Below are 72,089 nucleotides of genomic sequence, written 5' to 3'. Positions count from 1 at the left end.
TTTGGCCCGCAGCTGCCAGATGACAGCCGAACTATCGGAAAGCGAAGCCTAACTTTGGCGCTTGTTTGGCGACTTTGGCCCGTAGCTGCCAGATGATAGCCGAACTATCGGAAAGCGAAGCCTAACTTTGGCGCTTGTTTGGCGACTTTGGCCCGTAGCTGCCAGATGACAGCCGAACTATCGGAAAGCGAAGCCTAACTTTGGCGCTTGTTTGGCGACTTTGGCCCGTAGCTGCCAGATGACAGCCGAACTATCGGGAAGCGAAGCCTTACTTTGGCGCTTGTTTGGCGACTTTGGCCCGCAGCTGCCAGATGACAGCCGAACTATCGGGAAGCGAAGCCTAACTTTGGCGCTTGTTTGGCGACTTTGGCCCGCAGCTGCCAGATGACAGCCGAACTATCGGAAAGCGAAGCCTAACTTTGGCGCTTGTTTGGCGACTTTGGCCCGTAGCTGCCAGATGACAGCCGAACTATCGGAAAGCGAAGCCTAACTTTGGCGCTTGTTTGGCGACTTTGGCCCGTAGCTGCCAGATGACAGCCGAACTATCGGGAAGCGAAGCCTAACTTTGGCGCTTCTTTGGCGACTTTGGCCCGCAGCTGCCAGATGACAGCCGAACTATCGGGAAGAGAAGCCTAACTTTGGCACTTGTTTGGCGACTTTGGCTCGTAGCTGCCAGATGACAGCCGAACTATCGGGAAGCGAAGCCTAACTTTGGCGCTTGTTTGGCGACTTTGGCCCGTAGCTGCCAGATGACAGCCGAACTATCGGGAAGCGAAGCCTAACTTTGGCGCTTGTTTGGCGACTTTGGCCCGCAGCTGCCAGATGACAGCCGAACTATCGAGAAGCGAAGCCTAACTTTGGCGCTTGTTTGGCGACTTTGGCCCGTAGCTGCCAGATGACAGCCGAACTATCGAGAAGCGAAGCCTAACTTTGGCGCTTGTTTGGCGACTTTGGCCCGTAGCTGCCAGATGACAGCCGAACTATCAGAAAGCGAAGCCTAACTTTGGCGCTTGTTTGGCGACTTTGGCCCGTAGCTGCCAGATGACAGCCGAACTATCGGGAAGCGAAGCCTAACTTTGGCGCTTGTTTGGCGACTTTGGCCCGTAGCTGCCAGATGACAGCCGAACTATCGAGAAGCGAAGCCTAACTTTGGCGCTTGTTTGGCGACTTTGGCCCGTAGCTGCCAGATGACAGCCGAACTATCGGGAAGCGAAGCCTAACTTTGGCGCTTGTTTGGCGACTTTGGCCCGCAGCTGCCAGATGACAGCCGAACTATCGGGAAGCGAAGCCTAACTTTGGCGCTTGTTTGGCGACTTTGGCCCGTAGCTGCCAGATGACAGCCGAACTATCGGGAAGCGAAGCCTAACTTTGGCGCTTGTTTGGCGACTTCGGCCCGTAGCTGCCAGATGACAGCCGAACTATCGGGAAGCGAAGCCTAACTTTGGCGCTTGTTTGGCGACTTTGGCCGCAGCTGCCAGATGACAGCCGAACTATCGGGAAGCGAAGCCTAACTTTGGCGCTTGTTTGGCGACTTTGGCCCGTAGCTGCCAGATGACAGCCGAACTATCGGGAAGCGAAGCCTAACTTTGGCGCTTGTTTGGCGACTTTGGCCCGTAGCTGCCAGATGACAGCCGAACTATCGAGAAGCGAAGCCTAACTTTGGCGCTTGTTTGGCGACTTTGGCCCGTAGCTGCCAGATGACAGCCGAACTATCGGGAAGCGAAGCCTAACTTTGGCGCTTGTTTGGCGACTTTGGCCCGTAGCTGCCAGATGACAGCCGAACTATCGGGAAGCAAAGCCTAACTTTGGCGCTTGTTTGGCGACTTTGGCCCGTAGCTGCCAGATGACAGCCGAACTATCGGGAAGCGAAGCCTAACTTTAGCGCTTGTTTGGCGACTTTGGCCCGCAGCTGCCAGATGACAGCCGAACTATCGGGAAGCGAAGCCTAACTTTGGCGCTTGTTTGGCGACTTTGGCCCGTAGCTGCCAGATGACAGCCGAACTATCGGGAAGCGAAGCCTAACTTTGGCGCTTGTTTGGCGACTTTGGCCCGTAGCTGCCAGATGACAGCCGAACTATCGGGAAGCGAAGCCTAACTTTGGCGCTTGTTTGGCGACTTTGGCCCGTAGCTGCCAGATGACAGCCGAACTATCGGGAAGCGAAGCCTAACTTTGGCGCTTGTTTGGCGACTTTGGCCAGTAGCTGCCAGATGACAGCCGAACTATCGAGAAGCGAAGCCTAACTTTGGCGCTTGTTTGGCGACTTTGGCCCGCAGCTGCCAGATGACAGCCGAACTATCGGGAAGCGAAGCCTAACTTTGGCGCTTGTTTGGCGACTTTGGCCCGTAGCTGCCAGATGACAGCCGAACTATCGGGAAGCGAAGCCTAACTTTCGCGCTTGTTTGGCGACTTTGGCCCGTAGCTGCCAGATGACAGCCGAACTATCGGGAAGCGAAGCCTAACTTTGGCGCTTGTTTGGCGACTTTGGCCCGTAGCTGCCAGATGACAGCCGAACTATCGGGAAGCGAAGCCTAACTTTGGCGCTTGTTTGGCAACTTTGGCCCGCAGCTGCCAGATGACAGCCGAACTATCGAGAAGCGAAGCCTAACTTTGGCGCTTGTTTGGCGACTTTGGCCCGTAGCTGCCAGATGACAGCCGAACTGTCGGGAAGCGAAGCCTAACTTTGGCGCTTGTTTGGCGACTTTGGCCCGTAGCTGCCAGATGACAGCCGAACTATCGGGAAGCGAAGCCTAACTTTGGCGCTTGTTTGGCGACTTTGGCCCGTAGCTGCCAGATGACAGCCGAACTATCGGGAAGCGAAGCCTAACTTTGGCGCTTGTTTGGCGACTTTGGCCCGTAGCTGCCAGATGACAGCCGAACTATCGAGAAGCGAAGCCTAACTTTGGCGCTTGTTTGGCGACTTTGGCCCGTACACTCTCAGAAAAAAAGGCGTATTATTACACCCCTTGTCCCAAATAATACACCCCAAAACTTCATTTCGACGTACAGCGCCCCATAATCGAACAGGCGGCCCCGAAGTTTACGAGGAGCTTGATAGCCGTATGGTACAACTTATTAAGGTGGCTGATGTCCGTATTATTGACTACAAAAAAGATTATCGGAGTTTTCTTGGCCGTACTGCAAAAGCTCCGTATTTTCTTTCTTTGGCCTTTGATACGTACTTTATCAATTTAATAAGTTATATCGCACCGTTATCAAGCTCCTGGTAAAATTAGGTGCCGTCTGTTCGACTATAGGGCGCTCTACGTCGAAATGAAGTTTTGGGGTGTATTATATGGGACAAAAGGGTGTAAGGTGATACCCTTTTTTTTTAGAGTGTAGCTGCCAGATGAGAGCCGAACTATCGAGAAGCGAAGCCTAACTTTGGCGCTTGTTTGGCGACTTTGGCCCGTAGCTGCCAGATGACAGCCGAACTATCGGGAAGCGAAGCCTAACTTTGGCGCTTGTTTGGCGACTTTGGCCCGTAGCTGCCAGATGACAGCCGAACTATCGTGGAAGCGAAGCCTAACTTTGGCACTTGTTTGGCGACTTTGGCCCGTAGCTGCCAATGACAGCCGAACTATCGGGAAGCGAAGCCTAACTTTGGCGCTTGTTTGGCGACTTTGGCCCGTAGCTGCCAGATGACAGCCGAACTATCGTGGAAGCGAAGCCTAACTTTGGCGCTTGTTTGGCGACTTTGGCCCGTAGCTGCCAGATGACAGCCGAACTATCGAGAAGCGAAGCCTAACTTTGGCGCTTGTTTGGCGACTTTGGCCCGTAGCTGCCAGATGAGGGAAGAACTACCGGGAAGCGAAGCCTAACTTTGGCGCTTGTTTGGCGACTTTGGCCCATAACTGCCAGATGACAGCCGAACTATCGGGAAGCGAAGCCTAACTTTGGCGCTTGTTTGGCGACTTTGGCCCGTAGCTGCCAGGTGACAGCCGAACTATCGGGAAGCGAAGCCTAACTTTGGCACTTGTTTGGCGACTTTGGCCCGCAGCTGCCAGATGACAGCCGAACTATCGGGAAGCGAAGCCTAACTTTGGCGCTTGTTTGGCGACTTTGGCCCGTAGCTGCCAGATAACAGCCGAACTATCGGGAAGCGAAGCCTAACTTTGGCGCTTGTTTGGCGACTTTGGCCCGTAGCTGCCAGATGACAGCCGAACTATCGGGAAGCGAAGCCTAACTTTGGCGCTTGTTTGGCGACTTTGGCCCGTAGCTGCCAGATGACAGCCGAACTATGGGGAAGCGAAGCCTAACTTTGGCGCTTGTTTGGCGACTTTGGCCCGTAGCTGCCAGGTGACAGCCGAACTATCGGGAAGCGAAGCCTAACTTTGGAGCTTGTTTGGCGAATTTGGCCCGTAGCTGCCAGATGACAGCCGAACTATCGAGAAGCGAAGCCTAACTTTGGCGCTTCTTTGGCGACTTTGGCCCGTAGCTGCCAGATGACAGCCGAACTATCGGGAAGCGAAGCCTAACTTTGGCGCTTGTTTCGCGACTTTGGCCCGTAGCTGCCAGGTGACAGGTGAACTATCGGGAAGCGAAGCCTAACTTTGGCACTTGTTTGGCGACTTTGGCCCGTAGCTGCCAGATGACAGCCGAACTATCGGGAAGCGAAGCCTAACTTTGGCACTTGTTTGGCGACTTTGGCCCGTAGCTGCCAGATGAGAGAAGAACTACCGGAAGCGAAGCCTAACTTTGGCGCTTGTTTGGCGACTTTGGCCCGTAGCTGCCAGATGACAGCCGAACTATCGGAAAGCGAAGCCTAACTTTGGCGCTTGTTTGGCGACTTTGGCCCGTAGCTGCCAGATGACAGCCGAACTATCGGGAAGCGAAGCCTAACTTTGGCGCTTGTTTGGCGACTTTGGCCCGCAGCTGCCAGATGACAGCCGAACTATCGGAAAGCGAAGCCTAACTTTGGCGCTTGTTTGGCGACTTTGGCCCGCAGCTGCCAGATGACAGCCGAACTATCGGAAAGCGAAGCCTAACTTTGGCGCTTGTTTGGCGACTTTGGCCCGTAGCTGCCAGATGACAGCCGAACTATCGGAAAGCGAAGCCTAACTTTGGCGCTTGTTTGGCGACTTTGGCCCGTAGCTGCCAGATGACAGCCGAACTATCGGGAAGCGAAGCCTAACTTTGGCGCTTGTTTGGCGACTTTGGCCCGTAGCTGCAAGATGACAGCCGAACTATCGGGAAGCGAACCCTAACTTTGGCGCTTGTTTGGCGACTTTTTCCCGCAGCTGCCAGATGACAGCCGAACTATCGAAAAGCGAAGCCTAACTTTGGCGCTTGTTTGGCGACTTTGGCCCGTAGCTGCCAGATGACAGCCGAACTATCGGGAAGCGAAGCTTAACTTTGGCACTTGTTCGGCGACTTTGGCTCGTAGCTGCCAGATGACAGCCGAACTATCGGGAAGCGAAGCCTAACTTTGGCGCTTGTTTGGCGACTTTGGCCCGTAGCTGCCAGATGACAGCCGAATTATCGGGAAGCGAAGCCTAACTTTGGCGCTTGTTTGGCGACTTTGGCCCGCAGCTGCCAGATGACAGCCGAACTATCGAGAAGCGAAGCCTAACTTCGGCGCTTGTTTGGCGACTTTGGCCCGTAGCTGCCAGATGACAGCCGAACTATCGGGAAGCGAAGCCTAACTTTGGCGCTTGTTTGGCGACTTTGGCCCGTAGCTGCCAATGACAGCCGAACTATCGGGAAGCGAAGCCTAACTTTGGCGCTTGTTTGGCGACTTTGGCCCGCAGCTGCCAGATGACAGCCGAACTATCGAGAAGCGAAGCCTAACTTTGGCACTTGTTTGGCGACTTTGGCCCGTAGCTGCCAGATGACAGCCGAACTATCGGGAAGCGAAGCCTAACTTTGGCGCTTGTTTGGCGACTTTGGCCCGCAGCTGCCAGATGACAGCCGAACTATCGAGAAGCGAAGCCTAACTTTGGCGCTTGTTTGGCGACTTTGGCCCGTAGCTGCCAGATGACAGCCGAACTATCGGGAAGCGAAGCCTAACTTTGGCGCTTGTTTGGCGACTTTGGCCCGCAGCTGCCAGATGACAGCCGAACTATCGGGAAGAGAAGCCTAACTTTGGCACTTGTTTGGCGACTTTGGCTCGTAGCTGCCAGATGACAGCCGAACTATCGGGAAGCGAAGCCTAACTTTGGCGCTTGTTTGGCGACTTTGGCCCGTAGCTGCCAGATGACAGCCGAACTATCGGGAAGCGAAGCCTAACTTTGGCGCTTGTTTGGCGACTTTGGCCCGCAGCTGCCAGATGACAGCCGAACTATCGAGAAGCGAAGCCTAACTTTGGCGCTTGTTTGGCGACTTTGGCCCGTAGCTGCCATATGACAGCCGAACTATCGAGAAGCGAAGCCTAACTTTGGCGCTTGTTTGGCGACTTTGGCCCGTAGCTGCCAGATGACAGCCGAACTATCGAGAAGCGAAGCCTAACTTTGGCACTTGTTTGGCGACTTTGGCCCGTAGCTGCCATATGACAGCCGAACTATCGAGAAGCGAAGCCTAACTTTGGCGCTTGTTTGGCGACTTTGGCCCGCAGCTGCCAGATGACAGCCGAACTATCGAGAAGCGAAGCCTAACTTTGGCGCTTGTTTGGCGACTCTGGCCCGTAGCTGCCATATGACAGCCGAACTATCGAGAAGCGAAGCCTAACTTTGGCGCTTGTTTGGCGACTTTGGCCCGCAGCTGCCAGATGACAGCCGAACTATCGAGAAGCGAAGCCTAACTTTGGCACTTGTTTGGCGACTTTGGCCCGTAGCTGCCAGATGACAGCCGAACTATCGGGAAGCGAAGCCTAACTTTGGCGCTTGTTTGGCGACTTTGGCCCGTAGCTGCCAGATGACAGCCGAACTATCGGGAAGCGAAGCCTAACTTTGGCGCTTGTTTGGCGACTTTGGCCCGTAGCTGTCAGATGACAGCCGAACTATCGGGAAGCGAAGCCTAACTTTGGCGCTTGTTTGGCGACTTTGGCCCGCAGCTGCCAGATGACAGCCGAACTATCGGGAAGCGAAGCCTAACTTTGGCGCTTGTTTGGGGACTTTGGCCCGCAGCTGCCAGATGACAGCCGAACTATCGGGAAGCGAAGCCTAACTTTGGCGCTTGTTTGGCGACTTTGGCCCGCAGCTGCCAGATGACAGCCGAACTATCGGGAAGCGAAGCCTAACTTTGGCGCTTGTTTGGCGACTTTGGCCCGTAGCTGCCAGATGACAGCCGAACTATCGGGAAGCGAAGCCTAACTTTGGCGCTTGTTTGGCGACTTTGGCCCGTAGCTGCCAGATGACAGCCGAACTATCGAGAAGCGAAGCCTAACTTTGGCGCTTGTTTGGCGACTTTGGCCCGTAGCTGCCAGATGACAGCCGAACTATCGGGAAGCGAAGCCTAACTTTGGCGCTTGTTTGGCGACTTTGGCCCGTAGCTGCCAGATGACAGCCGAACTATCGGGAAGCGAAGCCTAACTTTGGCGCTTGTTTGACGACTTTGGCCCGTAGCTGCCAGATGACAGCCGAACTATCGGGAAGCGAAGCCTAACTTTAGCGCTTGTTTGGCGACTTTGGCCCGCAGCTGCCAGATGACAGCCGAACTATCGGGAAGCGAAGCCTAACTTTGGCGCTTGTTTGGCGACTTTGGCCCGTAGCTGCCAGATGACAGCCGAACTATGGGGAAGCGAAGCCTAACTTTGGCGCTTGTTTGGCGACTTTGGCCCGTAGCTGCCAGATGACAGCCGAACTATCGGGAAGCGAAGCCTAACTTTGGCGCTTGTTTGGCGACTTTGGCCCGTAGCTGCAAGATGACAGCCGAACTATCGGGAAGCGAACCCTAACTTTGGCGCTTGTTTGGCGACTTTTTCCCGCAGCTGCCAGATGACAGCCGAACTATCGAGAAGCGAAGCCAAACTTTGGCGCTTGTTTGGCGACTTTGGCCCGTAGCTGCCAGATGACAGCCGAACTATCGGGAAGCGAAGCTTAACTTTGGCACTTGTTCGGCGACTTTGGCTCGTAGCTGCCAGATGACAGCCGAACTATCGGGAAGCGAAGCCTAACTTTGGCGCTTGTTTGGCGACTTTGGCCCGTAGCTGCCAGATGACAGCCGAACTATCGGGAAGCGAAGCCTAACTTTGGCGCTTGTTTGGCGACTTTGGCCCGTAGCTGCCAATGACAGCCGAACTATCGAGAAGCGAAGCCTAACTTCGGCGCTTGTTTGGCGACTTTGGCCCGCAGCTGCCAGATGACAGCCGAACTATCGAGAAGCGAAGCCTAACTTTGGCACTTGTTTGGCGACTTTGGCCCGTAGCTGCCAGATGACAGCCGAACTATCGGGAAGCGAAGCCTAACTTTGGCGCTTGTTTGGCGACTTTGGCCCGTAGCTGCCAGATGACAGCCGAACTATCGAGAAGCGAAGCCTAACTTTGGCGCTTGTTTGGCGACTTTGGCCCGTAGCTGCCAGATGACAGCCGAACTATCGGGAAGCGAAGCCTAACTTTGGCGCTTGTTTGGCGACTTTGGCCCGCAGCTGCCAGATGACAGCCGAACTATCGGGAAGAGAAGCCTAACTTTGGCACTTGTTTGGCGACTTTGGCTCGTAGCTGCCAGATGACAGCCGAACTATCGGGAAGCGAAGCCTAACTTTGGCGCTTGTTTGGCGACTTTGGCCCGTAGCTGCCAGATGACAGCCGAACTATCGGGAAGCGAAGCCTAACTTTGGCGCTTGTTTGGCGACTTTGGCCCGCAGCTGCCAGATGACAGCCGAACTATCGAGAAGCGAAGCCTAACTTTGGCGCTTGTTTGGCGACTTTGGCCCGTAGCTGCCATATGACAGCCGAACTATCGAGAAGCGAAGCCTAACTTTGGCGCTTGTTTGGCGACTTTGGCCCGTAGCTGCCAGATGACAGCCGAACTATCGGGAAGCGAAGCCTAACTTTGGCGCTTGTTTGGCGACTTTGGCCCGTAGCTGCCAGATGACAGCCGAACTATCGGGAAGCGAAGCCTTACTTTGGCGCTTGTTTGGCGACTTTGGCCCGTAGCTGCCAGATGACAGCCGAACTATCGGGAAGCGAAGCCTAACTTTGGCGCTTGTTTGGCGACTTTGGCCCGTAGCTGCCAGATGACAGCCGAACTATCGGGAAGCGAAGCCTAACTTTGGCGCTTGTTTGGCGACTTTGGCTCGCAGCTGCCAGATGACAGCCGAACTATCGGGAAGCGAAGCCTAACTTTGGCGCTTGTTTGGCGATGTCACGAGGTACGCAAGGCTCGTTCAAATAATCATTTATGTAAAGAAAAAGAATACGAGACCCAATTGAATCCAGGCAATTTGTATTGAGAAGAAAATGAAAAAGGGTGTCTAATAAAAAAGGAACATGAAGATAAACCGAATCGAGGGATATGTACACAAAGCAATATTCACTTGAGTTCCGGTCTTTTCCGTTGGCGGAAGATGCTCAAGGGGTTGCGGATGTAGTTGCCGGGTTCTGGATCGTGGTTACCAAGTTCTCGATGATGGTAACGGGAGCCTGGATTCCGGACGCCGAAATTCCCAATGGCGATCGCTGGGCTAACCCGGACCTGGTCGGCACCAGGCTGATGGATGCTTTGGCCACGGCGAAGGGATCTCGGGATCGGGTTTCTTGGTGTCCTCTCACCGACGGAGCTCCGGCAGCCTTCCTGTTGCCTTGCTTCAGCCCGCAACTCGCTGACTGGTTCTGGTTTGGGTCATGGCACCCAAGCGCCCAGGCCCGGCAGTTCGTCGCGATGGCTGCACTCCGACGACCGTTCGACGATCTCTTTCACTTCTTTCTCCCTCGCGCAGCTCTCAGCTTTTTCTTCTTCTTTCATGAATCGACCATGACAATAGCCCCCCACCAAAGTTTTTTCTTTCCCCCTTTACCAGACACACACCAACGAAACAAAAGAAAGAAAAAGACATAGACATGAGTCGATTCTGCACACCAACCGCGGGCTGGCGTCCAGTTGAAGGGTCGTCGGTGTATCCATTCTTCCCCACGACAAAACGTTCAAAACAAGATCATTCCTCTCATCCTTCTGCAATCAGAACTAAGAGCCACGGTAAACCAATCAATTCCACATCAAATACGGCTTAAGTAATCCCCTCCGACATTTTCGGACCCCTTAATGTACTGAACTATAAACTCGTACTCTTGCAAAAGTAGACTCCACCGCAAAATTCTACTATTTGACGTTTTCATTTTGCGGAGATACTGTAGGGGCTGGTGATCCGTTTGAACGATAAATTCTTTGCCATACAAATAGATGTGGAATTTTTGAATGGCCCAGACCAGTGCTAGCGCTTCCCTTTCGATGGTAGGATAGTTCATTTCCCTTGGCATCAACTTTCTGCTGGCACAAGCAACAGGATGTAGGAGTGTTGAATGTTTCTGCATCAACATAGCGCCCAAGCAGCTATCTGACGCGTCTGTACGAAGGATGAATGTCTTTGTCAGGTCAGGAGCCTTGAGAATTGGTCCTTTTGAAAGCTCTCGCTTCAGTTCCTGGAAGGCAAGCTCTTGTTTGCTGGTCCAACGGACGTTGTTGGGTTCCTTCTTTTTTGTCAACTCGACGAGAGGCAGAGCCTTCTGTGCGTAATTGGGAATGAACTGACGGTAGTAACCGGCCAGCCCCAAAAATGACCTAACTTGTTTCTTGGTTGTGGGTCGCCTGGATCCCACAATTTTTTCTACGGTTTCTGGTACTGGCGCAAGCTCACCGTCCCCTACTCGATGCCCAAGAAATGTGACGTACCTCATCCCGATCTCACATTTGCTAGGCTTTATGGTCAACCCAGCACGTTCTATTCGTCGCAAAACTAGCTCAAACTAGCTCAAGCACGGAGGCGTGTTCTTCCCAGGTGCTGGACGCAATCAGGACATCATCGATGTAGTGTTGCACACCATCTATTCCGCGCAGCACCTCTCGCATTAACCGTGTAAAGATTGCTGACGCAGTTTTTATACCAAAAGGCATGTACCTAAATTGGTATAAGCCCGAAGAGGTGCAGAAGGCAGTCTTCTCTTTTGAGTCTTCTGATAGCGGGATTTGCCAATACCCTTTTGAAAGATCCAATTTCGAGAAATAGGTCTTTTTTCCTATTTCTGAAAAGACAACATCGACCCTAGGAATCGGTTCAGCATCTGAGACCAGGATGTCGTTAAGTCGACGAAAGTCGATACAGACACGGTAGGTTTTGTCCTGCTTCTTAACAAGCACCAATGGTGAACAGTATGGAGATGTTGACTTTTCTATTACGCCCAGCTTCAGCATCTCGCCTACCTCCTCTTCGATCACGCGCTCCATCGCGAAAGGAATCGGGTACTGTGGTGTATGCACCGGTTCCTGCGCGGTCAGTTGCAGCTTACATTCCAAGATATCGGTTTGGCCCGGCACATCCGTAAATATTTTTGAATATTTCGTTAGGATGTCCATAACGTCGCTTCTTTGCTTCTGGCTAAGATCGTCGGCTAGCGCGACTTCACTTACTCCCTGCTTACTTCTCAGGTCAAGACACGGAAGCTGCTGATCAGCCGACGTATCCTCTACAGCTATAATTGAGGACACTTGCTCCTTTGTCTGACTTGTCGTCTCACGTTCCTCGTACCGCTTTAGCATATTTATGTGGAATGTTCTAGTGGTATGCCCAAGGTCTACCTCGTAGTCAACCTCGTTCCTTTTACCCACGACGATGAAAGGGCCTTTCCAATGCATTAGAAGCTTGTTCTTTTTCGTCGGGATCAGGAGTAGGACGCGATCTCCTACCTTCAGAGCCCTCCTTGCAGTCCTTCTGTCATACAACTTCTTCTGGTCCTTTCTTGCCGAGGATAAGCTTTGGTGGGCAAGCTCTAGCGTTCGCTCAAGTCGACTGCGCAGGTCAAACACGTAATGGTAAGTCGTCTTAAGATTAGTTCCCAACTCGTCTCTCGTCCAAATCTCCTTCAGCAGGGTCAACGGTCCCCGAACATGACGTCCGTAGATTAAATCAAACGGAGAAAACCCCAGACTGGCCTGCGGCACTTCGCGGTATGCGAATAGGAGTGGCGCTAAGTATCGATCCCAAGATCGTGGCTTCTCCTGGCACATCTTGGAGAGCATTTGTCGCAGGGTGCCATTATATCTTTCTACTAATCCGTTGCACATAGGATGATAAGGTGTAGTATGCAATTTCTGGATAGACAATAACTGTGTCAGCTCCTGCATCAATCCAGATGTGAAGGTAGCACCTCGATCAGACAAGATCTGCCTCGGCAGCCCTACTCGAGAAAAAATCTCTAATAATCCTTCTGCGACAGTGCGAGAATCGCACGATGGTAGCGCTACGGCATCAGGGTACCTAGTGGCGAAATCTACCATCGTCAGGATGTAGCGATTTCCATTTTCTGAGGTAGATGAGAGGGGACCTATAAGGTCTATGGCCACCCTCTCGAAAGGGGTGTCAATAATGGGCATTCGGCCCAGTGGCGCTTTCTTTAGTCTTCCTTTCGGTGCAGCCCTTTGGCACGCATCACATGACTTCACAAATCTCTTAACATCGGCCTGTATCCCTGGCCAGTAAAACGCTTCTAACACTCGGTCAGTAGTTCGTTTTATGCCCTGATGTCCGGCCAACGCACTGTCGTGTGCTATCTCAAGGACGTAGGTTCGCAGTGTCTTTGGTACCACCACTTGTTTGAAACTCTTTCCACCCTTCTGTTCATAGCGACGGCATAAAACTCCCTTAGAGAAATGAAAGCTGATTTTAGAACCGTCCTTCGTGCTTTGCACTTGCCCAACTTTGGTTCGGCACGCCTCCAAGGTGTCATCTTCTTTCTGCCGCCTTTTGAGTTCTGTAGAGTCGATGCCAATTCTAGTTTCTTTGCTAGTAGTTGGAGTCGCCTTCGTTGCTTTCACTCTATTCGCCGCTGCTATTTCACCAGCGTGCGGAACCGCATCTTCCCTCTCTTTTGAAGATTCTTTTCCTCCTCCGGGCATTTGGTTCCTCTCGGTGTCCCAATCGTAGCTTGGTTTGTCAGCCTCTCGTGCTCCCTCAACATTTCCGATAATTACGTCGTAAAGGGGGGCTTCCATGCATTTTACGAGCAAGTCTCCCGTAAAATATGGGGAGCGTAGGCTTATTTTGGCTTCCGGCAAGCTTAAAATCGTTCCATCCACAAGGCATACCACCCCCATTTTTCCAGTGAGCTGGGAGTCTGGTATCAAGCTGCGTCGGGTAATAACCGTGTTGCTACCGGTGTCACGTAGCACGCTAACCACTTGTCCGTTCAATCGGCCGCTCAAAACAGGCATATTTTCCACCTCCCTAGTCGCCCGGGTTTCTTGCACGACGTTCACCATCTCTCCTTCGTAGCCGTTCTGCTCGGCGTTTAAGTCCTCTACTAAGTTATATGGCATCGCCTTCTGCAAAGGAGGGGGTTCTACAAAGCACATGACGCTCGGCTTATCTTGCCGTTTTCGAGGACAGCTTTTTGTTTCATGTCCCTCTCGTTGGCATGTTGTACAAAACGGAATTTTATGCCTGAATCCACTTCGACACTGTGGAGCCTTATGACCTACGCGCCCACACAAAAAACATTTTGGCCTCATAGGCGGTGGCTGATCTCCGTGATTTCTACTTGGTGAAAATGCGCTCGTCTTCGTGTCGTCCTCAAGAAAGGAGAGGCTTCTCAATTTCTGCGCTTCAAGAAAGCGATCCGCAGTCTCCACCATCGACGCAAGCGTCTGACAATTCCTCTCCTTCAGGAAGGTGGCTACCCTCGCGTGACATTGCGAAATAAATTGCTCTTCCAGCACCCTATCCCGAAGGGCTTCATAGGTAGCAGGAGTCTCGCCGACCTCCATCCACCGGTCGAAATACCCCTGCAGCCGAGCTGCGTACTGTCTAGCTGTCTCTCCCTCCTCGGGCTTAGATTTTCGGAACTTTTCCCGGTAACCCTCCGTTGTGAATCTAAACCTCTCGAGAAGCGCTTTCTTAGTCGCTTCATAGTTCATAGAATCCTGGGGCGATAGTCTCCCATACACCTTGAGTGCTTCCCCAGTAAGACACATACTCAGTGCTGTTGCCCATTTAAGTAGTGGCCACTCCTCCCCGCGGGCAATGCACTCGAATCTTTTAAGGTACGCATCGAGATCGTCCCTCCGGTCATCAAATGGGGGAATCAGCTTGCGAGGGCAAAGACTATTCGAGCTAACTCTCTCGCCACCGTTTCCATTCGAATCGGTTACCGCGGTTGCAGACGCTCCGCTCTCGGCTAATCTTATGCGAAGCTGAAGTGTTCGTTCCTCAATCTCCGCCCTTTCTCTCAAGGCAACTCTTTCGACAGCTCTTTCCTCTCTCTCCAGGTCCTTTTCTTTTCGTTCTCGGGCTTGCTGTTCTTCAACCCATTTCCTCAGGCCCTCTCCCTGCAACCCCAGTTGTTTTCCGACGTCAAGCATCTCTCTGTAGTCCATTTTCTACTGACGTCTGACCAGTTCACGGAATACTTGTAAGACACAAGCTGCCCAAGTTCAATAGGTCTCGTCCTGTCGCGGACGCCAATATTTGTCACGAGGTACGCAAGGCTCGTTCAAATAATCATTTATGTAAAGAAAAAGAATACGAGACCCAATTGAATCCAGGCAATTTGTATTGAGAAGAAAATGAAAAAGGGTGTCTAATAAAAAAGGAACATGAAGATAAACCGAATCGAGGGATATGTACACAAAGCAATATTCACTTGAGTTCCGGTCTTTTCCGTTGGCGGAAGATGCTCAAGGGGTTGCGGATGTAGTTGCCGGGTTCTGGATCGTGGTTACCAAGTTCTCGATGATGGTAACGGGAGCCTGGATTCCGGACGCCGAAATTCCCAATGGCGATCGCTGGGCTAACCCGGACCTGGTCGGCACCAGGCTGATGGATGCTTTGGCCACGGCGAAGGGATCTCGGGATCGGGTTTCTTGGTGTCCTCTCACCGACGGAGCTCCGGCAGCCTTCCTGTTGCCTTGCTTCAGCCCGCAACTCGCTGACTGGTTCTGGTTTGGGTCATGGCACCCAAGCGCCCAGGCCCGGCAGTTCGTCGCGATGGCTGCACTCCGACGACCGTTCGACGATCTCTTTCACTTCTTTCTCCCTCGCGCAGCTCTCAGCTTTTTCTTCTTCTTTCATGAATCGACCATGACAGGCGACTTTGGCCCGTAGGTGCCAGATGACAGCCGAACTATCGGGAAGCGAAGCCTAACTTTGGCGCTTGTTTGGCGACTTTGGCCCGTAGCTGTCAGATGACAGCCGAACTATCGGGAAGCGAAGCCTAACTTTGGCGCTTGTTTGGCGACTTTGGCCCGCAGCTGCCAGATGACAGCCGAACTATCGGGAAGCGAAGCCTAACTTTGGCGCTTGTTTGGCGACTTTGGCCCGTAGCTGCCAGATGACAGCCGAACTATCGGGAAGCGAAGCCTAACTTTGGCGCTTGTTTGGCGACTTTGGCCCGTAGCTGTCAGATGACAGCCGAACTATCGGGAAGCGAAGCCTAACTTTGGCGCTTGTTTGGCGACTTTGGCCCGTAGGTGCCAGATGACAGCCGAACTATCGGGAAGCGAAGCCTAACTTTGGCGCTTGTTTGGCGACTTTGGCCCGTAGCTGCCAGATGACAGCCGAACTATCGGGAAGCGAAGCCTAACTTTGGCGCTTGTTTGGCGACTTTGGCCCGTAGCTGTCAGATGACAGCCGAACTATCGGGAAGCGAAGCCTAACTTTGGCGCTTGTTTGGCGACTTTGGCCCGCAGCTGCCAGATGACAGCCGAACTATCGGGAAGCGAAGCCTAACTTTGGCGCTTGCTTGGGGACTTTGGCCCGCAGCTGCCAGATGACAGCCGAACTATCGGGATGCGAAGCCTAACTTTGGCGCTTGTTTGGCGACTTTGGCCCGCAGCTGCCAGATGACAGCCGAACTATCGGGAAGCGAAGCCTAACTTTGGCGCTTGTTTGGCGACTTTGGCCCGTAGCTGCCAGATGACAGCCGAACTATCGGGAAGCGAAGCCTAACTTTGGCGCTTGTTTGGCGACTTTGGCCCGTAGCTGCCAGATGACAGCCGAACTATCGAGAAGCGAAGCCTAACTTTGGCGCTTGTTTGGCGACTTTGGCCCGTAGCTGCCAGATGACAGCCGAACTATCGGGAAGCGAAGCCTAACTTTGGCGCTTGTTTGGCGACTTTGGCCCGTAGCTGCCAGATGACAGCCGAACTATCGGGAAGCGAAGCCTAACTTTGGCGCTTGTTTGACGACTTTGGCCCGTAGCTGCCAGATGACAGCCGAACTATCGGGAAGCGAAGCCTAACTTTAGCGCTTGTTTGGCGACTTTGGCCCGCAGCTGCCAGATGACAGCCGAACTATCGGGAAGCGAAGCCTAACTTTGGCGCTTGTTTGGCGACTTTGGCCCGTAGCTGCCAGATGACAGCCGAACTATCGGGAAGCGAAGCCTAACTTTGGCGCTTGTTTGGCGACTTTGGCCCGTAGCTGCCAGATGACAGCCGAACTATGGGGAAGCGAAGCCTAACTTTGGCGCTTGTTTGGCGACTTTGGCCCGTAGCTGCCAGATGACAGCCGAACTATCGGGAAGCGAAGCCTAACTTTGGCGCTTGTTTGGCGACTTTGGCCCGTAGCTGCCAGATGACAGCCGAACTATCGGGAAGCGAAGCCTAACTTTGGCGCTTGTTTGGCGACTTTGGCCCGTAGCTGCCAGATGACAGCCGAACTATCGGGAAGCGAAGCCTAACTTTGGCGCTTGTTTGGCGACTTTGGCCCGCAGCTGCCAGATGACAGCCGAACTCCCGAGAAGCGAAGCCTAACTTTGGCGCTTGTTTGGCGACTTTGGCCCGTAGCTGCCAGATGACAGCCGAACTATCGAGAAGCGAAGCCTAACTTTGGCGCTTGTTTGGCGACTTTGGCCCGTAGCTGCCAGATGACAGCCGAACTATCGGGAAGCGAAGCCTAACTTTGGCGCTTGTTTGGCGACTTTGGCCCGTAGCTGCCAGATGAGAGCCGAACTATCGAGAAGCGAAGCCTAACTTTGGCGCTTGTTTGGCGACTTTGGCCCGTAGCTGCCAGATGACAGCCGAACTATCGGGAAGCGAAGCCTAACTTTGGCGCTTGTTTGGCGACTTTGGCCCGTAGCTGCCAGATGACAGCCGAACTATCGTGGAAGCGAAGCCTAACTTTGGCGCTTGTTTGGCGACTTTGGCCCGTAGCTGCCAGATGACAGCCGAACTATCGAGAAGCGAAGCCTAACTTTGGCGCTTGTTTGGCGACTTTGGCCCGTAGCTGCCAGATGACAGCCGAACTATCGAGAAGCGAAGCCTAACTTTGGCGCTTGTTTGGCGACTTTGGCCCGTAGCTGCCAGATGAGGGAAGAACTACCGGGAAGCGAAGCCTAACTTTGGCGCTTGTTTGGCGACTTTGGCCCATAGCTGCCAGATGACAGCCGAACTATCGGGAAGCGAAGCCTAACTTTGGCGCTTGTTTGGCGACTTTGGCCCGTAGCTGCCAGGTGACAGCCGAACTATCGGGAAGCGAAGCCTAACTTTGGCACTTGTTTGGCGACTTTGGCCCGCAGCTGCCAGATGACAGCCGAACTATCGGGAAGCGAAGCCTAACTTTGGCGCTTGTTTGGCGACTTTGGCCCGTAGCTGCCAGATAACAGCCGAACTATCGGGAAGCGAAGCCTAACTTTGGCGCTTGTTTGGCGACTTTGGGCCGTAGCTGCCAGATGAGAGCCGAACTATCGAGAAGCGAAGCCTAACTTTGGCGCTTGTTTGGCGACTTTGGCCCGTAGCTGCCAGATGACAGCCGAACTATCGGGAAGCGAAGCCTAACTTTGGCGCTTGTTTGGCGACTTTGGCCCGTAGCTGCCAGATGACAGCCGAACTATCGTGGAAGCGAAGCCTAACTTTGGCGCTTGTTTGGCGACTTTGGCCCGTAGCTGTCAGATGACAGCCGAACTATCGGGAAGCGAAGCCTAACTTTGGCGCTTGTTTGGCGACTTTGGCCCGTAGCTGCCAGATGACAGCCGAACTATCGTGGAAGCGAAGCCTAACTTTGGCGCTTGTTTGGCGACTTTGGCCCGTAGCTGCCAGATGACAGCCGAACTATCGAGAAGCGAAGCCTAACTTTGGCGCTTGTTTGGCGACTTTGGCCCGTAGCTGCCAGATGAGGGAAGAACTACCGGGAAGCGAAGCCTAACTTTGGCGCTTGTTTGGCGACTTTGGCCCATAGCTGCCAGATGACAGCCGAACTATCGGGAAGCGAAGCCTAACTTTGGCGCTTGTTTGGCGACTTTGGCCCGTAGCTGCCAGGTGACAGCCGAACTATCGGGAAGCGAAGCCTAACTTTGGCACTTGTTTGGCGACTTTGGCCCGCAGCTGCCAGATGACAGCCGAACTATCGGGAAGCGAAGCCTAACTTTGGCGCTTGTTTGGCGACTTTGGCCCGTAGCTGCCAGATAACAGCCGAACTATCGGGAAGCGAAGCCTAACTTTGGCGCTTGTTTGGCGACTTTGGCCCGTAGCTGCCAGATGACAGCCGAACTATCGGGAAGCGAAGCCTAACTTTGGCGCTTGTTTGGCGACTTTGGCCCGTAGCTGCCAGATGACAGCCGAACTATCGGGAAGCGAAGCCTAACTTTGGCGCTTGTTTGGCGACTTTGGCCCGTAGCTGCCAGGTGACAGGTGAACTATCGGGAAGCGAAGCCTAACTTTGGCACTTGTTTGGCGACTTTGGCCCGTAGCTGCCAGATGACAGCCGAACTATTGGGAAGCGAAGCCTAACTTTGGCACTTGTTTGGCGACTTTGGCCCGTAGCTGCCAGATGAGAGAAGAACTACCGGAAGCGAAGCCTAACTTTGGCGCTTGTTTGGCGACTTTGGCCCGTAGCTGCCAGATGACAGCCGAACTATCGGGAAGCGAAGCCTAACTTTGGCGCTTGTTTGGCGACTTTGGCCCGTAGCTGCCAGGTGACAGCCGAACTATCGGGAAGCGAAGCCTAACTTTGGCACTTGTTTGGCGACTTTGGCCCGTAGCTGCCAGATGAGAGAAGAACTACCGGGAAGCGAAGCCTAACTTTGGCGCTTGTTTGGCGACTTTGGCCCGTCGCTGCCAGGTGACAGCCGAACTATCGGGATGCGAAGCCTAACTTTGACGCTTGTTTGGCGACTTTGGCCCGTAGCTGCCAGATGACAGCCTAACTATCGGGAAGCAAAGCCTAACTTTGGCACTTGTTTGGCGACTTTGGCCCGTAGCTGCCAGATGAGAGAAGAACTACCGGGAAGCGAAGCCTAACTTTGTCGCTTGTTTGGCGACTTTGGCCCGTCAGTGGCTCGTTGACATCCGAACTATCGGGAAGCGAAGCCTAACTTTGGCGCTTGTTTGGCGACTTTGGCCCGTAGCTGCCAGATGACAGCCGAACTATCGAGAAGCGAAGCCTAACTTTGGCGCTTGTTTGGCGACTTTGGCCCGTAGCTGCCAGATGACAGCCGAACTATCGGGAAGCGAAGCCTAACTTTGGCGCTTGTTTGGCGACTTTGGCCCGTAGCTGCCAGGTGACAGCCGAACTATCGGGAAGCGAAGCCTAACTTTGGCACTTGTTTGGCGACTTTGGCCCGTAGCTGCCAGATGACAGCCGAACTATCGGGAAGCGAAGCCTAACTTTGGCGCTTGTTTGGCGACTTTGGCCCGTAGCTGCCAGATGACAGCCGAACTATCGAGAAGCGAAGCCTAACTTTGGCGCTTGTTTGGCGACTTTGGCCCGTAGCTGCCAGATGACAGCCGAACTATCGGGAAGCGAAGCCTAACTTTGGCGCTGGTTTGGCGACTTTGGCCCGTAGCTGCCAGGTGACAGCCGAACTATCGGGAAGCGAAGCCTAACTTTGGCACTTGTTTGGCGACTTTGGCCGGTAGCTGCCAGATGACAGCCGAACTATCGGGAAGCGAAGCCTAACTTTGGCGCTTGTTTGGCGACTTTGGCCCGTAGCTGCCAGATGACAGCCGAACTATCGAGAAGCGAAGCCTAACTTTGGCGCTTGTTTGGCGACTTTGGCCCGTAGCTGCCAGATGACAGCCGAACTATCGGGAAGCGAAGCCTAACTTTGGCGCTTGTTTTGCGACTTTGGCCCGTAGCTGCCAGATGACAGCCGAACTATCGAGAAGCGAAGCCTAACTTTGGCGCTTGTTTGGCGACTTTGGCCCGTAGCTGCCAGATGACAGCCGAACTATCTGGAAGCGAAGCCTAACTTTGGCGCTTGTTTGGCGACTTTGGCCCGTAGCTGCCAGGTGACAGCCGAACTATCGGGAAGCGAAGCCTAACTTTGGCACTTGTTTGGCGACTTTGGCCCGTAGCTGCCAGATGACAGCCGAACTATCGGGAAGCGAAGCCTAACTTTGGCGCTTGTTTGGCGACTTTGGCCCGTAGCTGCCAGATGACAGCCGAACTATCGAGAAGCGAAGCCTAACTTTGGCGCTTGTTTGGCGACTTTGGCCCGTAGCTGCCAGATGACAGCCGAACTATCGGGAAGCGAAGCCTAACTTTGGCGCTTGTTTGGCGACTTTGGCCCGTAGCTGCCAGATGAGAGAAGAACTACCGGGAAGCGAAGCCTTACTTGGGCATTCGTTTGGCAACTTGGACCCAAAGATGTTAGATGTCAACCGAACTACAAGGTAGTAAGCCTAACTTTGGCACATCTGTGGCGATTTTGGCCCGAATGTGCCAGATGACAGCCAAACTATCAAAAAGTTAAACCTAACTTTGGCAATAGTTTGGCGATTTTGGCCCAAAAATGCCAAAGATCTGCCGAACTACTCTGCAGTAAGCCTAAATCTGGCATTTTTTTAGGCGATTTAGGCCCAAATATGCCAGATGGCAGCTGATAATACTAGGCAGTGAAGCCTAAGTTTGGCACTTGTTTGACGAATTAGGGCCAAAATGCCCAGACTGTTGCCAAGGAAGGTCAGGTTTGGCTCTACTTTGGCTTCTTCGGGATTTTCAATGCCCTAGACTCCCAGACGCAAGCCAAGTTTTGGCCCAAAACCCGGTGCTACCTGGGAAGCTACTCTAATACATTTGTCTGCAAAAGAAAGCGTCACATGCTTGTCATTTGCGTGTGCTGGGTCGACCCAGTTCAGAAGGTATCCATTATTTTTAACGAAGGGTTTGCCTTCATACACTGATAGCCTGTTGAGAAGTGAGCCGTAACCAAACGTGTACTTGTATCAAGGGGTACCCGCATCAAAAGACGCCCTATCAAAGGACATCTGCATGAGAGGGTAACCGTATCAAAGGGTGCCTTATAAAACGGGTACGCGTATCGAAAGGGTAACCGTATCGAACACGTGCCGGTACCGAACGAGTACCCACATCAAACGTGTATCGGTGTCCATTATTACCATATGACCTGAATGGGTCGACCTTGGGTGCCTTCATGTGCGCTTTGCTTGGGGTGATGACATCTGGCCATTTTGTTTCGAACGCTTATTTTTATTTTTGGTTCTCAAGCACGTGAAAGAGCTTGTCCCTGCACGCGCTCGTGGCGCTGACTGTGCTACAGCTACATTTTGTTTCCTGCGATTTCTTTGTATTTTCCCTGTGAGCGCGTGCTGTCGGCATCAGGTACTACAAACGATGACATCACCCTAAACAGAAGGACATGGAGGCACTTTAGGTCGACCAGTTTGCAACCCGTTCAAAATTTTAACAGTTTGTTTTAGTAGGCGATGCAATGAATATTGTAGGGAATCGAACTAATTCGTTGCGGTTTTCTGCAAATAGGTTATTTTATGACTCCGCTCCACGTTTTTACTACCCTTGAACGCATCCGATAAGCGTGCTTATTACATAACCGACAATCACTTCAACACTTATTAAATAATGATCGCCCTTCGGTACTATGTGTGCTCTAGAATTATAATATCATTGAGTATGTGTTTCCGCTTTGATGTTACTAGAAAGAGTGAACTTACCAAGAAAAAATGAGAAGCAGGATGTGTCGCTGTTATGGCCGCGTGCGCACAAGGTCCTCACCACCTATAAAATATAAAATAAAAGATAAACATGCAAGTTTCAACAAACGTTGCCTTTATTAGGTCTGCACCTTGCATATAACTGTGGCCGTGCTGACTGATGTAACGGCTTAGAGGAAGGCTCAGAGCACCTGATTAAGTACACTGACATTTAATATTTTGAATATCTCCAGGTTAATACGATTGTAAAGCAATAATTGCAGCGACTTTGGTAAATTTCTATTTCAAAAGAAAGTATATCGTGTGCATCAAATGTTTGTCAGAGATCATGTTGTCACCGTTATGCGCATATGATCCGTAGGATAATGCAATGGAGTAACTGGATTTTTTTCGCCCAACAGCACATAATGTGTAGGTAGGAAAAGCTTTGCGTTTCACATGGTAAAATCGCTTTTCTTCAACCTACAAAACGAAGGTACCCTGTTGTATTTCCATACCTTGTTCCGTTGCTAACAATAAATTCTCTCAGGCTGAAAACCGCGGGGTTCGGCGAGTCCCGGCCTTCTTGTTATTGCTTGTCAGCCAATGAGATTGGCCGATACGAACTCTGATGAACCATATCCCTCAGCAAGAAGCTTTAACATCATAGGCCACGCCTCTTGGGAACAAAACCTAGCATTGGCTGTTTCCCAACTCAACTCTTTAACGTCACATTACTGCGGTGGCACTGATGTCGACACCGCGCATGCCCAGAAGCACAAAACTTTAGAAAAGCTTAATAAACGAGAAAAAAATACACAACTATTTCACACTTACGTCACGTAAGTGTGAAATAGTACTCGCACTCGCACTGCAAATAGTACTCGAAACTCGCCACCAAAAATACACAATAACGCCGGTTTTTTTTTTTTTTTTTAATTGTTCGTCGTAAATGGGTGTATCAGAGCACGAATTCTCATCGTCCTCGTAGGACCTTCCTATGCGAATTTCGTCAAACGTTTGCCAAAACAGTCGTGCAGCAATGACTTCGTAGAAAAAGTCTCCGGGGAACATCTCTTAACGTTTGACGGTATGTATGAACCTGCAGAGGAAGGTCCTACGAGACTCTGCCGAGACTCTGTCGAGACTCTGCTGGGAGCTAATGTAATGTAGAGCTTTCTCATTAGCGTGTAACCGTGCGTTAGTAGCGACACTACACACAACAGATGAGAATTCTAACAGACATAATAACTCAAATGCGACACCCAGTAAAAATCTAGAAAAGAAACGCTTTCGTGTTATACTCAATCACCAAAGAAGGCTAAAAATCAACATGGGCGGGGCGAAGGAAACGCGGCCGCCCACATGCTGCGCCGAAAATAATGCGTACATCCGGGACACAGCCTACCTTCCAATTAAGGAACACGAACGCGTGCACCTTTTCGGGTTGATTAGTTCCTGAGCTGTTCCCCGTTGCGCGCTACCGACAAGGTTTCTAAGCGCTATTTTTGAATCAGCACTAATTAACCACGGTCATCATCATTACGGTTCCTGGCGCTTTACAAAATCTTTATTCTTGATTTTCACTTGAAAGCTTTTTTTAAATATAGATTTTAAATAAAAATCAATTATATTCTAAAAACCACGAACACCTAATAACAAAAATCTATTAAATCACTAACCAATCCATGAGAAGGTCCCAATGTAACAACGCCGATTCTTTTTCTTTTTTTCATTCGGAGGGAGGGGGGGGGGGGGGGGGGGGCAGCATTTACATTTAGGGGACAGCAGCGTTGTCTGTGTTTTTCTCTTTTTTTATGGTGGCGGTCTTTTTTCCCTTCATCTTTGTCAAGTGGTGATTGGTCCGGTGAATTAGGATGGTGGCAACGTGCTGGTAAACATATTTACTTTGCCTGGTGTTGACTGGATATGCCACGATTCTATTAAAATCTGCTGGCGGAAGTGCTTCTCAGCATTCATAATGCGGCTTTTTGGAAAGCCAGAGATGGTAAGATGTCCGGGAAACGGTGTTCGCGTTGGTGACAAATGAGAAACAAGTCCCGTTTTTTTCTTTTCTTTTTGGTAGTCTCTTGGAACTCGGAAATTTGGGTTTTGGTACCACCCGCAAGTCGCGCAACTCCCGCCAGGCCCTTATAAAATCTAGGTGAGATCTAAACGTAAAGATAGAGCGACAATAGCGTTTACATATACCGCGTCGTAAGCCACGTTGTCTTTCCTCCGAAGTCAAGGCGTGGATTTTGGCACGAAAACATTTCCGCAGGGGACTGCCTGGTTGAGGAAGAACTCAGAAACATGTTTACAATTGCCAACAGATACCTATAGGAGGTCCTGGAATTTCACAACCCACTCGATGATGAAACGTACAACACCAGGAAATGGGAATAGATGCACCGGCACGTTACCATCATCCTACTTAAACGGACGAAGTCCCTCGACAAAGAAGTAAAAATATCATCACCGTAGGAGACAACGAAGCTGCTGTCCACGAAAAAAACACCGAGTCGGCTGTGTAACGTCGGGGCATGCGTTTTTGGATCGTGATTATATTCAATTTTTTAATCCCATACGAGGCAGACTTTTGCAGAAATGTTTATGTTCAAACAAATAATATAGGTCTGTAAAGTTTCGCATATGCCATGAATATAACTTACAGCTAAAAAGCGACATCTTACAAAGTATACATATATATAAAAGTCGATTTTTTTTATTATATCACAGCAGAGCACGGACACCGCTCGCTTCTTCGGCCGTTGTATAACAACATTTCAAAGATTGCCTCAGCAGTTCATTGAATAGCATGTATGTAACATGAACCTTAATACGCCATGTTTTCGTTTTAATTTCTAACACTTGTTTGAAGGGGGTTGACCAATGCACGGAAACTATGTTCTCTGCATGCTTCCTGACTCGCTGGAGAATAAATGAGAGGAAAGCCGTTACTATCAATATTTTGACTAGCTAAAAGAATATCTAAAAAAAACAATTAAATTATGCATTTTTGCGGTCACGTTTAAATAACACTATTGACGGCTGTTCGTTCTATATTGGCTAAAAATATTTCCGCATCTCATATGAAAACTATTTTCGCATCTCATATGAAAACTATTTTTGGTATATTTATAGGTGCATTGCCACGTTTTACACGTACTCGCTACAAACAGAACACCATAAGATCAAGCACAGTCACACACAAAAAAAGAAGAAACAGTAACGTACGGGTTTCGGGCACGCCGTCACTATCTCGGCAGCGTGCCACGGACGCATCTACCGAAGACACGCCTGCGGGATAAAGACGAGGAGCTCGAACCAAGTGTTGTATACGTAAACGAAAACACAAGCTCGTTCTTAGTTCCTTATCGATCTTGAAACGCGTTCCTTTTACAAGTTTCCGCTCTTCAAAAGGAAAGCGTTCTCGGTAATTTCTAAGATCGAAACGTATCGTTACGTTAACGTTAGTTTTGGGTATCTTAATGAGACATTGCGCCGCAAAAGCCATAAGTAACATAAAGCGAGCGAACGAAAATGTACACGCAGAAACAACTTGTAGCGTCGCCACGATCAAATTTATTCCGGTACCTTTTTTATGACTACCTTTCGGACACTTTCCCCGTCCCTTGAAGTTAAAAGCTGACATAGTCGATAATACAATTTAAAAAATGAAATGCCTACTGAACTCTGGTGAAATTTCAATTATATAGTCAAAAATAAACAACGCCGTTCCCCCTGCCGTTTTTTGAAAAACGCAACAAGATCTCGTTCCAATTCGAACCGACTCCAAGTGGAACGGCGCCGTTCCTCCATTGCTCCTATAAAAACGCGTTTTAGGTACGTCGTTCCTTGGAACGCCGTTCCGTACAACGCTACCCAAAACAACTGCGTCAGTCCTTAAGGCGTTATTGTGGCTAGCGCTCGCGCCTTATTTCCGCGTCCATTTTAGAAATCAGGAGGCCACAGCGCGAAAACTGATCAATAAATGTTCCAAACGCCGTTGCCCTTTTTAAAGCAGTCTGTTTAATTGGTTATGACCCCTAATAACAAATGTGTTTTTTTTTTTGTTAACTGCAATGTCAACATAACACATTATTAGAGTATAGAAACTGCGAATTATATTAGTTAATCAGTCAAATTTCGACCCGTACCGTATGCACTGAAAAGTGTCCACTGAGACCGAAAACATAAATTGAAAACAGAATTTACATGTTACCCCCTTTGAAAACAAAATCCTCTTCAGGCGATGTATGTATTATATTAAATCAATAAATAAATAAACAAAACATATATATATAAGATCTGTTTGAGTTTTAAAGAAGTGTCCAGTATATATTCAATTGTTAAATATCGGCTATTAATTCGTCTTCGTCATTATTTGTTCGCCTTGTTTTACCATCTAGAGTTTGATTAGGCATTTCTGCTATAATTACGTCGAGTTTATATCAGTAGAATTATTCCTTACTTTATTACCAATTCATCTGATCCAACCCGAAGAAGCGCAACTGAAAGTGCAATAATACAGCCGTAGAGAAGCAGAGGACCACTTTCGTAACCTACTTTCTTTTACCGCACGCAGCTCGAAGTTCGTGGAGCGAAAGCTTGCGCCTCAGAATCCGGGGATCCTGGGTTCAATTCCTCACCCGCTATCCTTCTTCGATTGGTATTAGCATTGCACCGCCGTTAGGTCCCGTATCAATAATGATCAATACTGCGTAATGCATGTTAAAGACCCCAGACTAGGCCTGGTACTGCCACGGCTAAATGTCTCCCCTACAGCAAAGACACCAGACGCCCCTAGGGGCTGACTAGCATTTCCGCTACGTAATCTAACATATAACGTGATTGCTTTATCTTCTACCTCGTCCATCCATTAATATCTCATGAAAGTGGCGGTTAGGCACTCTGGCGTACTTTATTCTATCCTTCTCAGGTTGTTCATCTTGGGCAAGACAAACTGCAAGTCTATCTTTATGAGCAGGTATGCCCAAAGGATAATGTTCCGGATCCTATTTATTTATTATTTGCAAGAACGACCTGCCTCTTCATCTAGCGTCTTCCATTAGGCTGTTTGCGGATGACTGCGTCATTTATCATCGCGTGACTAGCTCAGACGATTCGTTATTGTTGAAATAATATACGAATATTTTATCGGACTGTTGCGACAGATGGGCAGACGAAGAACAATGCAAGTAGGGGCAGCCTACGAAAGAAATGGAAAGGGTGGAATTAAACTAAAGATGTTAAACATTTGTAATGAAACCGAAGCAGGAGTTACTGAGCAGGCTGCACAAACACATGGATCACCCCTACTCAAGAGAGAAAGGGATACACATATGAACAAGGAATAGAAACGACATCTCCGAATACTGTGTAGCTTTCTCGTGGATTTGGAAATTTAATATTGAGTGTTTCAAGACCACCTGTCAAATTGTGTACGCGCATTTTCTACATAAAACACATTTTGCGCCTGTTCTGTTCTTGTACATTATGATCACGTTTTCTGTTTTCGAAATTTATTCTTCGTCATCCTTATCGGGTACTTTATTCAATAATTTGTTTATTTTTGAAGCTCACGAAGAGCTTTCGCCTTTACAATGATGCACAACATATATAAAGCAAAATGTAAAAAAAATTGCCATTATTAAGTAAAAACTTTAACGCAATAAAAGATGGGTTAAAAACGTCAATACATGGTGTGCCGACGATGTCATAAAAGTTATGAATGCATGTCATGGGGAAAATATGGAAGATCTGATTGGCAGAAAATGTAATATAAATTCGCTATAATCGTCACGGAACATGAATATTAGATGCTGAAGTTATATCAGCAATCAATTACTCAGTGAGGCCATTTAAACCAAAAATTAAGGTCTCAGCCGCGTCGTCTCACACACTCAAGGTACAGCAACATTGTTCTAAGAGTCGTCTATGTTCAAAGTAAACTGTGCCACTCACATACCGATCATAAAAAAATAAGAAGAAATGCCTCTGAACATTTTGAATAGTATTTTGGTGCGTGCGCCCAATATAATTCTATACACGGAAGACAACTCCGGCTTCTACCAAGTTAAAACGTAACCATATTATGCAGGCTGACGTGGAAAACTCACGTGTAATTCTAGAAATTATACAAAACGTACGGAAGGTGGCATTGACAAGGCTATTGACATGTGTACTTAATGGCAAAGAAGAGCCTATATAAACTCCAAGACCATGGCTGCACTCATCTCATTGCAATGAGGCATTGCCAAGTTGATAACAGAAATTAAGAGTTCTTAGCTTCCTATAAAAAGTCCCAACAGTCTTAGCAGGATTAGGCGTAGCCATGTTCAGAATACACCAATGATATACTGATCTGTCATCATCCATAAGTTTCATATTGTCCTCAACAAATAAAATCTGCCTTAATAGCTTTACATCATCGATGAAGTAGAGGATTTCTGAGTGCCTATCTTATGAGCTGAGGTCATTTACGAAACCGTTAAAAAAATCACCAGAATTCGAACCACTGGGGCAAATCTTGGTCGTGACAGCTTGGGTAGGAATCATAAAAATTTCGAGGACAGCTAAGCACTTCTTTTGAGACGAAGTAATGTCACTCTTCCGCTCTTTTTGTTTGTCTTCGATGTACTGGCATGTACGGCCACGTTTCGCTACTGCTGCGGTTCCGGCCGGCGGCCAAGTGCACACCCTCGTAAAGCGGACTCAGCGCCCCCCCCCCCCCCCCCGCCCTTCCCCCCGCGGCGGCCGAGCGCGTAACTTCGTGGAGCGGCCGCCAAAGCCTATCAGGACACGCTTTACACAAAAAAAAAAAATTCTTTTGAGTTTTTTTTTTTTTTTGCGGTTACAGACGTTGAAGGCTTCGCTCCATGGGATAGTTACTCCCTTCGCATTAAAAGAATCCGAAAGAAGGCCGTCAGAGCCTTTTGTTACCCTTTTTAGTGTAATGCTGCAATTCCATTGACTGAGGAGTAATACTGAGGTGCTAGGGAATAGCCATGTTTTGCGGTCATTAAGCATAATAGTAGCCTTTTAAGGGCTTTGATGTGAAGGTTTTTCTTCCAGTGCCAATGTGCGTATGACTGGAAATAAATAGTATAACAACGTAGTACAATTCTTCTTATTTTTAGCAATACTTCATTTTTAGAGGTTGAGATGGGCGCTCATACAAAAGTGCAATTTCATTTCGCCCCTTTTTTAGTTTTTCGATAATAACAAAAAATATCCTTTCCAATCAACCGCTGGGGGCGTCTATTCAGAATTGATTGAACTTACGTACTGACGAACGCTTGGACAATAGTTGCCTCTCCCGGGGCTATATCGACGTGCCCGGTCAGAAGAAAAAAAAAAAAAAAGAACAAACACCGAAAATTCAAAATCGGGTGCTACATCAAATAGCGCACATTCACATGAGAACAAGAGAATCGCTATACTTGCATTCGTCCTCTTCCGCCGGAAAAACGCTTTGTTCCAAAAAAAAAAAAGAAAGAAACACACGCTGTCAATTTTATTTCCAGAAGTGTTTGTAAAAGAAGTGTGCGCGAATGAAACCGCAAAACTCGGGGAGGGAGGGGGGGGGAGCAAAAAAATAAATAAAATAAAAACCAATATAAACGCGACGTTTTCGGATGGCATCACACACCACGTCGTCCGGATATTGTAGGTAGTGCCTAAACTGTGCTAACATCTGTCAACTCATCGGTATGCGAAAAGAAAACACGGTGCCAATGAAGGAAGAAAAAAGAAAAGGAATGCTGCTTCCCGCGCCCTGCAAATGTGTTTTTGTCCCTAGAAAGACCAAATAGGGAAAAAGTGAAGCGTGAACGGAGGACGCGAGAGCTTTGGCTTCCACCGATCAAATTTTCGTGTTTTCCTCATCAATATTCCGGGAACCGCGCTAATTCTTTCTTGTTTCTCTCTCTCTGCTTCTTTGTTTAAGTGTACATTTATATTGTCTGGAAAGAAACGCGCATTCGTTTTCGTCTTTTTGTAGTAAGTGACAAAGACCTTCTCCTGAAAGAATGGCTGCTCTTGAAGGCGACTCGCAATGTGGAGAAGCCTTACATAAAATTTTAGGGCTTCGAAATCGTGCTTCTTTTTTATTTTTATTTTTTCGAGTGTGGCTAATGCTTTTTTTTTTATATTATGCGCTTTGAACACTCGTATATATCTTTCGAGAAAGTTAAGAATTACGCGAGTGTTTCGTTTTCCTGCCGCACTTACCTTATTGTTATTTTTCTTATCAGCCTAGAATAATAACCCTCTTTTTAATAGTTGATTATCAAGTTGCGTTTGCGTTTTTTAATGTTTAGCTTGAAAAAAACTAAATCTTAAAAATCTGTACAAAAATGATAATAATATTTATAACAATGTTTATTGCACAAACGCATAAAACTAGGTACAGACACAGATCCAGCAAAGTCATCTAGGGCTTGCATGATGATCACCACCTTGATGAGCATGTTGCTCCTGAAGTCAAACAGAAAATGAAAAGGCTAACAAAAACTGTTTCCAGATACACCTAGGTAAAAAAGTTAATTGAATAGGATTACTCTCAGTATGTTACACCACACTACCGTTAAATGAAAATACACAAAACGTAACATAATAAAACAAGATAAAATTCTCTCTTTATCGGTCCTGAAATGGGCCTTAGCAAAAACACTTGAAAATTTTCTTTAATATTTGCACTGACTCTATGTTATGTAAGTCTTCGTGGGCTTATTAAATAAATTTGGTACACAAAAAGATCTTACGCTTTCTCCGTAACGAGTTATTAATAATAATATTAATTATTATTATAACATTAATAATAAGCAAGGCATTCGACTCAGTACACAATCTTTTATTGAACGAAAAACAGCGAATGGGAGTGTGAGGATCAATGCTTGTTTGGTTTTCTTTTTACCTAATGGCCGCCCGAGTCGAGTTCTCATTGAGAGAGGGCACTCTTCTTCATGTCACACCAATTTTGCTGTCCCCCAGGGCTCGGTTTCGGGACCCGTATTGTTCACATTCTTTATTTGTGATGTACACTCGTGCCTATCTTACTCATCCGTTCTTCAAATTGCCGATGACATGACCACATTTCGAGAAATCCAGTGGGAGGTGGACTGCTGCGAGCTGCAGGGAGATATAGACAGAATGAAAGACTGGCGTTCGGTCAATAATTTAGTGCTCAATAAAACAGAAACGAGAGTTGTCACCTAAAGTTAAAAAACGGGACAAATTATGTTCCCCTACGAATATGAGTCCGAGAGAATTGTGCCGACTGAAATAATTCGAGATATGGGTGCTTACTACATCTCAAATCTAAAGTTTCGCTCTCATCTACAGAAAACTTGTTACTGTTATGAGAACGCTAGGAGGGATCAGTCGTATAACCAGTGAAGGCTTGCAGCCTTTTGTGTTTGTTACATTCTTTAAAAGACTTTCCCGATTTCGCCTGAAATATGCATCTCTAGTCCAGAACTGGTTGGCGAGATCAAATGAAGCTTCACTTGACTGCCTTCAACAGAAATTTGTCGACATTCTTAACCACCGTCACTTTCAAAACGAGCCATTCAGTTCTTCCAGTGCTTTCAGCCACTACAACATCGAATCTCTGTATCATCGCAGGCTCTGTACTGACATTTTATTTTCCTTCAAATGTTTATATGGCAAGATTTATTCTCCTGAGATGTTATCATCTATCACGTTGCGTCTGCCACACTGCAGCACAGTTTCTAATAGCGCACTTTATTCCCCTGCGGCAAATATGTTGAACCATGTCATTCGCATGCAACTGAAATACAATGAACGACTTCGCCCGAATAGCTACACATATTCAAAAACGGCAGTTCAGGTCTTCGAGCGTCATTAAGACTATTGTGACGCACTTAATGCTGTTTTTGATTTTGTTTTTGTTTGCCATGGTTGTTTGTGAAGCAAACTGGTGAATTTACATCTGTGGACTGATTGGACCTGTATTTATCTGGAATAATGTTTGTCTTCACTTATTTTGTGTTATTGTCTTCGTGTCGCTTTTTATGCCTTTTTCACGCCTTGATTTTTCCCTCTTGTTTATACTTTTTGTCCCAGTGTTTTCATAGTGTTTGAACAAAAAGGCCACTTGCTGTTCTTGAGCACGCAATAAATATTATGAATATTTTATTAATATTATCATTATTATCATCATTAAGGAATGCTGATGCGGCATCATGAAACTCGGACTGATCAAAGCCTGCTAGGAATTATTGGAAGCGACAGTATATAATAATAATAACAATAATAATATTTTTATTTTCACACACATTGGACCTCAAAGAGTAAATACGGGCATATCAAAAGCCAGAAGAAGGCTTGTATGATAACGCACATAAAAAAAAACGGTATCGTCATCCAATATGTAAAAAAATAAAATCAAACTACAAAAACATATAAAAATAAGAATAACAATTATTTGACTTATCTTAAATTTACAGTAAAGTAAGGGGTTTCTCGAAACCAGTGGAGGCTTGTGGGACCAAACCCAGCAAATAAAATGACACAGTTAGCAAATAAGAAGTTCTCAAAATACACAGCAAGCAAAAAAGTATGACAGTCGCGTGAAAGAGTCAAATCGATCAAAGTAGCACAGCGGAAGAATGAAAAAAAAAAAAATCAAATACAAAAAAAATTAAACACGAAACAAAATTGTACAATATATATAAATTGAAAAATTGTTCAAAAGCTTTTTTTCCTATTTTTTTGGTATTAGTTTAACGAAGCAGTCAAGTAGTCTATTAAATACAGGGTGTCCAAAGTCACCATCTCGAATTAAAATGGACCGTAAAAATCGACGCCTGCACGTTGCAATCTAAACTTTTTGTCAAGGTCCATGTTTTCTTGTAAAATTAGAAAGCGTAGCTCCCTTTCTGCAAAAAAAATAGGCCAAAAAACTTGCCAGGGTTAACGGCGGGCGGTGACGCAGACGACAAAGTCGAGTGCCGGGGCGCGCTTGGCGCTAGAATCGATAGATGACGCCATCAACCGCCGGAATCTTTGAGCGACTTCCGGTTAGCTATCTGAGCGCCCTCTCTTATTCGTCGGCATTCTTCTAAGAACTCCCGGTTTTCGCCGGAAAATTTATTTAATAGGATGAGACACGTATATTGCTGCTGCTTACAGATTAAAAAAAAATCCTTGTAAGGTGGAACAAATATGTTTTGTTTAGCTAAATCTTTACCCTCAAACTTTGCTCTTATTGTTCGTCTTTTTGTATTTTGATTGTTGAGAACAGTTGCGCGTCGGCCGCCGCGGTCACGGGTGCGTGCTGCGTGGCGTTGACGGCCAGTGGCGTTGACCTTTTGGTTACCGGTCTATTTCGTCTACCAGTACGCCGAGCAAACGGCACCTTGTCTATTGCTCGATTCAGTGGTGTTCTTATTCCCGCGGAAACCGCTCTGCCAAGGTATTTGGCTTCCCGAGTGACGAAAGAAAAAGGACAGGGGCTGTACTTTTGGTTATACAGTTTCGGATTGCCGACAACTTGCTGGTGCATGTTTCATCGTCCTAGAGTTATTGTAGAAGTTCAGAAGGGAGGGGGACAAATGAGTGGTATGGGAGATCGGTGAGAGCACCACAGCTCAGTAGCACGTGCGTGGAGCAATTCGCGCTGCAGAAGGAACTTGCGAGAAACCCTGGCGATCGAACCAACCAACAGCAAAGTTAGATGTGTGCTTGCAGGAATGAATACTTGAATAGTAGATTCGGATAGATTCTGGTACTTTGTTGGGTGCCGTGATGTGAACGTTTCTTTTTTTTTTTTTTTTCTAGATAAAGAGCGTGCCTGATAAAAAGACAACTTGCAAAATAAGTTTGGACTTTTGCTGAGACTGGCGATGTGCGGCCATCTTAAGCCGCAAAACACCAGCGGCTGGGCACACATGGCATTCATTGATTGACAATATAATGAGAATTGGCTGTCACTGAACATGCACTGTTGGCGAGTCGATCTCAATCGAGCGACGCAAAGTCAAATGCAATCGTTCCGGAAGCGTCGGACATTCGCAGAAGATAAAAACACTATTTCTTCTGTAAAAAGATATTGCCGTTTCATTGCTTTTTAGAAGAAATAGACGGCGACAATAGGATGCAAGTTCGTTCGGAGTTTGGAAGCTGCTCCGAACTCCTGACGAACTTGCATCCTATTGTCGCTGAGGGTGAGAGAGAGGGTGAGGAGAGACTCTCACACCCTCCCCCATAACCAAGCGGTTACCATGACGACGGCGCGTGTATTCTTTTGTTTATTTCCTGTTATTTTTCTAGAAACCCAAAGCTCGTTAGGGGAGATTTGGCGCTGCCGTCTGCAATTGGAGTCCCAGCGGGAGGTATAAGAAGATTCCGCCGGTTGGCGCTACCTCCAGGGGAGGAAGTGTCCAAGTGGGCTAACGCGTCTCAGCTCGGAGCGTGGAGCGAAAGCTTGCGCTGGGAACCTCCTGGGCTCGATCCCCGCCGCCCCCGCCCGTTTCGATCTGGATGAGTTTCGTACCGAAACGCGTTCATGTGATCACTACTGCGTGATGCACGTTGAAAACCCCAGGTTAGCGGTTGTACTGCACTGGCCAAATTTCTCATCTACAGCTAAGAGACCGATTACCCGTTGAGGCGCATCTCCATCAAGGCTCTATAAACATACAGAGGAAACCAATTTTTTGCGCTACCTCCTTATCGAGACGGCTCGCGTCCACCATGGTTTATTAAAATGAACATAATGTTTTTGTAATGTACCTTTTTTTGAAAAAAGAAATAAAAGCAAACAATAAAAGCAAACTTAAAGGAAAAAAAGAACGCGTCTGCATACCCACGGCGCTTTTTTTGCCAACAAATTTCGTCTGCGTGTCGTCTGCTTTCTTTCGCTGGTCGGTTGCACCCTCCGACGCTGCTCGCGACGTCATCTATCAATACGCGCACTAAACGCGCCCCGCAACTCGACTTGGTCGGGTGCGTCGCCGCCCGCCGTTTGGCAAGTTTCTTGGAAATATTTTTTTTTTTTTACAAAATGAGAGCTACGCTTTGTAATTTTACAAGAAAAAACCGAAGTGTGAAATACAGCTTTGACGAAACGTTTAAATTGCTACGTGGAGGCGTCGATTTTTACGGCTCATTTTTGATCGTGCCTGGTGACTCGGGACATCCTATAAATATATGGCACATAGTGAGAACGCTCTCATTTATCCTATCTACCATAACACGGGGGGATTAAAGAACGATCTGAGCTACGCAAATCTCTTCGGGATACAGGAATATCCTTAAATTAACTACATAAAAAAAAGAGAAGAACTACACATTGAAGAAGGAGTGCGAAGAAGTTCGGCAACTGTACAGTCTCGAAGATATCTGCTCTTAATGGAAAAACAAAAATGTCTCCCACGTTTAAAAAAAAAAAAAAAAAAAAACTGAGAATACGGTCATTTTTAGTTTTCCGAGTTTCTGTGAACTTAACAAACAATGTGATACCATTTCTGAGTAGGCTATAAGCAAGAGCATCCGCTATAAATTTTATTACATCAAATGGCATAAATATTATATTGTTATAAAGTAAGCAGTAAGCCGCTTTCAATCGAAGCCGGGGAGGCCTTGATTGAAAGCCACCAGAGGCTGTGATTGGCTGCGTACTGGATACGATGCCGGAAACGCGCCTTTGACCGTTGTATTTGGCGTCCTATTCCGCCCCTACATTGAAAAAACAAAAAAGGTTTCGATGTGGCAACAAATGACGTCAAAGAAGCCGCCGTGTCACGCTGTCGTATGTCGCGACCCTGGCGGTTGATACCAGAACTTCCGCTGAAAAAGAGTACTAGCGAGCGCGAGTGTCGCTGTCGTCGCGGCGTCCCGACTCGTGGCCGCTGAAGCTTCCGTCGCCTAGTTAGAGAGCAACCTGCAGCAGAACAGGCGTCTGCTACATGCACCACCGCTGTTGCGACACTGCCAGGGTCGCGACCGGAGACAGCGTGACATTTCTTTGACTTCTTCGAACTGAAATTGACGGACCACTTGTTAGGATTATGTAACGCACCGATTGGAGACGCGTCCCGAGGACCATAATCATGGTGTCTACGACGCGAACTTATTCCAATTTTAAAAGCGGCCATTCACTATACCCCCATCTAGAAGAATCGTTTCAAAGCAGACAGGCAGCGAAGAAAAAAAGCTACGCTTCCGTCCTTCTGTCCACTAAGGGTCGTGAACAGCACAAATCATCGTAAACTGTGTTCTGTGTGAACAGCCCCTTTAAGCATTCATTTTCAACACCTGTAGAACATGCACTCGGGAGTAGCTAGCGTTTCGCAGTTTGCGACTGTTTGTTTCGGCAGTGCAGTTCAGGAATAAAGTGGAGGCGACTCGGCGCTCCTTCGCCTCGGTCACTTCCAACGGTGCGTTCGTCGAATCAAGAAATCGCACCTCGCAACTAGACACGTCGCAATATATTTTATCTAGTTAGTCAACCGATTCCTACGGTGATTGCCCCGTCCGATGTACGCCGAGCACTATAGACCTACCCGTGGCTTCAACGTCACGCCGCTGTGGTGGCGCTGCGGTCGACACGGCGCGTGAGCGGACGTTCCTCCTTACGCGATTCTGGTACCTGCGAAAGCGTAGTGCCCGAACCTGGTGTGGACACACACGTGATTGTTTGTAAACAGCGCATTGTTTTATAAACAGAGACTGAATGTAGTGTTCACGTAACAGAACCCCCTTTTTACAAAAGGAGGAAGAACTTTGAATTGATCGAAAACATTCTTTCTCTATATTATGTTACGTATTAGCGTGCGCCCTAATTGCGTTACCTATTAACGTGCGTCCAAATCCAGAGAAGCCCGTGTTTTGCAACGTCCGCGATAACGGTACGAAATACGTTACACAACCACAATGGAAACATTTTAGGTCGTTGTCGCTACAGGAGTCGAACGGGGGGGGGGGGGGGGGGGGGGGGTGTAGCACACACAAGGGACAATAATGTATTTCGCACAATTGTGTCGAAACGTGCCGTGGCCGGTAGTTTCGTTGACTGGCAGGCAGAAAGAATGCCCCGCAGCATCGTATTAGTCTACGTAATTAATTTCTGTTGCACTGACGCTGCAGGGTATCTGCGTTTTAACGTGTTTCTCTGTTGTGACGCTAGCTAGCGGAAATCGGGAACCCAAAATAAGGACCGTGCAAATTATGCAAGTCGAACGCACGTGACGGGCAACGTAATGAAAGGGATTATCCATAAATGGACATGTGGTATACTTGTTGGAGGTCTGATATAATATGAAAAACACATTTTGTTTGTGCTTACGGTTTCCTGTGTTGGGTGAGCGGTAATAAAATTAACAAATTAACACCCGGGGCGGTTTTACCGAAATCTGGGAAAACAGTAAATCCCGATTAGGAGCTGTCCTTGAACAGCACAAAAACTCTCTTTATCAAGAGTCCTATTTTGTGTCAAACCCGGACACAGACCTCCATCAACTGTCCGCGAAGCTGCAACTTTGTTTCAGAACGGCTATTCTTATCGAGTTTTTTTTTTCTCTTGTCGGTACCAGGTAGTTTTTTTTAAGTATTCGGGTCACGCGCATGTTCCTCGGAGGTTGATGAGTTTCATTTATCCGCCCCATATATATATACATATATATATATATATATATATATATATAAACCTTAATAATCACCGAGTTCTTGTCCAACACCCAAAATTAACACCGAAAATGACGAATTTGATGGGGAAAATATAAAATTATAAGATAAATTAACCCTTAAAGCACGTAACCCTATAAAATATTGTCCAAGAATATGAAAGCTAAATAAACTTGATATTCAATATCGAAATAATGTTTTTTTGTTTCGTTTTACATGAATTGATGCAGTATATTTTCTGAGTTATTACGTCTTTTTTAGTCTTTTCTCCTCGTGTTTGTGACACCCTGCTGACTTGAAATTCCATACCATGAGTTTCTTGCTGGGCCCTAAACAAATATTACGTCACACGCTAACATGAGCCCGATGAAATTTGCATTACAATCGTGACCTCATATCAATTAGAGCAATGGAATCGAAAACAATCCCAATGTTCAAGAAGGCCTCATTTGACGCGGGATCCTGCATAAAATTTGGACCTTTTCTGCACCAAACTGTATCGTCATAGAACTAAAGAAACTTCCCTAAATGCACGAGGATAAAGAGAACAGACAAAAATAAAAATTCTAGAAAGAAAAACAAAAATTCTTGTTGGGTAGAGCGAGTGAACTCCAAAAAGCTATCTCCACGACTAGGTGCATCTGCATATGTAATGCACTAATCTTTTTTTTTTACGGCGTTTTATTTGTTTTTCTTTCTTTCTCTTTCAACCTCGTATTTTCAGGGAGGTATTTCTGCTCGTAGTGGGTTTCTATTTACATAGGAAACGTAGGCTTCGAAGAGACCAAGAAATAGGGTTTCGGGATATGTCACATGGAAGAGGGCATGCACGGATGGAGTTACCTGGCAAAATACAGAAAAAGGGAAAGAAAAAAAAAAGAGCGTAGAAAAAGGGTACGTTCGCGCGTGTATTTTTGTGTCATTGGAAAATGCAGAGGAACGATGTAACTGAATGCTGTTATGCAAAGGCAATACAGTCCTTTCAATTTTTTTTTTTTTTTTTTTTTGCAGAATGGTGGATTGTTTGAGATATTTGCTGCCTCCCGCTTATCGGTTCAAAATTAATCCACTGCATGCACAAGTCTCACAGGCCTCACTGAACTGCCCTGATAATATAATGCTTCGCCGGACGTGTTGATGTATTTGTTAACAAAAAAAAAAAAAAACGTAAACCAAGAAAAAGTTTGACGACAAAAGACCTGCATGCAGACTACATTAGGCGCCGGTACATAGGGAGAAACTGTTAGCGCGAGCATATTATCTCGTCAAATTGTATTCAATTTTGTTACCCATAAAGCGCCCGCATGGGTTTACGTTAGGCAAGACAAATGAAAAGAAACACATTTAAAAAAAAAGTAAAAACAAACACGACGAAGAAATTAAAAGGCTGTTTTGCGTTTAGAAACGTGGTAAGTACAGCTTTGAAGTCGAATAATTCCTGAATAGTGACAATATTATCATGAAGAAAATTGTGTAAAGAAAACAATAATTGAAGAGGTGTCAATTTTAAGAGGTTTGTTCTTGGTGCGACCAACCAAGTTTTTGAGAATTGCCAGTGTGTGAGTAAATATGGCGACGCGGCGTGCGCCACCTATCGGTAGCACTTGTCACTACGCGCGCAAACTGGCGTCGTAGATTGCTGAGAAGAGTTTCTACTTTTTTCTGACAGGGGAAGTATTTTTTTTCAGGACTTTTTTTTACTGAAGGCTTCCGCTACCTGCTTGTACCTCCGTGGTAAATTACAGCACGATACGTTAAGAAACCGGTTTTTGCGGACCATCTAAAACGTTTCAAAAGCGTTAGTTTACATGCTGGTGACCTTGAAAGTTAACCAAGCCCTGTAGTCGATAGTTTACACTTAAATATTTTTGTGAGCAATTTGGGGGCGAAGAGGGGGGGAGGGGGGGGGCCTTGTTTTTTTTGTTTTTTTTTTAGCTTCTTGTGTGCTGCTTTGCGGTAGTTGTGCCAGAGCGCACACCACTAATCCGATCAACTTTTTCGTGCAGATGTTCTCCTTCGTTCTCGTCTGCGCCTTTCGGTTAGGATGGCTAGTTGGGCTAGTTGATTTTGCAAGGGAGTTTTACAGGGACAAAAACGAAGGGAGAACTGTCTAGTTCTCCCTTCGTTTTTATCCCTGTTGTTTTGGCGTATTACACCATGTTGCTCCCGGTGCTGGCTTCCTTGGACGTCTCGACAACATGCCCAATCTGGCACAACGAAAATGAAGCGAGTGGTTACCATCCGGCTATCACCAACGCCTCGTCACGTCCGGCAGACTCACCTCTCAAGAAATTGGTCCTCGGCCAAGTGTGAAAGGTGCCATTGTCATCAACAGCAACTTACCCGCCCACGATAAACCAGCCGACGCAGCCGATATCGCTCTGTGGGCTAGGTGGCTGTGCCACAATGCAGACCACTAATCCGTTCAACTTTTTCGTGCAGGTTAGTAAAGCGTGCAGCCTTTTCTCTGAAAAAAAGAAGTAATTACTTTTTGGCACAGCTGCCGAGCCCGCAGTGTTGCACTGTCATTTCGATATAGTGCTTCCATACCATCCGTTCTTTGCTGTGTCAAACGGGTTACATCGTAACTAATCCTGGTCCTGAAACTAACGCCGTACTAGCCGCGATAAAAAAAAAAACTATCCATCGGTCAATAGAAATTACTTGCAGAGCAGCAGGACCTTAAACCCCAGCTTTTAACAACAGATAATAACATATTAGACTTGAGCGGGCGCATGACTGCGCTTGAAAACCATTATCAAAATCTCGCCCCCGTGCGCATCGAGTTGGAAAATGTAGAAATTGAGACAGCTCAGAGTGCCTGTTTGGTCTGTGGTCTGGAGGCGTGCTTCGACGATGCCGAAAATCATCTTCGACGTAACAACCTCAATTTCTGTGGCATCCCTAACTCCAGCGGATCAGAAACCTTTCCTCAATTTGAACAACTCGTCGTCTGGTACCATCATGATCACTTGAACATAAGCATGGACCGAAAAGAAATAGAGCGTGCACATCGTCTTGGACTTCATACAGCTGACCGCCCTCGCCCAGCAATCGCTCAATTCATCTTCTATAAGACAAAAGACACCATACTATCTAGTGGACGCAAGTTCAAAGGAACAAGTTTCAGTGTCGGCAAAGATTTTTCTCGGCCCGTCCACTATGCAAAAATATTCCAAAAGCCGGGAATCATAATGATAAAAAAAAAAAACTGCTCCGACTTTACTCAACAAGATTAACAATTTAATCAAACGTTTCGTCTCCCATGCAGGAAACATCGTAATGAATGCAAAAATATTCCAAAAGCCGGGAATCATAATGATCAAAAAAACTGCTCCGACTTTACTCAACAAGATTAACAATTTAATCAAACGTTTCGTCTCCCATGCAGGAAACATCGTGCTCGCAAACACCTTCTTGCGTTTCCAAAAAGCAAAAAGACGCTGTTTTCTTTACGTTTTAAATTACTACTAATGGGCCCAAAGCGTTGTTTTCTTGTTTTTTTTTATGAACTATTACATAGTGTGAAAGAACAGCATAGCAATTGCCCCGCCACAAGAAAATAACAGCCCCTTCTCGGATTGCTACCGAAACCAATCTTTCATTTTCTGCAATCTTCACCAACGCGCGTAGTTTTCTTCCGAAACGAGGAATTGTATCTAATCTCGTGTTGTTCTCCAGTAGTAATTTGCTGATATTAACCGAAACTTGGCTGTCTGCAGAAATTACTGATGCTGAAGTTGTGACCGATTTGCCGGGCTTCCGTCTTTATAGAAATGACCGCCAAGCCACACGAGGACGAGGTGTTCTCATCGCTGCACACCAGCAATCGTCATGCTCCATTGCTAACATTACATCCGACCTTGAAATACTATGGCTCATATGTCGGGCTTCACCTCAGACGGATCTTTTGGGAGTCTGTTACAGGCCTCCCAATAATTCTCCTGACTTTTCTTGTAAAGTTAATGGCATCTTAAGTGAAATTGCCGCAATTTTTACGAATGCGCATATCCTTCTCTTTGGAGAACCGCAAATTCACTGGAGTAACCAGGTCCCCTCAGCCATAGGCAACGAAGTCGCGAAATATTTTATCAACGTCTGCCTTCATTTTAACCTTGTTCAACTAGTATCCGAACCAACACGTGTTTCACGGGAGTGTGCGAACATCTTAGATCTAATACTAGCCAGTCATCCCGACAGCCTATCATCGCTTACTTATCTCCGCAAAATCAGCGACCACAAAGTAGTTCATGCAACCTTCAACTTTTTCCCGGTACGACGCCAAACATGCAATAAAAAATTCGTCTCCATGACAAAAGGAAATTATGAAGCAATAAATAGGGAGCTCAACGCCTTCCTTCCAATATTTGAGGCATCATTTCTTATACACCTGTCAGACGGGAAAGAAAATGTCATTTTGATTGAATGTCATTCACCGCTCGGCGGATCAGCTCGTGATGCTGGTTCTGCACGTGGCGGATGCACGCGCAGCGAGGCGTATTAAACGCGCGGATTGGCCAAGCTGTAATGTCATTTGGCTTAAATGTCATTTAACGTGCCCGTCTGACAGGGGTGTTAATCGCTCTAATAATGGAAACTAGGTAGTGTGCCAAAATAACTTAAATAAACTTGCAAATAAATTCGTACAAACATTTACGTTCCGTGAGAATTGGCAGAAACCCTGGTTTACTACGCCTTTATAACAACTAGAAACAAAACAAAAAAAAAAAAACGTATTTTCCGCTCGGCCAAGCGGAATGAAAACCCCTGCGCATGGGAAAAATACAACGCAACTGAAGACGCCTAGCGTTCTGTTTTTTATGATGACTTGCTAAAAATAAGAATTAACAAATCTAAAAAATGTTGGCATGTTATAAATCTCCAAGAGACGCGCATCATTAGCCTGATGAACGCAGCGGGCGAAACAAGGCACTGATACTGAGTGCGCCAATGCTTTTAACTCAGCCTTCTTTTCCGCGTTTACCAAAGACACCGATGCCCTTCCCCCTCTGATACCTTCTAACGCAGAAAATGTGAGCTCTCACATTTTCTGTAGAAGGCATCTCATAATTAATTGAAAACATCAAACTCTCATCGTCAGCCGACGTTGACAAAATTACCTCAAAACTTTTAAAAAATACCAAACGTTTATCTGCTGTGTACATAACCCTATTGTTCTCACAACCACATTTACAGGCATTTTACCAGATGACTAGGAGGTGTTAAAGGTCGTTCCAGTCTACAAATCGGGTAACAAGAATTCTGCACTATCTTATCGTCCAATCTCCTTCAAGAACCCCTAAAAAAATCAGAAGTTTTTTTCTTTTTTTATCAGTCTTGTTGGGAGTCGGGACACGCGTGTTCAAAAAATAAATAGAGCAATATTGACGGCGAGTGATTTATTTGAAATTATGCGCGCGAAGTCCATGACGTCACGGGTCATTCCGGAATGACCATCTCAGTCGTGAAGGCGAAGCCGATCACCTCTCCTCCACGCGCCCGAAATACCGAGAGAGAAAACAAGGGGACGGCGATGACTGCCGACTAAATCACGTCTCGTGCCGTCAATTTTGCTCTAAAAAAAGGGGGGGGGGGGGGGGGGCGTAAAATTAATTTTTCGAACGCGCGTCCCAAACAGACTGTTAATTTTTTTTTTTTCAGAGGCTTTCTAGCAAGCGTCGCTTGCAAAGCCAAAGAACACGTCATCTACACTCAAAGATAATTAATTTCCCAGACTCTATCAACTTTTTCCTCCCTTCCCAGCACAGGTTTCGTAAGGGGATCTTTTGCGAAACTCAGCTGGCACTCTTCGTTCATGACTTGCATTCTAATCTTGACCATAACCTTCAAGCTGACACGTTTTTTTCTTTTTTTTTACTTTGTCAAAGCATTCGACAAAGTACCGCAACCAGCGGGTGCTACTAAACATTCCCAATTAAATCTAAACACTGATATTCTTAAATGGGTCAAAGCATTTCTGTCTAATCGCTCTCAGCTTGTAGTCTTAACCACCATTCATCTAACCCTCTCCCAGTAAAATCAGGCGTCCCACTAGGATCTGTCCTTGGCCTCCTCCTGTTCTTAACATGCATAAATGACTTACCATCGTATCTGTCACGCCACGTTCGTGTGTATGCTGATAACTGCGTTATTTATCGTACAATCACTAACACCTCTGATTAGACATGCCTGCGGAATAATCTTAACCATGTGCAAGGATGGTGCGACTCTTGGCAAATGACCCTTAATCCCAGCAAATGTAAACTTGTATCATTCCATCGTCGCCCGCAACTCCTTTCTTTTTCTCTATAAAATGTCTAGCGTCACCATCGAACCGGCACAATCATTTAAATATCTAGGTGTAACCCTGTCAAACGATTTATCTTTGCGCGCGCATACTACAAACGTCATTTCAGTAGCAAAGTCCTTAGATTTCTTGAACGTAATCTGCACCATGCCCCGTTGACTAGCACACAAGTCACTTGTTAGATCAAAACTCGAATACGCATCTGCCATCTGGAACCGTCATTTAGCATATAGAAGTAATGAACTTGAATCTGTCCGAAATCAATCCACAAGGTTCATTCATTCCGCCTGCTCATACGATATCAGCATTTCACCTTTAAAAGCAGAATATGGCCTAACACCTCTTTCTCTTTGGCATCACACTTCCAGCCTCTACCTCTTTCACAAGTTTTACTACAGCTCGCTGAATCACGTACCTTACATTGTCCCCCGTCACGCAAATTTCCGCTCATTGGTCATCCGCTTCAAGTAACGCTCCCACGTGCCCACACTACGACTTTTTTAGCCTCTTTTTTTTTTTTCAAGCAGCAGCAGACTGGAACGGTCTTCCCCACCACGTCGCCGCCACCACATGTCCATCCGTTTTCATGGAGACTGTCGTCAACCGCCTTCCGACATGAAAGTTTCTTAAAAAAAATTGTATATGTAACCCCACCCCTTACGTAATACCCCTAACGGGGTTTTTAAGGTAATAAAATGAAATAAAATGAATGATATTTAGGTAATTTGCACCCTGCCAGACGACATTGTTTCAGTTTTTGATATTTCGATCTTTCAATGGAAGATTGCTTCTCGCCTTGAAAAAAAAATAAAATAACTGATTGGTTTAGTGATTTAGCGATTAATTGCTTGCTTGAATTATCGATTGATCGCTTGATAAATTGTGTGTTTTGTAAATAAAGGGATGAATGAATGAACTGATCGATCGATTGATTTTCAACCAACATTGATTTACTCTGCAGACGTCAAAGCCCTTGACATGAGTAGGATGTCTTCACCGATTCTGACTTCAACAACGCATTCTTGATAACCCGAGGACGGTCTATTGAGTCGTTGTGACGCAACACACCCTGCTCATTGAGCGGATTGCTACCTCATGACGCAATAAAACGCTCTCCGGTTTCTAGAGTCTCTCACATCCTAAGAATAGTGAGGAGTGGCTTGCAGTGCTCACGCACTTTCCATTCATATTTTCTTCACATAATTAATAAATAAAAATAAATAAATATTTTATTGTTTTCTTCAACACAGTACATATACCGGCCCGCAAAAGCATGTGTATGCCTGTCCGCGGGACCTGGCGTCCAACAGGTTGCTTACATGGTTATAACAAAACATGCATTATTTGCATGCAACTAAACAAATCTGGTAGATTATACTGACTGACATGTCAATCCGTATAATCTACCAGTAAGAACGGTTCAGTGAAAAAGTCACAAAAATGCCAGTTTACGTCAGTTAGTTTGTATCGTCAAGTTATAAGAGACAATGACTGGATAGGGGCTGCGTTTTTCCAATGCATGCATAATGCTCTCCTTTAGCGGAAGAAGTGCAACGAGTTGCCTCTCAAACCTTCTCTCAAATCCTGTCAAAACTTCCGAACTAATGCGCGCTAGTTTTCGCGCTGCTTTAAACTTCGAGCGGTCGATATCCCGTGCGCTGGGGGTTGAGATACTGGAGCATACAGTTGCCTAGGTGACGTAGTTATATAAAATTTTAAGAATGTCGAAGTAGCGCTCGGAATTGTCGACTAACCGATAACTTTTTTAGAGTGCGACTCTTAGGCGCCCGTTTCCGGGTTCAGCGGCGTCGCCGTCGGCGTTGGCGAAATCACGCGCGTCGCCTTATGAGACCTTTTCCCGTTAAATTTAGCGGAATAATTTCCATCTCAATTTGACGGAAAAATTTCCCCGTTAAATTTAGCGGGCAAGATTTTTCCACTATAGTTAGTTCCAACATTTTCTCCCCAAAGCTAGCCAGAAAATTTCTCGCTAAAGTTAGAGGGGAAATTTTTCTACTAAATTAAAAGGGAAAATTTCCTCACTATCTTTAGCGGACTAAGTTTCCCAGCTAAATTTAGCAGGGAAATCGACGTCACGTGACCTCAACACTAATTCCGTTTCTCCGCTAAATTTAGCGGGGAAGAGGATGTCTCAACTTCGTGTCATGTCGCCCATGAACGAATTCAGCGGCAGGAGGAGGGGAGGAGGGAAGAGGAGAAAAAGAGAAGGAGGAGGGTACGGAGAAGGAGGAGGGGCATAACCCTCCCCTCCGTACCCTCCTCTCCTCCTCTTCAAGAGCTGCGCACTGCAGGTTAAAAGTGAATTGGAGGCTCATCCGACTATAGTTTCGCATTACAGAAATCTAGAAACCTCTTTCATTTTTTTTATGGTTGTTTTAAAGAAGTAAGGCGGTGATCAAATCAACTAATGCAATGAGCATATGTATGCACGAACGCAGTGATGCTCAAGGCTAACTTTTCGGTAAAATTAAGCAGGGGTGAGCATTGTAGTGCAGAAGCTTAAAAAACAACGCATTAATCTTTTCGCCTTCCTAGCAGACAAAATTTGACGTACAGTCTAGTGAAACACATATAAAAACAAAAAACTATATTACAGCCGACCTGACAATATATATATATATGGTAGGTTGACTATAAAACAATTTTTCCTATATATTACACTCTGTTCAATAAAGAACTGAAGCGAAGGGGGAAGGGTGACGGACAGTTTTGGCTCGCAGACTCGATCAATGGCGTTCGCGGCTGAACGAGGTGTTCAGCGAACTGCGGTATAATGATATTGAACAAAAGCGTAATTGCCAGTTTGCCAGCTTCATTTCAGCCCCACACATAAAAAGAAAGAAAAACACAAAAGACGCAACTGTCAGAGCGTAACGCTTTTTTTTTTTATTGTGTGGTGCAATGTCCTCACGAAACAAAAGGAAGGGAATTTTCACGAATGAACAAGATGGGTCATCTACAAAAGACATAATTACCGGTAAAGATGGGCTCACTACAATTATATACACGCTGGTTGCACTGAACGTTATGCCTCAAATATTGTTTTTGCGGAAACTCCTTCATTTGAAATATATATGCAATTCACAGGTAGCGCCACTAAATGTCTCCTCTATACAAGGTTTTTTTTTTTTTATACACCTAATCTGAGCCCTGTGTTACGGCCTTACGCCAACACAAATCAAGTGCGTATTCCTTCCCTGTATAAAACTTGCGGCACTCATCACAAGTGATCAAATCACTTGTAATCGGTTACCTTTTGGAGTAATTTTGTAATCATTTGATAACATTTATCAGGTAGTAATCCCAACAGTAATTTGATTACGTTTGGAAGTAATAAAATTACTCGTAACTGTTATTTTTTCCCCACTACAGTTCCAAATATTTCCCACAAAAAAAAAATCTATACTTCGAATTAAGATTTCCGACTGGAGGTTGGTTTACCCTTACCTTGTAGCGCATGCGCATTTCGTTCCGGAGGGCCCATCGTATCGCACAGGACGTGCAAACACGGTTCCCTAAAACTCCCTAATGGGCAGTACGGAAGACCCGTTTTTAAACCCGGAGAAAACTCTGTCGTTTTGATTATCTGAATTAAATCAGAGAAGTAACGTGTACTTTTTTTAAGTAACGGCCAATTGCTTTGTCTCTCAAGTACTCGAGTAATCCAAGTTAATACTTTTTATGCGAGAGTAATTTTAATTTGTATCGATTATTCACTTCGAGTAACGTGTAGAAGACTGTATAATGCGAGCTCGTTTCCTGCCCAATGATGCTCTGGTCGCTTTCAAATCTTGTTTCGCGCAATGAATACATCTTCGGTGGAAGGAAAACAAAAATTAAATCTGACGGCGCCTGATCAGGACTGCTAAAGTTACGGCAGTTTTTTTTTTTTTTTCTAATATATATTTATATCTTGGTGATTGTTACGATACAAAGAGGGAGTGTTTCCTCGGCTTTTTAGCTAAGGTTTATGAAAGCTTTGATGGTATTGTTTATCCCTGTCGCGGACTGCTTTTTCAAATCGCTAAACAAAGGGAAAGCGTTTCCTGTCAAATTAAATAAAGGGAGAGTGGCAACGACGATTTTGAGCACCAAGAAAGCTGTAGTGTCGTTTCTCAGAGCCTTAGCTTACCCGGGAGATTCTGCGCATCACACCACTGACATATCAGAAGTGATTGGTTTTACTGGCGTCGTCTCACGTTTTATACATGAGGTGTTGTAAGGATCTCTCGAGGTGCTTATGAATCTGTCGGTTTATTCCCGTTTGCGCTCAACACGTCTGATGGTGAGCGCAAAGGAGCATCATCGAAGCACCGAGCTTGCCTCAATACCATGAAAACGGTTTACACCAAAACGATATCAAGACGAAAATGGGTAGCGATTTCTCGAGGTAGAGACACGAAGAAAAAACAACGAAGGCACTGAGAGAGGCAACTGAATGTCATCGTCGACCCATATTGAGCATCCAAATCCAGGTGTTCCTTTTATGTCGCAGCGGCGTGGTATCGAGGAAAGCCCGAGTGGCTCAATCTCGGTTAGGTCCCTGGAGATGTGGGCACTCAGATTTTTCGTCAGAGCGAAGGCAAAAATCGAAGCGATGAGACTCAGGAAGGCACGGGGGGAATAGATTGAGGAAGATCGAGGGGAACGGCGTTTGGGGGATACCGGCGCAAATTGGTCAGGCAGGGGATAAAGAAAACAAACCGACGCACATGTCTAGGGAGGAGGAAAAATAAACATGGAAGAACGCATCCGGAGAATAACAACAGCTGACAGGGGGAAGCGTAAAAAGGAAGGAAACAAACAATGGGCGCGATGCCAAAACCATGCTTAAAAGTTACCAAAAGAAAATGCTCAAGCTTCGGACGGAGCCCTTGTTAACGAGGAATACCTTTGGCAGAAGTGACGTTAGGTCGGTCACGTCACGTGGTTGACGTGATCGAATGTTCGCATGGGTAGGGTACGTTGTACCACCGTGTCACAAGAGGCCTGGACATCGCGCGGTATGGGAAGGTTCAATTGGCATAGGTCACGTGATATTAGCGAGTCACGTGATTGAAGAGGGTCGCATGAGCAGGTCACATGATTCCACAGTGTCATGTGACAACGTCACATCGCGTAGACCGCGCGATCAGTGCGTTCGTGAAGTTATATTGCTGTTCAGAATCGACTCCGATCCAAAATAAGATAGAGTTCTTGATTTTGAAAAAGCACAGTAACCTATCCGGCTACGACTTTGTGCAGCGTTGCCCAGAGATGGTGCATTTTTTTTTTTTTTTTTTTTTGTAAAATTTGCAAAGAGCGAACTTACCTGAGGAAGAAGTAAAGATAGAAAAAGGCTTAGCTCCCGTGGAAACGCAGCGACGCCACCGGTCTTCAAACAACACGGCGCCGTTTGGCACGGGAGACAAGAGATGGCGCAAGCGTTCGCGACGCCAACTGCCGCCAACGAACGAGCATACGACGCCGAGAGCCGGCGTCTTTAGCAGACAAGCAACTGCAGTTCCTTGTTGTTACCGCGTCTGTTTTTGTTTCTGCGATTGTCGTCGCCTGCGGAACGCGCGCCGCTTTTGAGTCGAAAAGACCGTCTGCCAAAGACGCCGTACGCCAGCTCTCGGCGCCGTATGCTCGCTCGTTGGCGGCATTCGTTGCGCCATCTCTTGTCTCCCATGCGAAACGGCGCCGTGTTGTTTGAAGACCGTTGGCGTCGCTGCGCTTCCATAGGAGCTAAGTCTTTTTCTTTCTTTACTTTTTCCTCGGGTAAGCTCGCTCTTTGCAAATTTTACAACAAAACAAAAAGGCACCATCTGTGGGCAACGCCGCACAAAGTCGTCGCGCGATAGGTTAAGAAACCGAATTTTGCGGTAGATTTAAAGAGCCTGGCCTCTCTTTGAACCTCCCCTTATAGACCGAGAACAACGGTATTGTTCGTCATGTCTGAACAGAGTCCTCAGTTATTTCCTCATTTCTTTTCCCTAACTGGTTTCAGAGAACCAAAGAATAAAACGTTCCTTCTTCCCTTCCTCTCGTCGAACATTCTTCGACCGTTTCATTTTAAGTTACGGTGATTCCTTTTTTACTTCCTGGTGTTATGTTCCGACTACCTAGAAGTAAAGCAACCCTAACTGTTATCACGAGAGATTGATAAATATATCTACTTTTATAACACACCAGTTGTGTCGAGCTGTACAGTCAAAAATGAGATGTGAAAAACGCTTTAATATCTCCATGATCACTTGAAATAGACCACCTGCCTAAATATTTCCAACAATTTTGTTTATAGTATTCGGGGGTCATCAAGTACATGGCACTAACAGGGTCGTAGCCAGGGTAGATGTTCCCGGGCCAGAACCGGCGGCGGAAAAAAGCTCACCAGAAAAAAAAAAAAAAAAAAACTTACCGGAGATAAGCTGGCCGGAGAAAAGGTCACCGCAAAATTGTTCGGTGTTGAGGAAAGCTCACCAGCCTTTTGACAGATGCGGATAAAAGCTCACCTACGAATCAAAGAATCGCGCGTTCACTCAAGCAAAATATGTTCACTCAACTAAAGTATAATGGGATGCCTTATGCGCATGCGGTCATTCTGTACTTCGCCAGCAGAACTTATTTTTAAAAGATAAAACACAACCTGTAACACCTTCGGCTTTGCACGACGAAATAAAAATAAATAATTTAAATACAACACTAATTTAAAAAAAAATAATAACGGGATAAAATATGAACAGTGAAGAGGGCTGCAGCTTGAGTTGTTTCTGAATGTTCATTTATGAAATAACGTTTTATGTAGTATACCGACACGTCATTGCCAAGTCTCCACATTTCCCCATTTGTTTAAAAAGCAGTGGTTCTAATTCTTACCTCATTAGAATGAAAAATATAAAAGGTCGCATTTTCTCTATCCCGCGGTTACGACAGAATCAAAAATGGTAACACTCACGCGAAATTGGTTGACAGAAAAGCGGACCGATGGCTACAGCCGGGCCAATGGCGTATCCAGGATATATTTAAAGCACCCGCTTACCCCGCTCGCCTCACATTGAGGGATCGTGCAATTCGCCCGCTCCGACCGCAAGCTTCGACCCGACTATGGAGTTTGCGAAAAACGTTTCAGCGCGCACCTGATTTTCAAGACCTAATACGTGGAGCACGAAGGAGAAGTACTGCTCAACGCACCGAAAAGGTCACAACTCTCGGCAGAAGTGGTGCCATCGATTTTTGGAACCGTCGGAAGTATTTGTCTATGGCGTCGTCCAAGCCGACAAGGAAAACGCCGAAGAAGCGACCGGTCTTTTTTTCATGAAACCTCTGCAAGGCGAAGTTGCTCGCGAATTGGGTCTAGGGCGGAGGCGGTAGTCGACACCACCCAAGCGGCGATGCCTCCGGCGACCTCTCCCGGCAATGAAACAAGCCGCGCGAAAGAAAATGTGGAGAAATATTAGGAGGCACAACTCAGTGACCCAAGCTGCGGAGGAAGAAAACATCGTCGCGGGCACGGTATTCCCGGCAGGAACACGTGATCGTAAGATTAAAGTCATGTCAGTCATCACCACGGACAAGCAACAATCAATTCGATAACATTAATTTTTTTTTTTTTTTATATACTTTCAGACCTATTCGAGGTGCAAAGCTGTGGAAAAAAATAAGAACCTGCGCGTCTAAAATATACACTCATGCCGCAGATTTGAAGCACTTGGGAAGCTTCTAATGTCAGACACTTTTAATGCGCAAGTTTTCATGAGCGAAAGCACGAAAATTGTGTTCTCTGCCGATTTTTAGATGGGCGACACCGTGCAAAGAGAAAAGGGTATTGTTGAGTAACGAGGTATCCTATCGCCTCCAGCGTTTTCCGTTTATTGAGATACGAACTAAAACCTGACATCACTCAGATGCAGTTATTAGAAACGTGGCACCTTCGATGGTTACAAAATAATTTAAGAACTGCTGACGCGCGAATAAATCCATAGGTAACACGAGAGGATACGGCACCTTTTGGCTTTCCCAGCCTCGACAAAAATACGCTCAACACAGCCGACAATAGAGCTGTTATGACACCACCACAGGGATTTTCCAGATGTGACGAAATAAAGAGGCCTTATATCCTTGCCGTATCTCGGGTCAAGCACAGCCCCAGCAAAGAACGCAGCGGCGGAGTTTTGGTAACGGAGAACTTGAAAAGGGGCACACGCGCACTTTCCAACACTGAATTTGCACCCGTGTCTCCGCCGGTGATGATGTCTTGTCGTTGCGGTAAGGGGCACTCCAAAAGAGTTAAAAAACTGTTATTTTTTCAGGCCGAATCGCGCATGCGGCACCTTCCAGCAGCATTCCTGGCGCCATTTCCAAAAATACAAAGGCCCCCCCCCCCCTTCCTCCCCTATAAAGCGCCACCTATACTCCGTGTCACTAGTTGCGTGCAGTACAGGCGAGGATAACGCCCGGCGAGGGAAGAAGAGGAAAGCACTAGGGAAGGCTGGGGACCGAGGAGAGATACCTCCTCTCCTCTCTAACGTTCCTAGTGCTCTCCCTTTCTCCCCTCGCCCTACATTGCTCTCCTGTCCCGTCCCGCTTTCCTAGTGCTCGCCCTTCCTCTCTTCGCCTGGCGTTGCCTTCGCCTGCATTGCACACAACTGGTGACACGAAGTATACATCGAAGAATGCTAAAGGCGAGAGTAGGCGTCAACATTCTTTGGTCGCCCTCGCGGCGGAGTGTCTTCACCTAGCCTCCTTTCTTACACCGTGGTCAAAAGTCTGGTGAGCTTTTTTCCGGACCCGTACAAAAGCAGGTGGGCTTTTCTCCGGGATTCGTCAGAACCGCGGCCGACTTCCCTGTTAAAGGGGCACTGACGCCCCCCGAGAACGTTTGTTTTATTTTTCGCCGGGTATGTATCGTGGTATCGGAACACTACCCAATCAATATTTTGCTGCAGCGTCGCGTATATTTTTAATAAAGTAAAAAAACGCAACGGCTCGAAGCTGAAACCGAAACTGGACTGGGGGATGAAGAAAAATTTAGAGGAGAGAGTTTGCGGAAGTCACGAGGCTGTGCAACTTCTTTTTCTTTAATCAACGAATTTGGGACTTTTTAGAAGCCTAAAAAAAAGGGGTATCGTATTTCTTACCTATTTTTTTCTCCAGTGTGTGCCTTTCATGACCCACGACTTTTATTATATTTGGGTAATTGTGTTTAAACCATAGAAAACGGCACGTGGCCATGTTGAAGAGAGTGAGCGCGACTCAAACTGGCCAATTGTCGATCGGCAATTTCAGGGAGGAAAGAACGCGAATTTCGAACCGCAAGTTGTGTTCTGGGTATAGTTGGGCTCTCATATGTCTTGTACAAATAAAAACCTTGGCGAGCATAAATACCCTGTCAGTGTCCCTTTAACCATTTAGGATATAGTAGATTCAAGATGATACCACCAAAACAAATTTGAGCTAGGAGTACAATGGATAGTGGCATCAATCTGAAACCGCCGTTCTTTGAAGATTGATAGCACCCTCTCTGAATCAAAAATCAAAATATTTCAGCTTTTTTTTTAATATATGCATTTTAGTTGGATGGAAATATGCTGTTGAGCATCATCTTTCACGATTCTATAATCAGCACTTCGCATTTATGAAACATTGCCCTAAATTTAAATTTTTTTTTTAATTTTTTACATTAATGAATAGTGATCTTCATTCATAGGCTTTCGATTGGCAAAACTATTTGGTGCTGTAATATTGAAACCGCTGTATTTCGCCTGTAAACTTCACAATCTGAAATAATAAAAAAATGCGCTTAAAATACTGATTCGCAGCGCACAAGATCATGAATAACCAACTCGCCCAAGCTGAAGTTCTGACCGATGTGCTTAAAAACACCTGCATAGCATGACTCACGTGTATTTCTTGCACATAACGTAAACAGACGTTTTTGTACCAAAACGATATGACTCTCACAGTTTCCAGAGTTGTGTCTATATGATAAAAATAAAATCAAGAGTCTTTTTTTTTTTTTTTTTTTTTTTTTGCCACAGAAATTTTTTGACATTGTAGTTAAAAACATACCCTCAGACGAGAGGTGTGGACAGCCAAGCGGTGATGAAAAAATGTACAGAAGCAGGTGTTGCGGAACTCTAAAAATCGGGGAGCGCAAACAACTCAGAAACAAAAATTTGGCTGCGGATGATCGACAACAGTTCCACCTGTTTTAAATGTCTAAATATACTTTTGTTGTCCAAACGACGCTATTCTATGAAAATTTCTAAATTATTTTACACCAAAAAAATTAAACATATTGACTCTAAAATTTGAATCTTTTGCAACTAGCTTTCTATCGGTGTGGTACAGTGGTTTATAAATATAAACATCGAAAAGTTCACCAATTGACTGAAAAATATTTAAAGCTCATTTTAGGGATTTTTACCGCCACCCAGAAAGTCATATGTCGAAATATAATTATAAAATGGACCCGTGATTCAAAGGGTTTATAAAGGAATCAATGATCGTAACACACCGATTTTCTCTGCGGCGACGGGAGGAGCATGTTGCGAAACCAGGAGAAAGGATCCTCTCGCCTCCTACCGGCGGAACCGCGGAGTGATATCTCCAATGCGCGCAGCTCGTTGCCCATACAGTCCGGACTACGATTCAAGCCAGCTAGCCCGTAGTCGAGAGCTAACGACCAAACACATCACTCCCGCAAACAAAAAAAAAACAAAAAAAGGAAAAAAAATAAAGAAAAAACATATTGCGTTGTTTTGGAGACTATTATTGTTTGCAACAGTGCAGATGATTCCGGTGACAACTTCAAAGGAGTTTTACTTTTGACTAATTAAGCTGCTGAAAAATGTAGTAGGCTTTTAACTGATTAGTCGATTAATCGGTAGCTTGAACGATTAATTTCACCACCCTACTTCCTGTAAAGCTAAATAATTAAACAAAAAACAATCACGACTAGAGTGTTAAGGAACTCGAATCCATATGCAGTTCAGTGTCACAGTGTTATCGAGGAATTAATATAGCTCCATTATAGAGCCATATTGAATTCGGTGTCAGTGCTCTACAACGCATGAAGTGCATGCAATATATGACCATTCTTCGATTCTTTTAAAATGAATTAATACGTGTACTGCAAAAACAATCATCAAAGGCACGATTATATATTTTTTTCTTTTTTAACTTTACAAGTACTATATGGGATAGTAGCCAGTTCGTTGTTATTAGATACATGAATAAACGGCTGAAGCACACTAAAGCTAGGTTTGGGCAAAAACACAAAACAAAACAAAATACCTCAAAATTATATATATATATATATATATATATATATTTGCCTGGCGTTCGAATGACAAAACAAAAATTCCTGGTATCACAAAAACCATTCGCAAGGTGCAAATCAATTGCTGCCGACGTGAAATAATATGGTTACTAATTTTTACTCACAAAATAACAATGCATAAAAATAAATCATTGAAGCATGGGAAAGAATGCATCGTACCCAGAGATTATTTATACGAAAAAGAGAGGTTTAAATGCTTACAAATGTGTTTACCTTTTTATTAGCATGCCAAAATGTCCAAAAACAAAGGATCGTTATACGACAATCCGATTAATTCAAACTAAATGTTTCGTCCGCTCTTCCAGGAAGATAAATACAATTTGACGTCAACATGAAGGAATAAGACCACGAAGAGCGAGGAGAATCGACTGTGCCATTTCGGTTAGAAACAAAATGTAATGAAAAAACGAGCGGGATGAACTATATACAAAATATAGAAAAAAAAGGGGAGGGGAGGGCTCTTGTTCTGCACATCTCGCTGCTTCTGGCTCTCATTGACTGTTGTGTCTATAGTCACTGGCAGAGCAAGAACGGCAGAGCGTGTCTGACGCCTATCTTTAATGCTTCCAGTTCCAGCTTTCAGGAGCGCGCTTAAACATGGCTTCCGTCATGTCGGAAATCGTTAAGTGTTTGTTCGATGACGACTTCGATGACATCAGTGCGCGGAGACGGCGGCAACAGCAAGAGCTTGCACTTGTGCTACACGCTGTTCGTGCGGCGATTAAAGGTACGCCGAACGTCTTCTGAATTCCCAAAAGCCTCAAAGCATGACGGCTGAATGGCCGAATTCATCGGGTCGTCTAACCCTGAAATTGTGATAAGGCATATGATAAACTTCGACAAAGCATTTGAAGGATGCATGCATATGTGTCGACACCAGCATTTTCTTTTTTTGTTCAATTGCTTTCGATGACAAACGACCGCACGAGCTGCCAAGCGATCACCCGTCGCTCCACGTATCCAAGCAAGCGTGAAAATTGAACGCGCACTGATCTCTATTCTAGTAGGCTGGATCGCGGATCGGGAGCCCGTCGGTGTCGCCACCGGCGGCCATCGCTTGACACAAGGCAATACACGCCAGTCAATGGGAGAAACGCACAAAAGTAAGAATATTGAAGCATGTAGGCTGTGCTTGGAGGTGAGTATTTTATGCATGGTATGCTGCGGTCCTTATGTCTGGTGTTTAGAGATCAAATCGGTATTTGTCAGACGTCCGAACGCCGATTAAAAAAAAAAAAAAAGAAAACGTGCCGGAGCATTTACAGTTGAGCTGGCAAGCTTGCTCTTGTAGTGGAGTAAACAAAGGAACTTGCCGACAATGAGACCGTCCTCGGGGCTTTGTCACTCATCAACAGAGGTTGATGAATGACAAACAAGTTCCACCTCGACAATGGCTTTCCGGGAGTGAGCGAATTCCGCGTAGCAAAGCCTTCGAGCTTCTCGTCTGCTAAACCCAACTGAACGAAAGCGCCACCGACTCTGCTGCAAGTCTAGGTAACTCTCTACTCATTGAGCGGCACTACATCGTTCGTCCAGCGGAGTCACACTCGACCAGAAAATATTTATTTATAAGAATGAGAGGGCTGTCAGTTTTAATGTTTTGTACGCAAGCTATTTGACGTGCTTATTGAAAAACAGACAAAAAGTTTCAGTGGCGACAACAACTTAGAAACGGGGGAAATGGCACGTTTTCTTGTTTTTCCCATGAAGTCCCATGCATTTGGTGGTGACAACCAATGGCCGCCGGTGGCGACACTTGGTCCCAGCTGCCGAGGCCGCGGTCCACGATCCAGCCTACTACAAAAGAGATCAGTGAGAACGCGAGACGCGTGAGACCCCGCGAGACTGGCCGCGAGGGCGGAAACGCCCTCATCTTACCGGAAACCGACCTGTTCGAGCTCTTGCGCACCAACTCCAACGACGGAGCTCGCTCCGCCACCGTGCACCGGAAATGAGACGATGTCATTTAGTTTAGCTCGAGTGCACTCTAACCGCCCGAGCGCGCTTGAGCGCGTTAACTTAACGCGCCCAAAGATAGGAAGCAACCCCAAGAATCTTGGGACATTCGCGAGACCCAACTACTTGCTCCATCTGTCGGCGACAAAGAGTGAGCACCCCCCCCCCCCTTCGTTCCCCTTTATCCCCCGTAACTCAAAGAGCAAAACTAGTATATTTTCATTTACTCAAAAACTGTGTCAATAATCACGTTGCACTCATGAGAGTTAATTGTTTTGGCCATACAGCGGCCTTCTTTTTCCGGCTGAATTTTGAAAGACGTACGATCAAGCTATGTACAGTCAAAAGGCAATTAAAAGTATTCACATTGCGCCTATGGCAAGAACCGCAAGAAAAAAAAGAAGAAGAAAACTTTAGTTTTCATGTAGGGTCGTTGTGCGAAAGAAAGTGGCTTAGCATATTAGATTGCACTCATCGCTAGCAGGTTATCAATGAGCCAAGTTTTTGTTTACCACATTTTATTTTGTGTTCAATAAAATTTAAGATGAGCCATTGGTGGTCCAAATATTTGAAGGGAATGAGGCACACCCAGTTCATATATGAATTTCTTTGCGCTAGAGGCGAGACAACAGAAACTCGTCCCTGGTGTTCACATATTGTCAGTGACAATAACAGAGAGAGAGAGAGAGTGATCGTCCGTCCTCGCCTTTCACGCTTTCTCTTTTAAATTGACCTCATTAATTTTCAACCCACTCGTGTCGTAACAATGCAATTTAATTTTAGCATCTTAAAATTATAAAGAATTAGTGTGCACGTACAGCCAATATTGGACCGTTACCATTGAAAACCCCGAAACTATCTAAGTGTCAATATATTCGTTCCTTTTTTTGTGTATGCTAAAATGCTTATAATTTCGTTATCTACTGTTAGTTACTAGTCATGCATTGTATTTTTCAGATACCCTAACAGGCCAGATGTATGCATGCCGATGTTTTTATGGGAGTATGACCTATGGGCGCTCAACTACACAGACCACAATTTGCATCTCGAAGTTCGTATTTTTGCCGCCCGAAAACCGTCGGTCGAGAATCGGCTAGTTTCAGGCGCGCTTGCTCTCTTTTCCACGGTCCTGTGCGGTTCAAACTGATGCATACCAAATATGCTCGATGACGCGGGCCATCTACAACACACGTTCAAGAGTTGCCGGAAGTCATGTGACTTCCGGCAACTCTCTCCTCCGAGCCTCCGTGCGTGTATGCATATGTTTGGATTCTGGTTTAAAAGAGTTGCGTTTTTTTTTTACCTCATCAAAAATATGCGTGACTCTGCTCGAAAATATTGATTGGGTAATCTTCTGACACCATACTACATCGCCTGGCAAAGTGTGTCAGTGTTCCTTTAAGGTGAATAAATTCGTGCCTAAAGAAATGCGCGAAGTCTGAAAAAGAGATACTTTTGAGGAAAAATTAGGCTAAGCAAACTATTGCCGGCAGGTTTTTTAAACGATACATTCTAAATACGGTACCATCGGTAAAACAGGCCACGCTTACGCAAAAACGGCGGTGTCAATAAAATAGCCGTTATTTTAAGAGGTTCTACTTAATGGTCCCTAAAAATTGAAGAGATTACTTTTGTCGGTTAGCGAAGGAAGACGACGATTGTTCCAGGTGCGCCTCAGTTAAAAAGTAGTAAATTCCTTTAAACAAAAAAGTAAAGAATCTTGGTTTCCACTGGCGGAAAGTCTTTCAAGCAGCGCTGTACATCCCAAACCTCCCAAGCACATGAGCTCAGCAGCGGAACTCATTCCTAGAAGGTTTGTTTGGGCTAGTTGGTTGGTGAACATTTCGTGGTCAAACAGCCCAACGGCAAACGGGCGAAGTAAAGACGAGACAGTACTAAGCGCTGTGTCTGTCTTTTCGTCGTTCGTACCTCGTCGCGCTGTTTTATCACGGAAAAAGCTTATTCCTTGTCGTTTGCTTCGCCGTTTTCTTTGCCCACGAACACCGAAACTAAAGTCAAAAACAATGGGCGTCTTCTTCGACGCTTTAGATATCCAGTTGAGTGATGGTATTTATATGTTGCCATGTGTCCTCCACTACAACGAGGCTCTATAAATTGATATCGCAAGTGTAGCTAGGCTAATATCGAGTGTTTAGGACCAGATTTCTTCACCAATTATTGAGCAGGAATTTAAAAAAAAAAAAAAAACGAAGACTGGTCGGAATAAAAACGAAAAGTAATGAATCAAAGTGTTTACGAAGAAACCTATATATACTTTTAACGAGGAGGAAGGTAGCTACAAAGTTTTTACAACCCAATATTTAAATCCCGAAAATCTCCACTTAGCAACATCGCGTGTTTTCGTCAGATATTTGAAATAAGAAGGTCGAGCAAATCAAAATGGCAACTTGGTGGCTTCAAAATATTAAAAAGAAAAATGTAAATTGAACAGAGGAATATAAATCAATATGTGTCATGACATAATGTCGCCTGAGATAAGGAAAATAAAAGTCTATAATATTTAAAACTAATATTTTTTCCCCGTCTCATACTTTTTGTGATTAAAATAACGTTCGTTTTCACTTTCCACGCGTGCAAAGATAAAAAAAAACTGCTTTGACAGCAGTGGCGGGGAATTGTCGTGAAAGCAAAAAGAAAACGGAAATCCGTCCGACAGTTTGGTCGGTTAAACTCGACGTAAATCGAATATATATATATATATATATATATATATATATATATATATATATATATATATATATATATATATATATATATATATATATATATAAGCACAGATTTACTCCGTCGAATATATAAATATGTCTTGGGCAGACAGCCGAGAAGCCACGTCTAAATGAAAGTGCACACAAACACAAAGCCGAAAGAAAATAAACGCAGTCCACAGGGAGCGATAAACAAACACGTCAAAAGCTCAGTATAGTCCTACGTATACACTCATAAAAAAAATGGCAAGGAAAAGCCAGCGACAGCAAAAACAACGTCCAATATAAAAAAAGAAAGCTTCATGTAAAGCACCATCTGGATCAACAAAGATCATCTTCGGAAATAAAGAGGAAAACAGACAACGGGATTTCAGGGCAAAGAAAAACAAGGGAAAAAAAGGGGATAATAGGAAGTTTGAAGGCAGACAAGTCGGGAGATAACTGGCGGTCAGATGTCACATCAGCTGACGTTCTGACCGTGCGAAAATGAGACCGAGAGAGGAGAAGGCGGACGGCGTATGTTTGGAGGGCAAAGATGGAGAGGGAGACAGGAAAGATGGGGAAGAACGAAGCTGCGGGACCCGGGAACTGTGGATATTTCGGATACAGCGAGCGACTATGCTCCGTTCATCCCTTAAGCTGACGTCGCGGTAGAAGCTATTCGCACTTGTAGGACCAGTCATATGTCCGTCTCTCCCCACGTGATCAGGCTCGCGCCCATATCCAGGCGCGGAGGGCGGAGTCAGGGGTTGAAAGCTAGGCTGCTGATTCGTCCGGCAACCGCGTAGCTTCCACCGTTTTGTCGCCTCAAGGGTGAACGGAGTATACTGGCCAACTGCCGTCGGGGAGATACACAGTTTATGTTGCCCTTCCAAGGACAAAAATAACAACGGCGATGCTGCCGAAGAAAGTTTACTGCCTTTTCTTTTTTTTTATTCGTTTGTTTGTTTTTCTTTTGTGCAGTAGTAGTTGTATACGTTTATCTTGGATGCCAGTGTTTTGTTTACTTCTACTAGAAATATGAAAGTCCAGTGGTGTCTTTATCTTTGAATTCGACCCCTGCGGCTCTTTGTGCCATCGTTCGTCTGGTCAAACGTGCATGTATTTAAATGCCCCTGCCTAGGGTGCCTACATGTTTCCGCCGCTCCGCTGTTTGGGGTGGCGACAACGTTTGCGATACCTTTTGCCGACAAACCGGTGTTTCCTATCTCGTTACCATGGCAACCTCCGCTGTTTTCGTCAACCATTTTGTCACACTCGCCGGTCGTGCGCTCGGACTACGCCGCTAATCCTCGTTAGGGCTAGGGAGCGCTCACCACTTTCGTTCCGTCGGCAAGGTTTCGGCGTTCAATGCCGGTCTGTTGCGTTCCATTTTGTCGCGGGAACTCGCGTTTCGAAAAAAGCAACGCACACTTTCTGCTCGCAACTTCAAAGTGTGAAACACTCGAATAAAGAGAGCGACAGCCACGACCACCGCAATCCCGCTGAGCCTCCGACTCCTCTTATGAACAGAAATGGAAGTGGCCTCACAGTGTTGCCGGTGTGTCGAGACTACAGAAACTCAACGTTGTTTACGTTTAGCGAAATAAGAAGTGGGAAAAAATGGCGGTGGGAGAGGATCTGGGGAAGGGTAACAAGAAGTTGGCGCCACCCTAAAGCGGAGCGGAAACATCTACCTAGGCACCCTACCCCGGGTCTAGGCCAACTTGTCGAAACCCAACTCGTCGACGGCCAACTCGTCGGCGGCCCATTCGTCGAATAGGCCCATTCGTCATAGGGCAACTCGTCGAAGGAAAACTCGTCGAAGAGGCCAACTGGTCGCCGCTTTTTTAAAGCCAAATATATAATTTTTTTTTCTTTATATTTAAAAGCAAATATTGCCCTATAATAATCCGTGTTCTGTCTTCTATCTGTGACTTTTTCGTAAAAAAAAAAATGTGTACAATTGGCTCTCTCCATAAAAATCTCACCTTCAGTCTGCTTTTTCTTGTCGAAGGTAACAACTTGCCGCTTTCGCCACTTTCATGGTGAAGTGGGGCAGGGTCACTACGTCGCTCGTGTATCACTGGGGCGCGTGTTGACCTACCCGGCCCATCAGTTGACGCGGCTTCGCGGCGACAGTTCGCGGCGGCTCATTACAAAATAAGTAATAAAAAAGGTAACAAAGGGACGATCCTGAGATGACACATTTTTCAACTTGTTTAAAGGTCCTCTCCTGTCTTTGCCTTCTTGTAATTTTTCTTTCAATATTGTGACTTAACAAAGGCGCTGACCCTAGTCCACACACAAATAAAAATTTAGGTCAAATTATAAAAAGGAACCACGAACTTTTACCTTGGACTGTCATTCAACGCATTCGACGAATCGCCTTTCGACAAATTTTTCCTTTCGACAAGTTTCCCTTCGACGAATTGCCCTAATACGAATTGCCCTATTCGACGAATGGGCCGTCGACGAGTTGGCCGTCGACGAGTTGGCTTTCGACGAGTTGGCCGGATCCCCCCTACCCCTGCCTATTGGACCTATAAGACAGCGACGGTGCAGGCCAGCTGGTAGGTATAGAGTGACCATTTTCTTGAACCACCTGGGACTGGGTGGAAAACGAGGGCCACTCAGAGTGGGAGATAACAGAGTAGGATAAAAGAAGTCAACTTTTGAATCTTAGCTGACTTGCTTATTCGGTAGCATCTTTATATAGAGAGCATTCTAGAAGTAGCCAGCCCACCACCACACTCACAAAAACACACGCAAATTCCGAACACAAACACGCACTAGTTCTAGGAGGTATGCCATGTCTTTTGTGCGTATTCATGTTCAGAGCGGTAGATAACAGAGCAGAATAAAAGAAGTAAACTGTTGAGTCTCAGCTGAATTGTTTATTCGGTAGCATCTTCATCTAGAGAGCATTCTCAAGGCTGCCAGCCAACCACCACACCCAGAAAAACACACGCAAGTTACGAACACAAACACGCACTAGTTCTAGGAGGTAGGTTATGTCTTTTGTGCGTTTTGTGTCCTAATCTTCTGGGTGTTTCGTGTGTGGAGTTTGATTGGCGACCTCGAGAGTCTGGTGTATATGGAGATGCTACTGAATAAACAAGTTAGCTGAGTTTAAGAAGTAGCCTTCTCTTATCCTGTTTCGTTTCCTTTCAATTTCGATTCTTCTATTTTCTACCCAGTCGCAGGTGGTTTAAGAAAATAGTCGTAAGTGTTGGTAAAGCGAAGATATATCAAGCCAGAGCAGGAAGCAGAGAGCAGAAACCTAATATAAGAGGAAAGTGTTAGAGTACCAATATGATGCGATAAGTTGTAATTAACTACGAGGCGCCTTCATAATAAGTTTCGCGAGACCATGTTTGAACTGACAGCAAGAGAGCTGCATGATCAGCACGCAGGTGTAGCCAGCGGCAACAATAGCTGGCCCAGTTTAGAGCTAGTCAAAACGGGGTAAAATGGCGTATGGGGTTTCTCTGGAATGACAAGCACTGAAAGCGACAGCCGCATTGCGACAATATTCAATGTGGCAATCCCTTCCAACTCCTATTTTAGCGGCATAACTTATCCGGGGTTTTCGCATGATGTTTGATACCTTCCTGGAAAGAATTCCATAGGGACCGTTCTCACTGCAGCAATATGTACCTTTGAAGTGCCGAATTCTCGGTGCCAGTCTTTCGTTGACAACATACCGAACGGCTGATGGCTGGGTGATATCTTTAGTAGAAGGATAACATTACGGGCAACATTAGTATGTGAAGCTTGTGTGCGCGCGACTATTTCTGCAGCAGGTTTGATGATAGTACACAGTTGAAATTTTATCAAAAACGACTGTCGTCTGGAACATTTTATGATCAATACTATTCAAAGCCTAACATGTAATTCGGCTAGATTTCTTGTGGGTGAGTGGTGGCTTAACCGAGCTTCTTCACCCGCGATGTCACCTGAAAGGGCGTTTTCTTTTAACGACGCACGGTGTTCACTTTGGCAAAGGGTTGCGACGTGCGGTAATAGAGACGACGGCAAGTCAAAGGAGAACGACGACATTGTGCAATCCTCTGCAAGGGCCGCAGTCTCTTTGAAAGTGTTTCCTAGCCGTATATAAATTTTTGTATTTTCGAAATGTTGAATGTATTACTTCGGTAAAACTTCCTACAAGATGGTAATATCCATAGACAGTTATTATACTGTCTCCATTAACGACTCCTCGAGCCCTTTGCCCAGAAGGCAAATGCTTCAAAACGCGCGTTAACGTTCAACGAATCTATCACGTTACCCATCTGATGTTAACGGGGTGTAGTATAGTCAATGTCAGCCTAAACAAAACGGGGGCCTGGACCACTTATGTTCCGGCTTCACTCTTTGTGATTGTTTTTTCTGCACTTGTAACGGCTAGTGCAGCAACCTCATTGGCCGCCGAGTGATTATGAGATGCGCGCGACACGCTACGCGCTGCATTTCCCGCAAAGTTCAAGAAAAAATATAAGGCGGGGAAATATGTCCAGCCACCAAGTACTCATTAAGAAGATTGTTCCATTAAACGCCGTTCGTGAAACACAATTTTCTGAGTTTCCCAATAGAGAATTTGGATCGTGTTCTAAGTATCTGAAAGTAGTTGTATCCAAACGGCAAAAGCATCTGAAATCGTTTTATGTGTTTTTTTTTTTCGTTCCTAATTAATATATCGAGAAATGCGTATGGCGTGGAGGGGAAAATTGACAGTTTATCAAACTTCGTGCAGCGGTGTTCATTCCAGCTAAGATATGCGGTCCTCAGGTGGTTGGTAGATCTTGGAGCTCGAAGGTTTCTCGTACTGCATACGTAAACGCACAATTATTGCGTGACTTGAGTACTTGATTCAATGATTTCCTTTTGTTGTCCCAACACCTAATTTTCACCTTCCAATCAACAAAACGGCAGACGTCAAAACGCCAAAGAATACAAAAAACAATTTTGAGATGTTAATATATATTAAAAAATTCAGAACCTCAATAGTTGAAGTGCCGAAATATCACAACAAATATTAAGTCGCTCAATTTTAGTTTGCAGTGCCAGTTGCCAGTCTGCTTCTGGCGAACAATCCGAGTTTTCCTTTGATGGCGTGACAACTTCTGGGTACCTTAAAACAAGTGATTTTTTTTTTTTATCGCTGTTCATTTATTTCTTTGTTCAAATGGCAAAATAAAAAGAGCTTGAATAAAAACAATAAGCACGCGGGGAAAAGAAGGCCTGCGAAGAACGTTATCGCTACGGGATCCCCGTCCCGCCCCAAGCGGCAACACGCTGAAGCTTTGTGAGAGTAGTACATCACAAAGCGGTAGACGCGTGCGTCTCGTTGTCACCGCCTGCTTAGCGTCGCACACGTTGCGAGGAGCTGAAACACGCGCTGGCGATGACGCTGACGAGAGCTGGGCAACGCTGCGTGAATCCACTACGCTTTGTTTTACCTCAAGTCCAGGCGGAGCCGACTTTACTACAGATTTTCCCGCTCATTTTAATCCAAGCGACGGCCAGTTTAATCCGAGTGCCACCTAATTTAATCCAAGCGCCACATAATTTAATCCTTGCGCTACCCAATTTAATCCCGGGGTCAGTCAATTTAATCCACAATATATATATATATATACCGGGTGTTTTTTAATTCTTACACATTTGTTTAAAAAAAAAACCGTGAAAGCTACACTAATGCGCTTTGTGCAGGTGGGTTATACGGCCAGGCGGACATTATGTGGGTGGCTAATCTTTGCAATAAATCGGCTAATTGAATAAAATTCGTTAATTAACTTTTTAATTACTTAAAATAAACCTATGGTTTCAATTAGAAACTTGTAGAGCATCATCGAAAACCCCTAAATCAACTATTTTTAGGCAGGATATAACGCCAGGGCAGCATTTTACGGCGTTCTGTAAAAACGCTCTATTTGGACGCATTTCCAGATTTCGGCTTCTTATCGGAGCGCATCTACGCGCCCGCGATCCTGCTCCCCGGTGGTCGCGACGCGAAGCCACCTCCTCGCCTCCCTCGTAGAATGGAGGGAAGCACGGCGCACGTGTGTTGCGCGTCTCAGCCACTGGGGAGCAAGACCGCGGGCGCGGTGATGCGCTCCGATAAGAAACCGAAATCTAGAAACGCGTCCAAATGGAGCGTTTTTACAGAACGCTGTAAAATGCTTCCCCGGCGTTATATCTTTCCAAAAATAGTTGATTTAGTGGTTTTCGATGATGCTCTACAAGTTTCTAATTGAAATCATATGTCTATTTCCACTAATTAAAAAAGTTAATTAACAAATATTAATTAATTAGCCGACTTATCGCGAAGATTAGCTACCCACATAATGTCCGCCTGGCCGTATAACCCACCTGCAGAAACCGCATCATTGTAGCTTTCACGGTTTTTTTTAAACAAATGTGTAAGAATAAAAGAAAACACCCTGTATATATGCACTTATTGGGGGGGGGGGGGGGGGGGTTCGGTGCTTGTGTTTGCTTGGTAAGTTGGTAAGTTAGAATGGTTGTTTACACAATTAGATTTTTCGGGGGACAACTGATCACTTGATCCCTATTGTGATTACTTGGAGTTACTAGTCCCACTATTGACGAGGCTTAGTTCATATGTTGATCACTCTTTTTGTGATATTGAGTTATTGTGGCGCGCTCAAATTTCTTTTAGCTGAAAGGACGTTTTGTTTCACCTTTCTTATTACTCGAATTAACATTGCTACAGTTCAGATTATACAAGCACAATTGCAATTTATGATTACTCTTTTGATTACTTTGTGTTATTATTGCTCCGATTGATCTATAATGAACACAGCTGACATTATTATTCCTCTTTTGATTATTTCGGGTTACTTTTCACCCATTGGCCACAAATTCGAATTAAATGTCATTGTGATGACTCTTCATTACTTTTAGCTAATCTTCAACGAATTGAATTTTTATGTGATGATTATTGACATTATGATTACTCTTTTGATTATTTTGAATTACTCTCAATTCAATTGACTCTAATTCGGCCTAAGTGACATTTGGCAACACTTGTTTATTTTGTGTAATTATAGTGCCAAGTTATCGGTTGTGAGCTCAGTCATACATTATTATTACTCTTGATTACTTCGGGTTACTTTCGATCCAAAAGACTTTAATTCGGCCTCATTGATATTGCGATGACTGTTTTGATTTTTTGATCTGATATTTAGCAGAAGTGTTTATTATTAGCTAAATTGACATAACAATTCCTTGTTTGATTATTATGAGTTATTGTTGACCAAAGGAACTTTAATTCGGCCTAATTGACATTTTGGCTACTCTTGATTACTTCGTGTTATTATACCTCTTATTGATATATAATGAACTCAGTTGGCATTATTACTACTATTTTGATTACTTCGAGCATATCTTCATACAAACCTATTTATTATGAGCCTAATGTATATTATGATTAGTCTGTAGCGTATAGTCTGTTGAGATATGGCATTCCTGCCTACGCAAAGTGTTCTATGCTCTGGCAAGATCAAATTGATAGCATCTTGAAAAGCATCTTAAAAGGCGTAGCGTATACATCGATAAATATCCCAAGTGAGAATTTGTTTGAATATTTATGTCTTCCGCGTTTTGCGGCTCTTTTCCAAATTTCTGTTATTAGCAAACACATTTGGTCAAGCCCTTTTAAAATTTATAGGGTTCGACATCGCGCTCTAAGAGATGGTGAACTTTTCATCATCCCACGTGTGTATACAAAGTATGGACAACGACTGCGCTCGTTTTTATGTCCCTGAAATATTTAACGGCCTTTCCCACAGCTTTTTTTTAATTAGATTCAAAACGTAAACTTAAAAAAAAAAACTACAAAGAGCGATCTCCTAAGGCCTTGAAAACTCGGCCTTTAGTATTTCATTTCACTGCTCTTTCCAGATATGTACGTACATATATGGTGCGTGTGTTTTGTTTTCTTTCCCTTGTGCTTTTTTGTTGACTTATGCGCGTATTTATAAATGAGTCGTGTAATATATGTTTATGTTTTGTTCTTGTCGGCATGTTAGTAGTATTCTCTTTTTAATGCGATGGTTTGTATTATGTTTTCTGCCTATGTTGTTTGTTAATGTTCCAGAACCATTATGCTTGGTGAGATTTTTTTTTTCTGCGTGTCCTTTTTTTTTTTTTTTGCAGGATTGTCTGCATTTTTTGTAACTTGTGTTTACTTTCGTCTTAGGCTAGGTTTATATATAACTGTTTTTGCTCTACGTTGATGCCGAGTCTAGTCCTACAAGCCGCTTTTGGCTTTTGACAGACTTGCTTTCTTTTGTATTGATGTTTCATATTTGCAATAAAATTCTTCTTCTTCTTATTATTATTATTATCATTATTGTTATTACTTCGAGGATACCTTCATACACCCTATTTATTATGAGCCTAATGTATATTATGATTACTCTTCTGATTACTTTGAGTTACCTTGACCCAATGGATTTATTTTATTTCACAATCTGGTAACTCTTCTGATTACTTTGAGTTACCTTGACCCAATGGATTTGTTTTATTTCACAATTTGGTAACTTTTTTGATTACTTTGAGGTCACATTCAATCAATTGGTCTTTTAAGAGCTCGATTCACATTTTTATTACTTTTTTGTCACAATTAATCCTAATGGCTTAATTGACATTGCAATGAGACTTGATTATTTTCTTTTAATTTTCAACCTATTAATTTATTGTGGGAATAATTGGCACGATGATTAATTTTTTTATTTACTATTAACCCAATGGGCTTTAAATGCACCCAATTAACATATTGGTGAAAAGGTTAAGTACTTGGAGTTATTGCGCCACCAATTTATCTATCCTGAGCTCAATTTTCATCGCAATTACTCTTGATTTTTTTAAATTACTATTGAGCCACCGAACATTAATTCGGCTTAATTGACAGTTTGATGATTCTTGATTACTCTGAGCTAATAGGCAGTTTTAGTGGACCGTACGGTATAGCTTTGCGTACGCAAGGAGATTGCGGGTCGTGAGTGCGCATGCGCAGAACGCAATAGAAGGGCTAGCGTATTGCGAACGCACGCAACGCTGGGGATTTTACGTTGCTGGCTAGCGGGCCTTGCGGGACGCTCTCGAGAGATCTCGGACCCAACGAGAGCGCCAGTTTCAAGATGGCGGTTTCCTCGACTGGCGCAGCAAGGGCGACGTGGTGTTTTCGAAGTTCTGTGTTACGTGAAATTGCGTGGTGTTCAGCTCGGCGATTCTTTCTGGGACCTACCGCGGTCGAATCAGATGGCCCTGCAGCTGAAGGAGTGCAAAGTGGAAATGTTCGCCGCTCGCAGTGTGCGTCGACGCTGCGATCTGCTCAACGCTAAGCCTATTCCCGCAGTTTATCGCCGACGGACGAAAGATTCTAAAAGAAATCGGCGAAGTTCTTGCTATGCGCTGGACATCAGGGTCATGAATGTCATTCCGCAATAGCATTGGTAAGAGGCACTCGAACTCGTAGCCTCTGTACCCCGCAGAAAAGCGCGCTTGACGAGGCAGCTGTGGTTTGGTTTAATCTGAAATAAAATGATTGGACACTTTTTCTTTTTCAATATTTCTTTACAGGAGCATGGATGGGCTATAAGCACGCGGAATTCTACGGCTCTAGCAAATTTAACCGAGATCATGCGCGGTGTTCACTGGAAAACGTAACGCACAACTAAATTCGGTCCGAGCAGGTCATTTTTAGCGTACGCTATACTATTGGGTATTGCGTACGTAAGATCCAGAAACGCTATACTAAAACTGTCTAATATCAAACCGATTGCATTCTTATGAGCTAAATTTGCATTATAATTACCCTTTAAGATGGTTTGAGCTGCTATTGAGCCAGTATTTTGATTACTTTGGGTTATTATACAGCCAATTTAATAATTATTACCAATATTGATGATTTGATTACTTTTTCGATTGCTTCTAGTTACCCTTTGAGTTACTTTATACTTCAATTACCCCGGACACCAGAGGGCGGCATCGGACCACAAGTCCTTCCAGTGAGCCCGTCTCCTCGTCCGACGGCTCCCTTTGGTGTCCGCGATACTTCCGAGGTAAACGCCTGGAGGACGACGTCTAGGACGACCTCAAGGACGACTTGTAGGAAGAACTCGAGGACGACGCCTGGAGGACGACGTCTAGGACGACCTCAGGGACGACTTCTTAAACAGCCTCAAGGACTACGCCTAAAGGACGACGTTTAGGACGGCGTCTAGGACAACCTCAAGGACGACGTCCAGGACGACCTCGAGGGCGATGCCTATGACGATCTCAAGGACGACCTCAAGGACTACCTCGAGGACAACGTTTAAGACGACCTCAGGGACGACGCCTAGGACGACCTCGAGGACGACGTCTAGGACGACTTACAAAACAATCTAGAGGACGACACCTAGAGGACGTCGTCCTCTAGGTTGTTTCAGAAATCGCTCTTGAGGTCGTCCTAGACGTCGTTCTTCAGGTCGTCCTAGGCGTCGTTCTTTAAGCCGTCCGAGAGGTTGTCCCGAGGTCGTCCTAAACGGATCCTTGAGGTTGTCTTACACATCGTTCTCAAGGTCGTCCTCCAGGTCGTCCTAGAAGTCGTCCTTGAGGTCGTCCCAGCCATTGTCCACGAGGTCGTCCTAGACGTCGTTCCTGCGGTCGTCCTAAACGTCGTCCTCCAGGCCTCGTCCTCGAGATCTTCCTAGAAGTCGTCTTTAGGTCGCCCTTGAGGTCGTCCTAGACGTCGTCCTCCAGGCGTTATCCTTGAGATCATTTCAGACGACAATAAGTGCATATACATATTGTAGATTAAATTGACTCACCCCGGGATTAAATTGGGTAGCACAAGGATTCAATTATGTGGCGCTTGGATTAAATTCGGTGGCACTTAAATTAAATTTTCCTTCGCTCGGATTAAAATGATCGGGAAAACCTGTAGATGATAGGAACAATCAGACAGCGTGAAAAGCGCAACATCATGGCCTTCCTCATGTTTCTCTACGTTTTCTATTATAGCGGAACCAATCATATAAATGCGGAGCCCAAGTTCGTCTGCTTCTTTCGCAGGGATTGTTGTGACGATAGAACGCCGAGCTCTGATTGACACTGATTTAAGGACAATGGTTAGACCTCAACGCATCTTTCTTTGAGGTTTACCAGCCATCCTTTCAATCAAAGCCAATCAAAGCTCGGCGTCGTTTAAACATCACCGCAACTCCTGCGCAAGAGGCAGGCGACTTGCTCTTCGCATAAGAAAGGCCTAGTGGCTTGAGCCGTTGACGCTGATTGATCGGTCCCATTACCTCGTCGGCTGCGTCCGGACTTAAGCTGCAACCAAGTATATATACTGCCCCGTTTTTTCTATGAGGTGTTTAGTTTTATGGACCATTCCAGTTATCGCGGTCTACGCGCTGCCTGCCATCTTTGTCTGTCCGGACGGAGGAATGCCTCCTGATCGTGCGCAGTTTATCTCTTTTCTGAGGAACATTACACGTTGCGCATGTCTGTCCACGGCCCAGTGACTCAGCACATTTTGCATGGGCGATAAGCGCTCGAAACGTGCACACTCCTTCCAGGCGCTTATCACCCGAATGAGAAATGCCGAGTCGGTGACCTGTGGACGGCATGCGTGGCGCCGGATATACCACGGAATAGAGCTTCTGCGAACGCAGAAGCTCAATTCCGTTGGCGAAGACGGCAGCCCGCAGAAGACAAACACAGGAAAGGTGAAAAAGCCCGTCGTATACCTTTCATTTTCGTAAATCAGAGAAGGAATTACGTGAAACGAAGTATGCATTCGCCCGAGCGCAGCACGGGCAAGTAAAGGCCTAAACATTCGCCGCAAGGTCGTAAGTAGAGACCACAATGAGTTATACCTGAGGCCGTGGCAAGAAAAAGGAAACATCAAATTGTCGAAGAGAGAGAGAGAGAGAAAGGAAGAAAGAAGGCGACGTCTTTGAGACGTCGCATTGTCCCTTTCTTTCTTTGTATTTTACTGTTTGATGTGGTTTCCTTTTCTCATCACAGTCCGAGGTATAATTCATCATAGTTAACCTTCGCCAGCTCGCCTGCGTGCTTACTAAATTTTATCGTAAGTAGAAATAGTATGCAGCTTTTCATATTTGTGGCTTTG

The 72,089-nt window shown here is 45.8% G+C and overlaps 1 pseudogene; it reads left to right on the top strand.

Moving 5' to 3' along the window:
- Positions 1-39,629: 39,629 nt before the first annotated feature.
- LOC115317817 lies at positions 39,630-41,189 on the top strand (annotated as a pseudogene).
- Positions 41,190-72,089: the final 30,900 nt, after the last annotated feature.

The sequence above is a fragment of the Ixodes scapularis genome, unplaced genomic scaffold (assembly GCF_016920785.2).
Source record: "Ixodes scapularis isolate PalLabHiFi unplaced genomic scaffold, ASM1692078v2 PGA_scaffold6__148_contigs__length_123643588, whole genome shotgun sequence".
In the NCBI taxonomy this organism is placed as follows: Eukaryota; Metazoa; Arthropoda; class Arachnida; order Ixodida; family Ixodidae; genus Ixodes; species Ixodes scapularis.
Note: the sequence above shows the minus strand (reverse complement) of the source record. Positions and strands in the feature narration are given on the sequence as shown.